Here is a 72,089-nt window from a genome sequence, read left to right on the forward strand (position 1 = left end):
AATAGGGGGCATGTGAGCAGAGAGAGAGGAGAGAGAGGCGCACGCATCGAGAAAAGAAGCTAAAAATACTGCGCAAAAAAGCTCAGCAGAGGTCAAAAGGGGGCGCCAAAGATAGAGGAAGGGCGGGGCCTTTATAAGGAGGGGGCCAGCGCCTGGGCCACAGTAATATTGTACGTGCTGCAACAAGAGAAGGAGACAAGATGATGGGGAGCTCTCGGCTGTACCTGCTGTGGGCAGCGCTGGTGGCCTTCTTGCTGCTCAGTCATGGTGGAGTAGCAGGAGCAAGGAAGCTGGGAGAAGAAGAGTCACCCTATCCGTCTGGCGGAGAAGCCCCTTGCCCGCCGGGGCATCCCAAGTATATCCCTCACAAGCCCAAGTACGTGGCGCCTCCCCCTCCCCCTCCTCCTCCTCCGCCACCCCCTCCTCCCCCACCTCCACCTCCACCTCCCCCTCCCCCTCCGCCACCCGTGTTCGTAGCCCCGCCAACCCCCACATACCCCACCCCAGCCCCGCCTCCCCCCGTCTTCGCCGCCCCACCCCCACCTCCTCCTCCTCCCCCTCCCCCACCCCCACCGCCTGTCTTCGTGGCCCCGCCCCCGCCACCACCTCCTCCTCCTCCTCCTCCACCAGTCTTCGTCGCTCCTACACCTCCAGCTCCCTCGTATGGATCACCTCCCCCTCCTGTCTTCGCCGCGCCACCACCACCTCCTCCTCCACCTCCGCCGCCCCCAGTGTTCCAAGCTCCGCCGCCTCCTCCCACTGGAGGCTACTAAATATGTGTAATCAAGGATGGTGGAGCACAAAAGTAAGGAGTTGTCCGCTTTGGTTTCTCTCTCTCTCTCTCTCTCTCTCTCTCTCTCTCTCTCTCTCTCAAAACTGATTCAGCTTTTTATTTCCTGTTTTTTTTGCAGGGAACCAATTTTGGATAAATCCCATATATTGCAGGAGCAAGAGACCCTGAGAGTGGATAGAAGGGCTAACCTTAACCTTAATATATATTGGGTTGTACCCCAAATTCAATTTATTTATTCCGTCCGAGAGTTCACTTTTGGATTGAGTAGCCGTATACTAGGCTATAATTCGTTGTACCCCGAAATATTTTTTTCGTATTAATTCAAAGGCGCATATTTTCCAACCTCTGGTTTAAGCTGTCAATTTTGTGTGTGTGTGTGTGTGTGTGTGTGAGAGAGAGAGAGAGAGAGAGAGAGAGAGAGAGAGAGAGAGAGAGAGACGTGTCTATTGAAAGTCTTGATTTAACCTTAGTGGTGATTTTGTGGATCTATTGCAATAATAATTCAATTAAATTTACTTCTAAATTTATTCTGACCCCACTACGGTTAACATAACTGGTGAGATGAAATTTAAGATGTGGTTCTTGAGAGTGTTGATTTGAAGTTTAATTGATATGAAAATCTCTCCTTTTGTTGTTTTATCGATATTCTGTACACAATGCAATGTTGTGGTTTTTTTGAGAGAGAGTAGCCCCCACTAAGTGTGATGGAAAGCCAATTAGAGCCTTGGCTTGTTGTTTGCTTCCGACGATAATATAAAAGAATGTGCAAGGTGTCATCATCTATCCTAGGGTGCTTGCGATAGTATCATCATCTATCCTAGGGTGCTTGCGATAGTATTCCATCCTGTTTGTATGGTGGTGATGTTTTGTATGGTGGTGACACAACCATCAATGATTGTGCGACAACAGTACTCTTTATTTGACATCACTGGGTAGCAAGTCTAAGGCTCCTAGCCGTGCGATTTGGATCCATGGCAATGGCCCAGATCATGCCAAGCGGCCACCTCTAAGTTTAAGTAAAAGGAAAAAACCTCATTAGGCTTACCAAGTAAAATATATCAATTTAAAGGCCAAAGTGGTAAGTAATAACCCGCTAACAAGAGGCCTACCAAAATAGGCAAAAGCTCAATATGCACCGTTACTTCGGACACAGAAGATGGTGGGATGGCCTTTCGCCAATCAATTGTTGTCCAAGTCTTGCAAATGCCCAAGGTTGAAATCCCTCTTTAGCATGCACTAACACACATAGTACCAAAATTTTGAACGAATTTGTCTTGATTTTTATGTATGACATTAATGCTTTTGAGTTGTTCAATAAATTCATTGAGGATATATTAAGAAGGAAAACTTTTGCATCACCACCACCATGACGGAGCTCGTTCATTTGAAGCTATACTTGTCATAGAGGCGAACTACGTCAAAAAAGTAGATCCTTTACAAAAAATAATTTTACGGCGTTGTAGGGGAACCAAGGTTTGGTGATCAAGAAGATGAAGAAAGCATCCACAACACGACATACTGGGTCGCTTGTTGTCCATATCTAGGTAGTGGTCGTGTGATGCATAGTTATTGGTTAGTTTTTGAAATAATTGTGCCTCATGCATGGTCACACGCGCATCAATTATTTGTCTAATATGCAACTTAGGCTATTCCTAAGGTGAGGAACCTAGCCAATGCAAGGCCTTTTGTAACCAAGGCTAGAAAAATACATTTTTCCTAACCGAAGAAAATAACGGCAAACTTGAAATTCATTGGACTCCGATTTTCTTTATACACTGATTGTAACTATGTTGATTTTGGCATAGCTGCTTCATTGACATCATAACTATGCTACATCCTAAGACCAAGGGCCTCACAAGTAGGACCAGGAGCAATGCCAACTCATTCTTGATGCCACATGCTTTCAAGATGTAACCATCAAGGGCCTTCGAATTTTTGAGACACACAGTCTGTCCATGTTTATTACAAGATACTACATGAAGAGGCGTGGAAACCGTGGTCGAGGGTGCTCTTTTAACAAGTTGAGAAAAGCATGGAACCAAGTCACTGACAATCTTTTTTTTTAACTTGTCCACATTGCGGAGGAGAGCTCTTGCAATTTTGTGGCCTCTTGCTCATGCATATGCAGAGAAATTATGAACTTTTGGGGTGACAAGAGGATGGGATGGATTGCAAAGAGTCTCAAAGGAATGCTATTGAAAAAGGACTTCTCTTTATAGACAGTCTAGCACACAAAAGTTATTATCAAAAAATAAATTTTCAATGGTTGAAGAATATCCAAAACTCCTTTACAAGACGGTCTAAGCATGGACTTTCTTAAGCAATTTTGAGATGAAACGGTCATGTAAATTGATAATTAGTTGGTGAAAGAAAATTAGTAACCTTCTAGCTTCCATCTACTTACTTCATTTGCAATCTTAAGCCACTTGATAAAGAACGATTGATTGATGTACATATGAAAGGGAGGAATGGGCCACAAGGATAAACAAGTGGTGTCCATAATGCTTGGATTTTGCGACGGATTATGTCCCCGCATATCAAAATGCTTACTAAGACTGGATGCATGCAATTTTGGTGGGACGTGATAGTGCTCTCAAAAGCATCTTATAATAGAAGAGCGGTTTCGTGCTTGATTATGCCATGGCATGCTATATGGTAATCAAGCATATTTAGGACTCTGATAGACAAGTCATTGATGCAAGGATCAAGAATAAGTATAGGGACCTAAGCTTGAGGGGTTCACCTCCAAAACATCATCTTTATAACATGGGTTCATCGGTCGTTCAAAAAAACCCTCAACTTACAAGCTATGATGTAATAAAATGATCCCTTTTTCTTAAGAAATTTTTGGAAAAAAAATTAAATCCTTTTTTATAAATGTAGTGAAAATAGATTTTTAACAAATCTCTCAATTTAAATGCCCCGTATTTTTGTAGATATAATCAAATAAATTGTTAAAAAATTTTCCAATTTAAATGCCCCTTACTTTTATAGATATAATCAGATAAATTGTTAAAAAATCTCCCAATTAAGATGCCCTTATTTTGAACTCATGTGGTACATTTACATTTTTGGAGGTACACCTCTTAGCAACTAATCTCCTATTAGAACAATGATTAAAATATCATGTGACAATTTTTACTTTCTTTGCATAGGCTCAAAAGGACACCCCTCTTATTACACTATGGGGTCGGCTCATATGCATCTACTTAAAGATCTTATAAAGAATCCAAATTAACAAGCCCTTGCCAATGAATCTATGCATCATTATACTCTCTACTTGACTAGTACTGTATAAAGAGGATGGAATTTTGATTGCCAACTTACCACATGTCATCCACTGTTTCCAAGCTTAATTGAAATGTGACCTAAAAAGGGAGAGTTATGTGGTATGATTTATAATGATTCTGTCTATACTTCCATGTTTAAACACCATCTTCAAGGCACAAATTTCAAGAAAGATTCAAAAGTAATGAGTAATGAAGAACAAGTATATAATTTTTAACAAATATATATCATGACCTTTGGGTGTGTTTTCTGTAGGTGTCGTGACTCGCATCCTAAGCCTATGACTCGCATCCCAAGCATATCACAACACCAAATCATTGTGCTTACCACTATAAAATGGTGTTCACATATCTCGGTTTGTAGTATAAATTTTCTCGTTCAACTCAAAATTGCGGTTGTAACTTCATGTGATCTCAATTTTTAAGGCTAAAAGTTGGGCATTTTTGTGAAACCAACAGAATAAACCTTAGATTTTGGCCCCTAGTTGTTTCATTGGTTTAACCATGAGAATCATGGCCAATAAATTGAATTTTTTTTTTTGCATGAGTACTATTTTTCGTTATGTATACACACCTGAGACTAAAGGACATGGAGCCTTAAATGACGACCCCATGATGGGATCTACAACAAGAAAACTCAGACACATATGGTCATCACATGGAGTCAAAAGTAAAAAGGACCATGAGGAAGAGGGAGGTCTATGTCTAGATGTAGTAGTCTCAATTCCCATAAAGATCAAGATGCACACACAAGCATGGTGGTGGTCATCTCACAAGGCATAGGTGGGGCTTGCTAGGTTCAAATCTAAGGAGCAACATTGCGCATCACTTTTTAGTGCTTCATCCACCTCAAGAAGCACCATAAGATGCATGTAGGGTCTCTTTGCACCATAGATCCCACGAAAGGGTCTTCAAAAAATCATGCCACAATGTTGGGGTAAGCCTACCTTATTCTAGCTTATGGAGCCTTTCCCTAGCTCTCCATGACCACGTACACATCCCAAATGATGCCCATGTATGGTATACATGACCCATGGACATTTTTATCATCTTTCCAAGTGCATATGAGGCCAAAAAGGAGGGTAAAACAACCCCGTAAAAGGTGCATACGGATTCTCCACTTTTTTATCCTCTTTTGGACCGATCTTGGAGCCCTCTTACACCTCATCTGTGATGCAAGCAAGAATCTCTAGCCTATGCCTATATAAGAGGCCCTCTTGTACTCATTTCTATGATGAATTGAAGCATAACTATGCCCTCTTTCACCCATGAATTGTGTTATCCTTCTTAACCTATCACATGGTATTAGAGCTTTGGTGATGATTAGCACCTATTAATCATCTTGGGAATCTTAATATCTCTATGCCAGACCAAGTGAGCTCTCTCTTTACTTACCTTGGTTGATTCGTACTTCTTTGCATTTGGCATCTAGATTGCTCATCAATCTCCTAATTTTCTATGTGTGGGCACGTTCTTACTGAAGTCCAACAAACCATTACCCTCCATAGTTTTAACTAGAGGTGATTAGCATGGTTTTTGCATCATCTTTGTTATTAATTTTTGAAAGCCTCTTTCCAATTGCATGGGTGTATGCTTTGATTCCTTTCTGCTAAAGCTCTATAATCTAACCTCTGAAAACTAAGAGGATTACCCCCTTCTAATCCACCTCCAAGTTTAGGTGTATATATGTGTGTGACCTCTTGCAAATCAAGATTTATTTTTGTACGTTTTGGAGATCTCTCACAATGTGAGTTGGTGGGTCAAGTGGTTAGAACAACAAATATAACACATTGGCATGTGGGTCTTGGGCTCAAACCTCACATGCCTAACTTTGGAAAGGAGGGAGCACGAGCAGATTTGAAAATTGACGATTAGCTGCATTTGATGGGCAAGTCGGGTCTGGACAAATTGATCGACTGCTATCGCCCCTTTTTTGCTTCTTGCCATGTAAACAGATCGTTTCCCATTGTCTTTCATGCTTCTAGATCGTGTACCCCATCAAACATCGCTTGCATCGTCCGACCACGCAAAAAGAGGGGGGTCTTCCCACCCGATGACCATCCAACCGGCTAACAAGCTTGGTTTGCCACTATCTACAAAGCCGACATTTTTTCACCAAGGCCATCAAGGGCAATAAGTTCAATACTTGCTCTCAAACCCCTTTTCACATGAACTTTCAAGATTTTCACAAAGTTCAACCTTTGTGAAGAGGTCCTTCACAAAAGTGAAAAGCGAAATCACCCTTGGCCAAACTTTTGTAAATTTCCCTTGAAGATTCATAAAACCACAATATCTTTTTGTTGTGTATGCACTAATCATCACATAAGGTGATTTACTTGTACTCAAGAAAGTAGAGACCACCAATGGATTCCCTTGGTAAGATCCTCAAATCATGCTATGGGCACTATGAAAATTTGAAAACGTTTATCGTGACCTTTTACCGTGGTTTGTGTAGAGGTATTCCAAAATGCATTGGCCAAAGAAGAGAGAGGGGGGTGGGGGACATTTTTCTATGATTTAAATATTACCATGAGCATTATCATATTTATTACCGCGATTATTCTTGCAAGTACTGCCGTGGTTTTTATCGACCATCACTTTGGCGTTAAATCATTTAGATTTGGGTATTTCCCTCTATTTTGCTTGTGATTTTTAGAAAAGAAATATGATTTTAGATTTAACAAAAAAGAAAAAATGATATTAAAACATGACACAATGCTGATTTTGGATAAATTAGGTTGCACAAGGCATGTGACCGCTCTATCACAAATGTTGGGCCACAAATAAAACACGCATTGTGTATAAAATAGAAGAGGCTCGCACTCTTCCTCTGAATACCATGCATTGTGTATAGAAGATGCTCGCACTCTTCCCCTAAATACCGCGCATGCATTTTACCCGAGCAACTTCATCCATGTATTCATTGTATATTATGAAAGGCTTTACATAGTGGTGACAGCAAGCTGCTTTCTTGCTATGTAGAGGTGTTGAGCAAGGAGCACAATTAAAGAGTGCTTCTTCAGAGAAGTTATCAATAGTGCAAGCATTCTCACATTGCGCACAAGACAAAATGCTACTTGCACCCATAACTCTTTAGAACAACAACGAAAAAAAATGTGTGAAGGTGGTTGTTAGAAAGGGAGAGGGGTTATAACCGTCGTTCATTGCCTCTAGTATTATCACACAATGATTTAAAGCCAAAATATGCAATTGTGTACTTCGTTCTATTTTTCTAAACAATTAATTACAAAGCACGCATTCGTTATTTTTCATGAGAAACTGTACCAAAAAATGATAAATATTTTATCTTTAAATTAATTACACCCACTTGATTAACATAAATTATCATGCTTGACAAAATTAGAGAGAGAGAGAGAGAGAGAGAGAGAGAGAGAGAGAGAGAGAGAGCAATGAATGGGTGACACGACAAAAAAAATTCATGGAATAAATTATACAAAATGTTTATAGGTCATCCTTCAAAATATCTCTATAAGTAGCTTGATCTAAATCTAAACCCATGCCTCCTAGATCAATAAAGAGAAAGATTGAATTTTCATTTGTGAATATCAGGCTTCATCATCTTCGAACTCGTCTCTTTCATCTCATCACTGTCATCATGGTAATCATCCTCACTGAGATTGGTGGTGCTGGGAATTGAATCATCAATCTCTCTCTCTCCCCTTGTCTCACCCTCATCCAAAGTAATAGGTGGGAGAGGGTTGAAGACGGTCTCCACTTCATTAATTGCAAAAATGGTTCTTCCTAGAGGTGTTACAGGAACTACAAACAAAAGTTTTAGTTGATGGATTGATGGGATATAGATGAGCTATAAAAGAAAAGCTCAAAGTGAGTGACGTTGGTATTATGTTACAAATAAGGGTAAACAAGGTTTACACTCACTTGCTCACAATTGAGTGGAAAACTAAGTTTTCATACCTCCTCGTGTGATACACACTAGAGTCCGCCATGAAAAGATCATTCTCGTGTCATCTAGAAACATTTGTAAACCTCTTGCACTCAAAGATGAAGGAATGAAAGGTTCTAAAATCAACCTTTAGTATCCTTTCAATAGTCCCATAGTACCTGGCTTCATCACCATTTGTGTCAAATTTTCCCATGACACCACAATCCATGGTGGTTCGATGCTTATCAATGTGGCATGTACGAAAGTGTTGACCCTTTGACCACATAGAGTTAAAGGAAATGCACTATAAAATAGAAAAAACACACAATCAATCACAAAGACAAAATCAAGAAAAGACTAGGAAGTATGGTTTAAACATATGAATACTATACCTTTGGCATGTAACCTCGTGCATACTCCCATTTTTTTTCCGTGATGTCCTCTCCTTGTGCCTCTGCTTTGATCATTCTCTCATGGATCCACTCTGCAGTAATGAGATTTGGGAAACGTGCAAGTTGTCGAGGAACTGGGGGTGCCCTTCTGCCTCCATGAGCTTGCTTCCATGCTTCCCTCTCTTGTAAATGCCTATGATGAGATCCACAAAACATAACCATATCAATACTTGCAAACCATAACCATTGTGTAAATCGCAAAGCATAACCGTAGTTGAATTTTGAAACCATAACCATAAACTCAAACCATATTTTTGACCAAATTCGAAAACATAACCATAACCTCAAACCATATTTCTAACCAAATTCTAAAACCATAACCATAACCATAACCGAATTTTGAAACCATAACCAGAACCGAATTCTAAAACCATAACAATAACCAAATTCTAAAACCATTACCATAACTTCAAACCATAACCATAACTGAATTTTGAAACCATAAACATAACCTTAAACCAAATTTTGAAACCATAACCATAAACGAATTCAAAAGGCATAACTATAGCTTAAAACCATAACCATAACCAAATTTTAAAAACATAACCGTAACTTAAAACCATAATCATAGTCAAAGTTTGAAACCATAATCAAATTTTGAAACCAGAACCATAACCTTAAACATAACCATAATCAAAACTAACATAAAAATAAATATAATCAAAACTTACGCATAATCAATTTTTAAAATCATAACCATAACCTTAAATAGAATCAGAATCAAAACGGACATAACCATAAATATAACAACTATCGTGTATGTGTATATATGATCCAAAACCTAAGTAGCTATACATCAACATAGACAAATGAAAATATACCATACGTCGAGAGTGATCAAGGTAAGGCCTCCCAGTCAACGTCCTTTCCTTCATCCTGAAGCTGCAGAAGAAGAGCTGATAGTCCATGCTTGAATCCATATTTCTCCTCTCTACCCATTGAAGGACGCTTCATGGAAAGATCCTATAATATAAACAATTAACCATAAGATAAAAAATTGAAAAACTTATGTACATACGCTATTTAAATAGTTTATGACACTTACAAACTCACATCGAAGAGTTTCGTAGCCTCCACTCCCAAGATGAGAAGATCCTACAGACTCCAGGCATGCTCTGGTTGCATCTTAATGTTGTTGGAACCTCTTTGGACACTCCTGCTTCTCTTATGAAATCCCTACCTACTCTTGTACGTCCAACCATGCCGGCTTTGGCTCACCGGCTTTGTATTTGTCTCACGCTTCAGATCGACGATCTGACATTGTTGCAACAGCCCATTGACTTGATCCAATCATTAAACACTGGATCATATCCCTTTGCTAGCCTGTACTCTCTGTGAATGGCATCAATGATGTAATTATTTCTCTTCGTATCTTGGTTTTCCCAATGCTCCATCACACAGCGCCCCAACTACACTGTACAAAGCTAGCCTACCCTCTGACGCATGGCCTTTCCGGTCCTATCCATAACCAATGTCTTGTCTCTGGTCTTGTACACCTTGATAGGATCAAACTCATGTGATCCCCAAGGTGTACGTGGTTTGCTCGTTGGTGTACTATCTACTAAAGAGAGAGGTGGACGCTCTCTCGGAGGTATGGATTCATCGGTTTTGCCACTACCACAACAACCATTGTCACCACCTGAACGACGATCTCTACGTCGTCTCTAAGAGGAGTGAGAAAGTGCAGTCTTTGGTGTAGAGATACCAATCGGTGTAACTGATACGATGGTCTGAGGTCTGAGGTGTTCTGGAAAATTGTGAGAAGAAATCTTACATTTGCTCTGGTGATATGTTGACATAAGTAACAGGAAAACTGAACTCAAAGAGTATGGCTTCTTGTCACCTGCCATGGCTACAAAACAACATATATACAATACGTTAGTTCACTTAACCACAAATAAACATTTCAATCAACAAAAATGAACCACAAATTACTAAAAATTCACTAGTGGACAAAATCCATTAATTAAAAGTAGACATTACAAGAGAGTTCTTTTAAAAAATCACTAGTCAATCTCTCATCTTCTATGAGACTTGATGCACCAAAGATATCTATCTCTATGTGAACTTCTGAATCTTTGTCATCAAACTCCACGGTTCCATCTATCTTAGTATCTAATCGCTTATCTTTAGGTTCAAACATCATCTCGAGAATAGCATTGACTTCAAGGTCAGGCTCATCATCCCGATCATCAGCAATACGTGCACAGAGGTCAGATGTCTCTTTGTTCTCAACCTCCAATCCTTTGCAAACTTGTTTACTCAATGGAGCAACTTGGACGACAAAGAGACAATGTGATTTACTCAAATCTTCTTAGTCTTTTTCCTTCCATAATGGATGTATAATAAACACAACCTGTTCACAATGTTGCAAAAGAACAAATGTATCTCGATCATCAGTCCACACCCGCCTAGATTTGACTTGAATCAATCCACTTCTATCTTTGTGCACAATTGCATTGGGACCACTAATAATAACCTTGAACCACTTCACATAAAAAATAAAAATATCAAACTTTTTGAAGCTAATTTTCAAGATTTCTTGGATATAGCCAAAGTATTCAAGATGGCCAGTCTATGTATTTTCATCCCTGGCGCTAACTTTCTTGAACAAAGCTTGTCTTGACACCACTCTCAAAGATGACCCTTTGTTTGTCTATCCGTTGCACTTTGAAGTGTCACCCATGTGATCACTTCCTGTGATACTAGTGGCACATTGAAAAAAAAATCAGACTCACATTGTATATATTTTCATGCTATTTTAAAAAAAGTAGGTACAATACATACATGCCATTTTCATCCCCTCATCATCTCCTCTTCTGCTTCAAAGATCAATATTCCATTTTTCTTTGCCTCCAAGATTGTTGCATCGAGCTAGTGTCCAGTAGGAAAGTGTGGCATTTTTTGTCGATGATCTAGAAAGGGAAGATTCCTAATGATACGATTGCGCTTGAATTTCATTTGATCATCCAAACATTGTTGCTTCTTCACTTTGTATTTTTCAATCCACTTTTGCATGAATTTTGAGTTGAGAAGAAAAAACCTCATAATCTTTTCACGCATTTTGACATCCATTTTCCTCATGATTCCCTATCCGTGTGGCTCCTCCCTAGTTACCTTGGCGTTTGTTTCAAAGGTTCACAATTGGAGTATCCCTGGATCAATTGAACCCAAGAACTCACTGATAAAACCAAGAGACTCCTGCACAAGCCATCCTTTGGGTAGCTACCCTCAGGACGAGCCCTTTGATAAACAAACCCTTTTAACATCTTCATGAATCTCTCCAAGAAGAATACCGTTCCAGCTATTGCAACTTCATCAATCACATGCACAAGTAAATGCATTTGGATAGTCAAAATATTGGTTGGAAAATACTTCTTCGCCATACACACTGCCTCTATAGCATTTAAGCGAGTTGAATATTTGTTTTTTCTCCCGATCTCTTTCGATGAGAGTCAATGCACTAACTCAATAATCTTGTAAATTATGTTTCTAATGTCATTTGTCAGGCAGTCTTTGATGGAAATTGGTAAGTTAAATTGTAAAAACTTATGCCAATCATGAGACTTCAGACCACTTAGTTTGTCATCTATATTAAAAGCATTTTTCAAGCACTACATGCTCCATGTAGGAGTTTTGAATGTAGATATGACCCTCTTCACTTGTTTCTTCTCTGCCTTTCTCAAATCCATGGAGCTTTTGGATACAAACAATTTCCATTGGGGTTAAGTCGAGGCCACATGTCTAGCATTCGTCCCACAACTTGCAGGTCGTCTCTTTGTGCCTTTATATCCCTTTTTCCAGTAACTATCTTCAACATAATGTCCCCCACATTTTAAAAAATATGCATCGGGCCAAGCAAATGGTTGATAAGCAGATCACTCCAATATGGAAGATCATGAAAAATAGAGAGTCTTTTCATCCCAGGTAGCATAAACTCTCTTGATTCTTGCCGCATGTTCTTCGAGTCACTCACCTTCAGTTGGGTGCATATTGTGTTCTCATATATTTGGTCCATGCATCTCATGACCTTTTGACAAAAACCATCCATGCTTCTTGTACATGGTCTTGCCCAAATAATTTGAGCGACGAAAGCCAAGTCAAGGACAACATAGTGGACATGCATGGTTGCCGGAGTAGCTCAAACCTTGAAATAAAAAAGAAGAAACAAATCTCCATCACAGATCATGTTCTTGATTATGAACAATTTGTAATGCCCACCCAAGGAATTTTGGAGCTTCAACCTGAAAGAATCTTAGAATCTAGAGAAAGAAACCTTCAAATAGAACCCTAAGAGAGCATCTAGTGTAATGGAAAGATTACCCTGAACCAAAATGAGGACATTTTGATTTTTTAAGTTAGGGAGAATGTAATGTGCCTGCCTCAACGATGTTTTGTAATCCCATTCATTAATTCAAGGAGCAGTACCCTAAGCTTTACGTGTCTATTTCTGTAAATTTTTTAGTCTAGTCAAAGGTAATAAAAAATTTGTATCAATGTGTGCATCTTGAAGTCACTAAAAAGAGCTTTCTAACCCACTGGACGACCTCCAAAATAGGGTTGAAATGTGCACTTTAGCTCACATTTAAGCTGTCAATTTTTTTATTATGGAAAAATTGAAGGGTTAAAGGGCCATGCACTCACCTGACAAGTGTCAGGACATGAATAAAAGAACCCAATTAGCTGAATTTAGATTTAGTTAACTGAGAGATCCCCCTCGTACTGTACTTGACATTTGGAAAGTCCTCATTTGTCCTACCCCCCTATATAAAGACCTAGCCTCCCCCTCACAAGCTAACGCACATTCTCGGGTGGTCCAAGAAGGAAACGTTGCCAGTTTTCACACACGTAGACTCTCTCTCTCTCACTCACTCATGCATACACTCTTCTCTCTCTCTCTCTCTCTCTCTCTCTCTCTCTCTCTCTCTCTCTCTCTCTCTCTCTCTCTCTCTATTGGAGCTAGGGGAAGTTTGATGGAGAACGCACTCACGACAAACGAGACGACGCACGAGCGACGAAAGGGGCAAATAACACGATGAACAAAGCGACAAAGGAATCTACTTATTTAATTATAGGTGTATATTTCAAGTTAAATTTTTGCACATATTCTAAGAGAGTCTCTCTCTCATCATTTTCTCTTTCTACAATTTTTTGTAACCTTTCATGCTATATAACAAGCAACTGTTGCATGCATGAGTTTTGCATGCATGAAGTCTCTAGGAATTATAGGGATCTCTAAAAATTACAGAAATCTTGCATGCATGCCCATTACGCACTTGTACTCACTCTGTTTGTGCATACATGGACCTAGATAGGTCCGTATTATCAAAATAAATTATACATAATCATTCATTAAGCCTAGTAAAATTAGGAAACATTATTAGATACATCCTATAGTTTTTTAGATATTTTTCAAAATTTCCTAAGACTTTTTATCTTTAGAATTGTTTTGTGATTTTATTTGAATGCAAAAAAAGTATAAATAAATTTTGGCTAAATTACCTACAAAAATTGACTTTTCACTTGATTTATGGGTCAAGTAAATTCACTAGACCCTAGAAAATTTAGGTTATTGAATTACTTGGATGTTTTGACTAAATTTAGCCCTTGGACTTGCACTTAGTATGATTTTTTTCCTTTTCTATTAATTCTATTTTTAAGTTGCGCAATGGCCCCTAAAGTAGCAAGGAATGGCCCCTAAAGTAGCAAGGAAGAACAACGATGGAGCTGGCCCAAGCCATACTCCAATAGTCAAAGCAAACCATCCACCGCAGCAAAGCATTGTCGTGAACCCAAACTAGGTACCAATTATTTTTGAACTTTATGCATAGTAGATAAGCATGACTTAGATGATCCTAGGAAACTGTAAGAAGACCACTGGCTGTATAAACAAAACACATGCTTTGTTCATAGAAACTTAAATAGGAATTACTGTATGTTGTTAAAGATGTTGTTTGCATCAAGTTGGGGTGAAGTAGAATTGGATTTCATTTTTGAATAGAGACTGAAATAATTCGATGGCAGCTTGATGCCGCGTTGGTGTGCAATGCGGGTTGTGCCCATTCTGCATTGTTGCACAATGCCGTGTTGGTGCACGATGCCAAGTTGGTGCCCCAAGAGGATTTTTTCCCTGAATTGAATAATTGAATATGGATAAGAAAACCTTTGTACAAATTCTCCATTGGTGTGGAGAAAATCTTGTTGTTGTAGGTCCGCCATGATCAGGTGTTAAGTTAAATAAGTAGGTTGTTTTCAGCAGAACTGTCTGACAAAATATTGTCTTGGTGATGTTTGAAATATGGCTGTTAGAACAAAAATTATGTCAAAAATTAATTAAGGAATTACTTGTAAATGTTACAAAATGTGGTAGTAATTAGGAAAGAAAAGATGCGGGTGAATGTGGGTTGGAAAGCGCGGGTTGGTCTAGAAACAATCCTCGAACGGGTGAATCGATAAGTTGGGTGCTTCCAACAAGCGTGGATTTATTAGACAAACATTAGCTAACGTAGAATTAAGTCCCAACCTTAGGGAATTTTCTGACGACTATGCCTCGCACTTGATGAGGAAAAAATCGTCAGTCTATGAACCAAGGGTTGTACCGTTGCGATTTTGAAATGGATAAGAAACCCCTCTTAGGGTGACCACGCTAAAGATACGTAGACTTAGGGCATCTCACTTGATCATTCCTCTGCTTTGCATTGTAGAGTCGGAGCAGATGTTTTGAGCTCTTGTAGTCTCCGATCTTAGATGGTCGGGGATGTTACAATCTAGCTCATCTTTGGTTAGAATTGGCATGGGGTTTTAGGAACAATCTTCCCATTTGGGGATCGACATAGAGTGGTGGAGCCGGCGAGGATACATTTAAAGGCCCTCAACTCCTTAATAGCCCCCAAAGAGTCCCTTTTGCCTGTAATGTGGTTCTATAGGATGTGAGAAACATTCTTGAACATGTGCATGGGATCTAAGAATGTTATATTTTTAAGTCCTTCCAATATGGAAGCTTTAAAAATATGGAGTACCTTGAGTCTTGATATACCTTTTGGTGGAGAAGATGGGGTAAATCACTATTGTAGTGCTCTTCCCAAATGGTTTCCCAATCTACCTTTGTAAGCTTCAGAGGTGTCTTCCCATTAATTGAATACTTGTATTTGCTGTGACTTCTGGGCAAGAAATGATGGTTGTTTGGATAGATTACCTTCCGTAAGGCATCGGGCCACTCTATCTCCCTAACGATGGCCCACAAGTAGGAAAAGCCACATAAGGATACCCCACACAATGGTATCTCTCCTCTTGTTTGGAAGTGAAACATCAACAACGGGGATGCCCTTTTATAACTTCTCCAACTCCTTGATGAGGGGCTCGATGTAGACATCAATATTTGCCACTTTGTACTTCCGTGGCACAAGAAAATAAAGAAGTATATTTTCCTTCTTGGCAGTCTCCCATGGTGGAAGACTGTAGTTAATGATCCCACATGCCAAGTGCTCCATGATATAGACTTGGTGCCAAAGGGATGAAAACTGTCACTTGCCAACCCAAGCCTCAAGTGTTGAGGCTCTAGCCAAAACTCGAGTCGAGGAGTCTTCATGTGCCTCCATGCAGGTGAATCAGCAAGGACACACATCATCCATCATTTGAGCGATGGTTGGCATGCCATGTGAGAAGCTCCACTACAGACCTGCTTTTAAACATGTGTTGAATCCGAAGGATAAGTGAAAAATGCCTCAATACCTTGCGGGGTAGGTGAGACCTGCTCACACCGGTCTTGTAGTGTGCTTCTCTACACACGGGATAGGAGGTAGCATGTGCATGTTCATTTTGGTATAGTATGCAATCATTGATGCGTGCATGGATGCACTCATACTCCATGCTAAGTGCGGTGACATACGACCTTGCTTGTTGATGGTCCAAGGCATGTGGTGATCTTTAGGAATAATTTTAACCATCAAACTACAAATGAAACAAAAACTTAATACAAATGCAAGGGGGGACCAACAAGAGAGTTCAATTTACAAAAACAGCCATAAATAGAACTAACTAAAGGAGTGCATCTACACCTGCATTGCTCCAACTAAATTTTTCTTGCAAGTCAAGAACCTCCAACAATGCTCAGAGCAACGAGTACTATGCAACATCATAAAGAGGGGTTTGAGAACTCGATAGAAACCTGTCCATTGTTGCTTGTGGCCACTTAGATCATGGTATACAATCCTCCTCACAAATGTTGGCTTCATGTGCCAACAACTTATCCACCATGTCAAAAATGTGCTAGTCCTCAACCTCGAAGTGTCCCTAAAACACATGTGGAGGAGCTATCAAATTAGAGCTAGTGCCACAATCACCACACGCCACGCCTTCACTTAGTAGCTCTTTCCATTGTCTTTCAAATTTTCAAGCCAGAGCACCACCACCAAACACGGACCAATGTGGATCATATCTCTTGCCCAATGATGCACTCAAACAGATCTAGAGGATGGGAAGATGTGGCCAGTTTAGAAATAATGAAGCGTGAGACTGGATGCTTGCAAAAATTTGATGTCTTGATAAATTTCTATGTGAAGAAACACAAGCATGAGTCTATTTGATAGGTTCTCTTAAAAAGTCCTATGCTAATCTCTATTCTATTCTTCTGTCTTCCTCTACGTGTATTCCAAAGGACTCCATATGTGATGATGATCTCATTCACCTTTTTTGGAGAACTTGTGCTTCTTTGGTTTTCCATCTTGTCCAAAGAATCTAGTACATCTATGTGATTATAGTGGAATTGATTTATGAAAGGGAAGTTTTCAGAGGGTTCTTTAGAGGAGAACCAAATATTGTGCAAGGTTGAATTCATTGCATCATTCACACATTAGAACATCAAATCATGACCAAAACTTGAAGAGAATAACACAATTAATATTGACAACTTATTGAGGACCTAATCTTCTTAGAGACGTTCTTCCCTCCAAAAGGTCTTTATATTATTATTCTCTCAATGAGAGCCTTATTTACAATACAAGCTTGAGCTCTTGCGAAGATTTCATCAAACCAAGAAGATGATGACCTTCATGATTCCATGGTGTAACCCTCCTTCCCTAGCCCTTAACACCCCATCAAGGAGAAAGAACTGTAGGGATGGAGGTAGATGAGGGTGATGAGGAGTAGTAATTTCTTGTATGCTTACTCCATAAGAAAGATCTTATCATAGCTAGAATAATATAGAAGAAGAAGATGAATAAAATAAGCTTAATTGCTTGGATTTGCATCCATAGACAAGTTCTTGAGCATGGAGACTATATATTTAGCTCCTGTGAGAGAGAGAGAGAGAGAGAGAGAGAGAGAGAGAGAGAGAGAGAGAGAGAGAGAGAGAGAGTACTACCTTGGCCACACTTAGGAACTTGTGAGAATGTGAGGAAATGAGAGAGAGAGAGAGAGAGAGAGAGAGAGAGAGAGAGAGAGAGAGAGTACTACCTTGGCCACTCTTAGGAACTTGTGAGAATGTGAGGAAATGAGAGAGAGCCTAAAATCCCCCAATCCCCCCCCCCCCCCCCCCCACACACACACACACACACACACACACACACACACACACACATACACACACACACACACACACTATCCCCGTTTCCAACCATGCCAAAATTCTCTAGGTAGAATACTATTGCATGGTCCAATTACAAGTAAACACTTAAAATGCCACTAAGTGCATATGCTCACATATGTCCCTTCCTCACCTTGCATTCTTGAATAGTTTGTCCCCTCTTTGTTTTGACTTATCTTTGGAAAGTGCACACACGTCGACTACACACACCCCTATCCAGCTTTCCATAAAGCAAGCGTGAGATACTTTGGACATGTGGCCTAGCCAAACTTAGAAGAGAAGGACTAGTGTCAACTTTTGAAATATGGTAGGGCTGATCTAACCTTATTCTTTTTCTTTTTCTCTTGCATTAATTAAAAACCATAGAATTACCTTTTATTTAACTAGTTAGTGTGCAAGACCTTTGCACTATCCTTTGGAGGCTCTAGGATGCTATTTATGACCTACTATATTAGAAATGACTATGGTAAAATTAATCTTATCCTTGGGCTTTGGAGCTTCACCTCGTGTGCAAAATCCTTAGCACAATCCTTGGCAGTTTCTAAGAAGTTGCTCTTGAAACCTGCTAGATTTAGACTTTCTCTGGAAAGTTTAAATTTTATTCTAATGCTTCCCGGACTTCATACTTGGAGTCTAATGAGTAAATCTGATTATTTGAAATCTGGACAGGGTGGATGCATGAATAGGTGGTACACTAGCTATCCTTTTTTGGGGGTGGTAGCAAGGGGGTGGGCTGGTTGGTAGCTAGGTGAGTAAACATTGAGAATCTTTTATAAGGTTTTATTTGAAAATTGTTCATCAAAAGGCTTGAGCAGCGAGCTGGATTTAAAAACTTTAAAATTTATCTTTTCAGTTTCAAGACGCCTCCTGCTCGTCAACGGTTGCAGAGGGGGGGCAACTCAAGTGGCCAAGCAGCTCCTGCAGCTGAAGCAAAATCAGCTACAATTACTGGGAGGCGGAAGAGGGACTGTCATTCATCTCCCTCGCCTTATTCACCCTCGAACTCCCATGCTGGAAAGAGGAAGAAGAAGGTCTTGACTCCTTCACCAAAGCTTTGCACTCCTATAGCAAAGAAACATTAAAAAATGGCAGATGTTGTAACCCCCAACACTGAGGTACTACTGCATCTTAGTGTTGCTGACTGTCTCTACAAAATTTATTGTTGTAACTTGTTTCCAAGGTCCATGTAAGCTCTCTTAAGCTTGCTTTGAAGCAAACCTAACTTAGAGGCTAGATGTTTGTAGATGCATTCAAGCTCCATAAGCTAATGTGCATGCATTCAAGCTTGCATTGAAAACCCGTGTAGAGGCATGCATGCATGCATGCATTCAAGATTGCATTGAAACCTATGTAGAGGCATGCATGCATGCATTCAAGCAGATATATTTGTGCACATTACATTTTTTATTGAACTTCAATTGGCTGGCTGCACATGCATTCATGTCTTGTGCATAGTTGGGACCGTACTCGTATGGATTGCAAACCATAGTGCTGTGAAGAAGCATGAATCGGTGATACTCTATCAGTGTGGTAGCTTCCACCTGCAACACTCATTTAATATAGGGAAACTGCATTAGAGATCATCAAGATTGTAGCATTCAGCATTCTGCAAAAAACATAACAAGTTGGTAGCATTATGTTAGCCAGCTACCAATCAAAAAGTTCATTTAGCAAAGAAATACCAAGGTGGTAGTTACATGGTAGCTATCTGTCTGGGACACAGGTAGTTGTACCACCTATTCATGCACATACCCAGCCTGCTTCTGCTCTTGCTCAATGCAACAATTGATGTTTAATGTGAAAACTTCTGTAAAATTGTAATATTATAAATGCTCACCATGCATAAGCTATCTAAGTTTCCAATAAATTTTTGGCCATGTATGTTTCAAGCTTAAGTGTTGAATCATACTCCCAATCATACTTCCATACCCGTATGCATTTGCCGTATGGAAACAACTATGGTCTTATGTTTTTCCCTGTATTTTACAGGGCAAAGGCCATTGGTGCACTCCATATGTGCCATTTGAAAGGAAGACAGTTTTTTGCATGACAAAGCCTCAAGCACATGAAGTATACAACCTCCCCAACTCTGGAGTGGATGCTCGACTACTGACTGAGGCAGATTTCACCAACAAAGATCGGTTGAAATGCTTTAAGGAGGTGCTGAAGAGGGGCAGCAAAGTAAAATGTAGAGATGTGAAGCCGGAGCTCTGGAACAAGTTTTATGTATTGTTCACATCCATGTATCAAGAACCTCCTGGCAATTATGGTATGGAGGTGACTAAAGGATTTGCTAGAGGCTTTCTATATGAGCAGTTGAAGGGATAGGTTGACTGGGCCTTGCTTCCAGAAAGTATTGTCACAAATATAGATCCAGGAAAATTACATGCAAAGAAGCAGCAATGGGCAGCTTTTCTTTCCTCCTTTGTCCCTAACAGTTCGCGGTGAATGACGAGGACTCCAGATCATTTGGAGGCACCCCAGGAAACTCCGATCGATACAGTGGATGATGTGCAGAAAAAGAATTTATTTGGTCCACCGTCTCTTACAAAGTTAGATACTGTTTACAACATGGTTGTAAGCAAGCATTCTTTTGCATTGTCAAAGTATAATGAAGCTTTTAAGAAGCTAGAATTGCTTCAGGATGATGTGCACCAAAATGAAGGTGCCAACCTCCTAGTGGAAAAGCTCAAAGGCCAGCTGAAAGATGCAGAGGCTGCATTACTAAAGGCAGAAGGTAGCGTCGATGTTGTGGATGCAATGAAGGTAGAGAAACTTAAAAATACTGTCAGTAGGTTGTTGCCAACACTCCAAACATTGCAAGTGGTAGTTGAGGAGAAGGCACCACTTGATGCTATGGATAGAGCTCTAAAGGCGAGAGATTTTACACAGGAAGTGGAGGAGTGTGCACAGGCGCGGATGGATTTTGTGAAGACCATGCAGGTCAAAAGAAGTACAGTTTTGTTGTCTGCACCTCCGCCGAAAGTTCCACTTGTGGATATGGGCACCTTGCCTTTGGACAAAGTTTGCAATGCTTGTGGGTTGATGATGCACGACGATGATGCACTTGGCATGTTTTTGCTGCCGTGCAATCATGCCTTTCACATTATTGTTGGGGCGGTCTGGGGCGGGCAACAAGAAGAGAAACCTCTAGACACCCTTCAAGGCTCCCGTGCTACTCAATGGGGCTGGGGCACAACACAACACAAACCAAAACAACAAACCCACAGCCAAATCCCAACTACACAAGGGGCACCACCTAGTTTAAGAGCAAACTAGGACGCAAAAGAGGAGAATCGTTAGAGCAACCCACAAACAAGCAAGGAATTTACACTAACCCTAACACCAATGGAACACTCTCACACACTAAAACACGAGAGAGAGAGAGAGAGAGAGAGAGAGAGAGAGAGAGAGAGAGAGAGAGAGAGAGAGAGAGAGATGGTGTACAACTTAGCTTCAACTTTATATTTTGCACAAAAAGGAACTTAGAGCTTGCGGAATCAAGTAACAAGATTTGGTTATAGCATCACTAGAACATTGTCTTAGGGTTATGGGAGCCCTCTCACCATCCACCCTCTTACAATGGTAGCCAAACAATAGCCAATGAATCACAAGCAACAAAACAACAACCTTCAATGAAACAAGTCACCTTATGAAGCTGAATGAGTTTGCCAAGCCAAATTGGAGGAGAAGCGTGAGCCTTTGGACATGAATTGCACCCAAAACTACCAATTCATTGATGTTGGGGTAGATACAACAATGGTAGGAAGAATATCTTCTACTCGCACTCACTCAAACTAGCTCAAGCTTTTCTATGCACCAAGGTGATGGTGTATAGAAAGCTTACTCTCTCTTTACAACCAAGCTAGAACTGGCGTGTGGTACGCTCAATCTAGTGTGCAATGGTATAATGATGTCTTTTACAAGGAGAAATGGGTTCTATTTATAGGTTTTAGAAGCCTTGATTAGGATTAAGCCTAATCAATTTTATTAGGAAAGATCAAGGATTATGAATTTTTATGAATTTCAAATGAGAATGGGGTCTCTCTTTTCTCTTGAGTCACATGGATGTGGGCTCAAGTAAGAGAATTATTGATGTGGTGAAAGGAGAGAAAATTCCATGGGAGTGAGTGAATTTGGTTTACTTGTGCGGTTGCCTACTCCATATGTTGATAGTGTGGGTGCAGTTTTACAAGAGAAGCTAGTTGTTAGTGGTAATAATCACTAGAATTGTTAGTGATACATTTACAATGGGTAGGATGAGTTGATTTGATGAAGGAAGAGGGGTGAATTAAAAGAGAATCATTGAGATGGTGAAGCTTTGAAGAAGCTTGAACTCACCCTTGTGTAGATTGTGGAAAAAATGACCGCTGGTCTTCTTCTTCTTCTTCGCTTCTTTACGCCGCCGCCACGGTTGACCACCACGATGAAAAGAGGATTTGTTGATGAAAAATCCTCAATTTTCAGAAGTTATCATGGTTAAGATGCTGAATTTTAGATATTTTTAGGAGAGGTAAATGAAATTGTAACATAGAAGCAATAGAGAGAGACATGGAGAGGGTGTATGTATGTAGAGGTTCATAAAAGAACTATAGGGATGAGAGAGAAGGGTAATGGTGAAGAGGGTGGGAGAAGCCATGGAAATTGCAGGTTTGAGTGAGGGAAGGAGAGGGGGGGATGTGTAAGAGTGAGTAGGTGTGTGGAAGGGTGAGAGAAGACTAAGAGCTACTTGTGAGAAAAGTGGGCAGACTGGGTCCACTCAAAAAATCATAGCTCACCGCTGGTAGCTCCAAAAATCATGAAAAAATTTGAGGTGATTATTCAGAGCGTGGGCTACAGTTTCTCTTTTGACCACCACTCCAAATTCGGAGTGGAGATAGGTGCCAAAATTCTCACCAAAAAGCCTGTTTTTATGCCTGCAAAAGTCTTTTAGTGGCCCCCTCCTTTGTTGAATTTGTACAATGCATCCAAGAGTGAGCCCCTCCTTTGTCATATTATAATACAAAGCATCCAAGTTGCCCTTGACCCATGCATGGAGGAGGATTATTGGTGAATAAAGAAATATATACATGGTGGGACAAGTGTATGGACTATTCATGGACTTTAGCTCAATGAGCACATGGTGTTAGAATAATGAGTAAAAATAATAATAAAAATATGGAGGAGTTATGGATATGGAAAGATATTGGAATCATATGATATGGTCCCTCCTTGAATTATTTTGGGTGAAAGAGGAAAAGATATGTAAGTAAATAATATAATAAACGTAACCAATGAGTAGAAATCAATTTTTTGTTTTCACGAGGGTGAGGGTGAAAATGTGGGAGTGATTTGTATAAAGGAAAAATATGAGGTTAGAGTATGTACATATTGGCAAAAAATATAATTATGGTGTAAGAGGATGAAAGAAGGTGTACATAGGTTTAATAAAACACACACCTAAGTAGAAATATTTAAATAAAATACCAAAATAATTATAAAAAATCCCTATATTTAGGCCATATATACAATGAAATATTTACACACAAAGAGGCCATAATATACTTTTTATTTTTTTATTTATTTTTATTTTTTTGGCTCAACTAGCCCAGTGACTAGCTAGCTGAGGGTTTTTAAGAAGATATGAGAAAAGCCCCCTAACTCACACATGCCTATGTACAGTGAAATGGTAGGGATAGCCATAGAGTTTGGGTGAATTTGGTAGGGTGGAGTAACTTACTATGGCAATTATGGAGAGCCGAAAAATGGCTATCATTAGCCCTCCCCCAAGATGATGGTATATTCATGTACCATCATAGAGCATCTTTTCCAAAGAGAGTGCTTCAGAGTCCTTGACGAGATATGAGACAGCGGCCTTTGGACAGATCTTTGGTAGATCCTTTAGTAGAAGGCGACTCAAATAGGGCTTCAAGCGATACCCGTTTACCTTCCTAGAGTGCTCTTTACCATTCAAGTCCATAAGCTGATAGTAACTAGAATTGAAAGCCTTCTTGACTATGTATGGCCCTTGCCATCTAGTTTCAAACTTGGCATCAAAACGATTGTCAAGTCGATTGTCATACCTTAGCACAAGCTCTCCTTCCTTGATGCCTTTGTCCTTCAGTTTCTTGTCGTGCGTTTCTTTCTCTTGTGTGGCTTTCCTCTTGTAGCACTCATATGCTGCTTGTCTTTTCCACTCAAGCTCCACTAACGTAAGAAGTCGATCCATCCATACCTCTTGATCATCTTGTGCTCCTTTGCCATGAAGTCGCATTGTTGGAATGTTGAGCTCGATAGGCTGCAAAGCCTCTTGACCATAGACCAAGTGAAATGGTGTGAACTCCGTGGCTTCCCTATATGTGGTTCGATATGCCCACAAGGCACCATCCAAGAAGTCATCCCATAATTTTGTCTTGTTTTGCACCATCTTTCTAATGATTCCTGCAATGACACCATTAGCCTTCTCCACCAAACCATTTGACTGTGGGTAGTATGGTGTTCTATGACGATGTAGAATGTGAAGCTCTTCACAAACTTCTGTGAGCAAGCCCTTCCTAAACCCTGGACCATTATCAGAAACAATCTCCAAAGGTGTGCCAAATCTGCAACAAATGTGATTGTACACAAACTTGCTAACTGTCCTCTCATTCACTCTTGCCACACTTTGAGCTTCCACCCACCTAGTCATACAGTCTACAGCCACTAGAATGTAGAGTTTACCATTTTTTGTCCTAGGCAGAGGACCCATAGCATCAATGCCCCACTTTTCAAAGGGTCCATTTGCAAGAACTATTTGCCTCGGGCCATGCACCAACCTTCTATTTCCATTTATCTGACAATTGTGACAGCTTTTACACCAATGTTGAACATCCACATGCAAGCTTGGCCAAACATACCCCGCAAGCAAAATCTTCTTCACAGTTGATTCTTGGGCAAAATGACCACCACATGCCTCTTCATGCAAACCTTTTAGAATGGCTGGAATTTCCTCGATAGTTGGTACTCTTCTGCACACTTGATCCTTCCCTCTTTGATAGAGGGAGCCTTCTAGGAAGAGATAGAAACTTGCCTTCTTCATGAGTCTCCTCTTCTGAGCCTTCGTGAAGTCTTGTGGAAACTCTCCCTCCAAAATGTAGCCAATAATGGTAGCCAATGACTCCAATCCCTAGTATCTCGGTTGCTTGACAGCTGCTGCCACCATGATGACCTGCACTTCTCTCTCAACACATGTAACTCCTTGTTGTGCAAATAAATCGGCATCTTCATTTTGTTTCCTCGGAATATGATATAGTTGCACTTCTTCAAACTGATTAAACATCCTACGAATGGCATGAACTTTTGTCCTTAAGCTTTCATTCTTGCATGCCCAAATGCCTAAAATCTGTTTAACAATGAGAAGTGCATCTCCCTTTACCATGAGACGTTTTATCCCTTGGCCAGTGCACATCTTCAAACCATGAAGTAGTGTGTCGTATTCTGCTTCATTGTTGCTAGTTGAACCTAGTAGATTGACCTTCTCTTTCATGAACACCTCTCCACTTGGGTTGAGCAACACTAGCCCTCCCCCTGCTTTCCCTGTGGCTCGTCGAAAAGCTCCATCAAAGAACAAGGTAAAAGCATTGGGAATACTTTTTGGTGGTGGCAATGGTAGGGTCTTTACTTGAGGCACCTTAATTTCCTTCTCATGTACCCTATAAGTGAGAATCCCTGCCAATTGTTCACGCACACTATCTTCTACCTTGAAAGAGTATTGGAACTCTTGCAACTCCATAATCCACTTTGAGATCCTAGTACTAAGATTCATTTGAGATGACACCCAAGGGAACAAATTTTCTGCAGTGAGAATTACAAAAGGTTTTGGTAGCAGGTAGGATCTAAACTTTCTCACCGCAAACATGAGAGAAAGCATCATGAGTTTTGCTTCTGTGTAGTCTCTCTCCAAAGCATTCATGACCCTACTAGCAAAGTAGATGGGTCGCATCCTTGTATTGTGGGGATCTTGTTACAAAAATACTCTTCAAGCTCATCAGACCATGCAAATTCTACTTGTTGTGTCAACTTTTGCAAAGGATGAAGCAACTCCAAGGCTAAGTGAATGAAGCGTGACATATACTTCACCTTCTGAATGAAAGAGATGATCTCCTTAAGACTCTTTGGTGATGGGAGCTCAATAAGAGCCTTTGCCTTTGAAGGATCCACCTCAATGCCTTTATAGGAAACCTTGTGACCGAGCAAGATCACTTCATCCTCACCTATGTGGCACTTTTCGGGGTTGAGTTGACCTCCCATGTCGTAGAGATTCTTTAAACCTTCTTCTACCCTTTGTAGATGCAATGATTTTGAGCTATAAATGCAGAAATCATCAATGAGCATCCTAATTGACTTTCCAAAGAATGCTTGAAACACCATGTTCATGAAACGTTGGAATGTTGCAGGAGCATTTTTCAGACCAAATGGCATGACTCTAAAAGCATAACAACCCCAAGGAGTGATAAAGGTTGTTTTCAATTGATCTTCCAATGCGATATCTATTTGAAAGTAGCCTGAGTAGCCATCACACACAGTGTACTTCTCATGACCAACTACCTCATTTAGTATCTCATCCTGAAATGGGAGGGGAAAGTGATCTCTTTTTGTTGCCTCATTGAGTGGACGGTAATCCACACACACCCTCCACTTTCCGTTTTTCTTAGGAGTGACAACAATGGGAGAGACCCACTCTGAATTCTCCACTGGATAAATGAAACCTGCTGCTAGAAGCTTTCTTACCTCCTTGAGTAAAGCCTGCTCCTTGATGACTCCTAGCCTTCGTAGCTTCTGAGCCTTAGGTGTGGCCTCTAGCTTCAACTCAATTTTGTGTTGAACAGCATCTGCTCCACGCACATCGGTGTAGTCTTTAGCAAAAAGCCTAGGAAATTTCCTTAGCACACATTTGAACTCCTCTCTTTCATCCTTTGTAAGTGTTGTAGATAGCATACCTTCTAGCATTCTTTCATCTTCCACTTTTTGGTTCTCTTGGGAACCTACCTCCTCCAAACCTTGACAAGAGGTCTCTTGGTTGGTTGGCTTAAACCTTACCCCCATGACTTCGATGGAAGACTCCTCTTCAGTAATGCTGCCGCTACTTTCTTCTTCTGAAGTGTTATCGGTCCAACTTTCTTCCGTCTCACTTTGAGATGATTCTTCATGGATCTCCTCTTGGCGTTGCTCCTTCATGTCAAAGACAACCTTCTTATGATTGTCGTTCCTGCAAATTAGCTTTCCCCTCTCCCAATCCTGCAAAGCTCGCATTTTCATTAGCCATGGTCTCCCTAGGATAAATGGGTAACCATTTCCTTTGGTAGACATGACATAGAAATCCACTGCCTTCTTAATGCCAAAGGCCTCCACAAAAACATTTTTACAAATGCCTACGCACCTAGCCCATCTATTGTTTTCCATCTTGACCTTAATTTCAGGTGTCTCATGGATGTGCATGCCTAGTTTTTGCATGATTCCCTCTGTCATGATGCAAATTTGTGCACCCCCATCCACTAGACCTTTCCTAACCAATCTCCCTTTTATGTAACAATCTAGCACAAGTGTAATGTCCTCATTCATTTCAGCTTGTGCAATTTTTACAACAGGCACACTCTCTTTTACCTTTCTCCTAGTGCTAACTGCCCTTGTTAAATCCCTCCTGACTTGTGGACATAATGCAAGAAATTGAGGCCATGAGATATCAGGACCCTTACCTCTCATGTCTTCCAACAGGTTGTATGGAGCCATTCCATGTCCAAGAGGAAAGTCTTGGAGGTTGATGAGCTACTATTCTCCCATGAGCTACTATTCTCCCATGGAAGTCTTGCTGGTGGCAAGGTAGCTTCCATTCTTCCATTAGCTACTGTTTCACCATGGAACTCCTACTGGTGACAAGGAATTTCTCACTGTCAACTCTGGTAGCTACCAGTATAATAGTAGTAGCTACCATTCTGCCATGAGCTGCCATTCTACCAAGGAAGTCCTGCAATTGACAAGGTGGCTACCAGGATTCCATTGGTAGCTGCCATTCTGCCATGAGCTGCCATTCTGCCAAGGAAGTCTTGCAAGTGACAAGGTGGCTACCAAGATTGCATTGGTAGCTGCCATTCTGCCATGAGCTGCCATTCTGCCAAGGAAGTCCTGCAAGTGACAAGGTAGCTACCAGGATAACATTGGTAGCTACCATTATAGCATCTGTAGCTACTATGATGGCAGGGGGCAAGGTAGCTACTAGGATAGAATTTGGTAGTACTGGTAGCTTATTAGTGCTTGCCTGGTAGCTTCTATTATCATGCTGACCTTGCATGTAACTTGAAAACTTGTTCTTAATTTCTTATTGTGAAGAACAGAATTCAAGGTGTTGGTACATGCTGAGAAGGAAGATGTTTTAGATAAAGGTTGTTGCCAGGCTTTTATTCTGTTAACCACCACTGTTAGATTGCTTACTACTAGGATAGCATTGGTGGCCCCTTAGTCATCTTGGTAGCTCTCAGTCAGCCAGCTACCAGGATGGCATTGGTAGCTACCAGGATAGTGCTGGTAGCTATCAATGCTTGCCTGGTAGCTTCCACTATCCTGCCTGGTAGCTTCCATTGTCATGTTGTAGCTACATGTAACTTGAAACAGTAAGTTCTTAATTCCTTAATACTTTTCATGACTACACAGGCTAAGCCAGAGACTGCAGAGACTGAGCCAGAGACTATAGTTGAGAAGGAAGGTGTGTTGGAGAAGTATAGTCCTGAGAATGGAGATCAAGCAGAAAATGCTCCTTCATCAATGAAGGACAATGAACTGTCATCCAGAGACACCAGTCCGTCCATCTTGCAAACCATACAAATGATGCAAAGGGAAAGAAAGAGAAAGATGACAAGTGTTATTTCTGGTTTTGTTTTTTCCTAAAGGTAGATAATATTGTTTAAGGTTCATTCTTGTTGATTGTTTATTCTCTCTTGCAGATGGAGCTACCAAAAAGCCTACGAAGGGCAAACAAAGACATCAAAGGACCAATTAACCATAGAGACTGGAGAAAATAGTAACATGGAATCTGGAAGAAAAGGTGCTACAACAACAAGAGTCAGAAAAAGACTCCAAACATAGTCTCGATATTTTTGCTTTGTAGCCTATCCCCATTTTTGGCTCTTTTCCTAAATCCTGTCGCCGTTTTTGGCTTTGTAACAATTCTCCATTTCCTATGAATTAAGAAAGCCAAAATCAATTTTTTTTTGTCCTGTCCATCATTGTTGTTTATCTCATTATTGTTTTTATGTTCAGATGCTGCCACTAGCAACATTGACAATCTTGATCACATAATAAGTATGATAGCACAGTCTACTATGAAAGACCCTCCTGATGTAGATGGTTCATTTAGAGTTGAGGGCCAAGTCCCATGTGATAGTAGCATTGATGACCAAGAGGATAAAAACATGGAGTTTTTTGTCCTCAGCACCGGTGAGGACACGGGGATTATCAAGAAAAAGTCTGAACCAGGAAGGGAAAATGGTGATGCATCTGTGGATGCAGGTGGTGATGCAAGTTGTGAAGTTGGTGCACATGATGACACGAAGATTACAATTGATAAGTTTGAACCACCTCGGGAAGATGGTGACGCATCTATGGATGCAGGTGGTGCAGTTGGTGCAGGCAGTGCAGGTAAAGACACAGACATTATCATTGAAAAGTATGAATCTCCTTGGGAAGAGGGTGATGCATGTGTGGATGCAGGTGGTGAAGCAAGTTGTGCAGGTGGGGCAGTTGGTGCAGGTGAGGACATGGATATTACCAATGAAAAGTCTGAACCACCTCAGGAAGATGGTGATGCATCTATGGATGCAGGTGGTGATGCAGGTTGTGTAGCTGGTGCAGTTGGCGCAGGTGGTACAGAATACGTAAGGAACAATGATGGCATGGTGTCTCGACAAAGAGAGGATGGAGGAGGTGCAGGTGGTGTTGCAGATTATGTTAGGAATGATGATGGGACGGTGTCTCGTCCATGGGAGGATCCTGGGAACATATTGTTTGAGAGTAAGCCAACTCTAATCCTTGATATTAATGGTGTCCAGCTGACTTCATTAGACAAGAGGTACCATTCACTGAAGCCTGCCTACTGGAATGATCTAGAAATTGTAGACATAGCAGGGGTGTTTGTTGGGTATAAAAGGGATGCACCTGCATTCTTGGAATTATGCCTTGTGCACTTTGATGTATTTGTGTGGACCTGCTGCATGAAGACTAAACCATAAAACCTGTTGAGTGCCTGCTTTCCTGATTAGTTTCCCCAATTCAAGGAAATTCTTGCACAGCAGGATTGTGTAAGAGATGCTAGACTTAAGATAACTGGTGGAAAGCCTGTATTTTACAAGAAGCTAAGTGACTTCTAGGAGAAAAGAGGTCAGTACACTACTATGTCCACAATTCTAGTGGATGACACACAGTACAAGCAGTTGTGGAATCCTCCAGGCACTTTCTGCATTGTGAAGAATATGGAAAATCAGAATCCCACTGAGATTCAAGGATATCTTACAACAACTGTAAGATCTTGGCTCACGGCTTGGCTTTGTGCGGAAGATTGCCTCAAGTATGCCGAGGACTGTGCACTACCGAGACCGATCGATAACCTGAGCATTAGGATCTTAAAGTAGTGGCGTATAGAGTATTATAGGTAGATATATTATCCTGACAAGTAATCATGATAAGCGATGTAAACAGTCAACCATTTACTGACTTATGGAGTATTTTTCTCACTTGTAATGATGACACAATGTAGTAAATCAGCTTCCAATGCTCAATGTAGTAAAGCAACTTTTGTTAACTTGTACACTTGTTTACGTTTTTGCATTGTTCATCACTGCACCTCCACAGTTGCACAATTACAAGTACTTAATACAACTTCCGATACCAGGAAATGTTAAGGGCAGCTACCAGTCTGCATAGTAGCTACCCTTGCAGCTACTTAGCTACACTTGTTTAATTTTTCTATGTCTGTTGTGGAGATGATTTATTTCTTATGGCTTAATGTACACACGGGAGTACTGGTGGGCACTTGGGTTGATCTAGTGGTCATGATCATTCATGCATCGGATGTATTCAACATTTACCAGAGTCACCTGTCCATTGTCTCTTAGGACTTGCACATGCAGCCTCAAATGTTCGAAAAGTGATGCCACATTTGCACGCCCCTGCGCTTATTCTAAATGGCTCCTTATCGCCCCAAACATGATGACCCCCCTGTCACGAAGTTCAGCTATAACGGTGCCAATGGCGAAGGCGAGAGAGAAGCAGGAGCCTGCAAAAACTGCTAACACCTGCTGCTGCGGGCCTGCAAAAGCTGACCTTATCCTCTGTCAACACAACCGTTGAGCAACCTCCTGCTGTGCATGTGCGAGATCCATCATCGGTTGGCTGTCTGGTTAGGGGCATCGAACCCTTGAATGGCCGGCTGCATGTGCGAGTCTCATCTGGAGTTGCCCTTATCTCCTTTTTTAGGGAAAGGCTTTCGATAGAGTGTTCATGCTATCTGCCTCAGGATATCACATAGGCATTTTAGACATGATTCAAGCGATTGCAAAACAAGGTGATGCTCAGCACAGAGATTACGGAGATTCCCCCAAAGAAAAAAAAAAAAGAAAAGATGTTGAAGGGCCATCAAAAGCAGCTTAGATTAGAACTAGGAATGTTATACATCAAAAGGAGTGCTATTGTAAATAGCCTCATATATTTCTGAGGAAAGTAAGAATTTTCTTGTACATCCCACTTTCTGCATTGGGAACTTAATAGCTCGTACAAGGTGGGATTGCAAGGTGGCTTCAGGCTCAGAATTTAATAGCTTGAACTCATAAGGATTTTCTTTTGCTTGTTCGTACCAAACTCCTTTGACAACAAATGATCCTGCATTGCAAACATTCTCCCATTCATCTCTTAGCAAAGCTTTAGTTTGAGGCTTTTCTATTGTACATTTCAAGACATATAAATCCATAAGCTCCTTATTGTCATGAGGAGCTATAACAGCAAAATTGTCACCAACATGAAGTGTATCACTCAACGCATCATGGTGTCCTTCATATGCAAACTCTTCAATCTCATCATCATCTTCGACATCATCTGTAGGTTCAAGGGTAACATAATTCCATCAGAAACGTGTGATTTGTTCAAGCACCTCCTCCAGCTGCCTTGCAAACAAGCACTACAAAAGCATGAGAATTGCCGATACCTAAGAAGTTTTCCATTTGTTAAGGAGTAGCCGCTGACACAATGTAACCACGTGCATTAGGCACAGATTTACAATCCCGACGTTGGCTTCTATCCACATCACCTACTTTGACCTCCCAGAACAGTCGAGTAACTGGTCATACCTGCAAAGAATACGTGGCTGTAGCACCATTGGAAATGGTTTCTCTCAAAAATGGCACCACATCTGCTGCACATTGTAATTTCACACAGTCTGGCTTTAGCTGCTCCTTAGTGAGATGCCTCTTAATAACAGCACCTGCACCATCATGTTCGCCCCTTTCCATGACGTGAACCTGAAAAGTGATGTGTCATTTTCAAACTTGTCAGAGTTTCATATCGAGCAACAAAATAAAAAGGCCTCTTTGCTTTGAACTGCGAGGTTGCTCCATCTGACCAGACCCAATGTTCTTTGAGCGATATGCCTAGCTCTTTCAACCAACCATAATGGAGCATAAAGCAATGCTGGACAAAAAGAGTATCATGGCTTTTATCATCAGATATATAGAAATGATAGTATTTTTGGACACTACATGAAATCCTCACATATGTAATGTGAACGAAGATTGTCACCTGGCTAGAAAACCAATGCATCGATTGGATCTTGTTCTGTTCTTTGAAAGTGTAATTTTCAGTGAAATCCACCACTGACACTACCACATCTTCAGGGAAGATACGTAGACAATCTTTAAACTGCTCAGCCTGCCATCTGTAAACAAAATTGTGCTTTATAAACTTACTCAGATGATCCTTGAACAATATGAAAATCTGCCCGCACTGCATCTCCTTGTGAGAAAGAACTTTCTTTTCTTCTTTTTCCCTGAATCTGTTTTGCCAACTTCAAGGTCTTCAAAAATCTTAATTGTTACCATGCGTGCACCATTTAACTCTTCAATCGAGAAAATTGGTAGCTTCTTTGAAGGCCCACACGAAGAGCATTCGCCAATTAAACACTTCACTGCAAAAAAATTTGACTCGCTAGCCTTCGAGCATAAAACTGACTACCAAAGCTTTGTAAAGCTAGGGCACTGATTTGTCTGAGCACTACATTTCAAATCTGCACCACAAATATCACATTGACAACTACACTCTTTCCCATGCACACCATAAGAAATCTGCCTTATATGGTTTACAGCATCCCTCAAGAATGACATTTGAATATGAGTGATGCAAAAGCAGTTGTAGCGATCTCAAAGCTTGCGTACAAAATAAGGTTTTAGTTTTTCAAATGTCCTTTGGTGAATTTGTACCTCTGGGTGACTTTGTTTGAAGGCAAGAAAGAATTCTACCTGCATTAAATAATGATATTCAATACACTTATTGGCAAAATCATAACTTATTGTTGATATGCAAAATTGAGATCAATCTAGTGGGAGCTAGTATAAGAATGGTAACTAATACTTTTGCGATCAGTGGAAGGAGAAAAGTTACAAGAGCCTGAGTCTAATAGTAGAAAGCACTCTAAGACCTGCTTGTTATTAGACTACCTAAGGGTAGCTGCCAGGTTAGCTGTGGTAGCTACCAGGTTGACAAAGATAGCTACCAATCCACCAAGATTGCCATGGAAAACTGGTAGCTTCCACCAAGGTTGCCATGGCAGACTGGTAGCTTCCACCAAGATTGCATGGCAGAGTGGAAGCTATTACTCTCAGAATGGTAACTAATATTTTGTGATGAGTGGAAGGAGAAAATTTACAAGAGCCTGAGTCTAATAGTAGGAAGCACTCTAAGACTTGTGGCTACCTTTACCATGAGTAGCACTGTAAGGCTGGTTGTTATCAGACTACCTAAGAGTAGCTACCAGGTTGACATTGATAGCTACCATGTTGACAGTGCTAGCTACCAATCCACTAGGATTTCCATGGAAAACTGGTAGCTTCCACCAAGATTTTCATGGCAGATTGGTAGCTTCCGCCAGGATTGCATGGCAAACTGGTAGCTTCCACCAGGATTGCATGGCAGACTGGATACTGATAGCTACCAAGTTGACAATAATAGCTACCAGTACACCAATACTACCATGGAAATCTGGTAGAAAGCACTATCAGACTGGTGGCTACCTTATCATGACTATGAGACTGTAAACTAGAAGGTTGAATGTGGTAGCCATCAAATTTACCAAGAACACCATGGCAGATTGGTAGCAACCCCTATCATACTAGTAGCTACCTTTACCCAGGACAACATGGACGCTACCAAAGTCTGACAGTGGTAATTATAAGGATCACAGTGGTAGCTACCAGTCATGTATAGTAAGCTACCTATTTGGCAGTGGTAGTTACTAGGTCTAAAGAAATGTGCAACAATAAGCAAATTGTACAACAATCAACTGAAGTACAACCAAACCAGTGCCATAATTGTCAATGAAAATAAGCTTGTAGTTCCTAAATAGTCAAAACAAACGTGGGGTTGCTCAAGAAGATGCACTGGGTGTTTATCGAATACTTTGCGTGCAATACGCTTTTGACACACATCCTTTTTGTTGGGCGATACGCGAGTATTGTGAGTCTAGAAGCTCACCACTGTGGCCTTCACTTCCTCTATAATTACACTATTTGTGTATGGTTGTCGCCCACACAAATGCAATGGTAGTTCTGTATGATTATGTTTCAATCGAGATCTAGCTGCATAGAAGTTCCTTCGATGGATACCAAGAAGCCTCGATGCAGCTGCTATATTTGGTTTTATGCTTGTGGAATTCATAACCATCATGATACTTGCCCGTTTAATAAACAACTCTACCGAGCTTTTTGGTCTCTTGATTACCTTGAGAGTGTTGTGCATTCCATTAATTAATACCCTCTGCTCATCATTGGAAACCTCACCTCCTGTAGATTGAATTTTCAGGTCTCTCAATGCTTGATGCTTGAGAATTCTCTTGATGATTTCCTCCTTTGCCTTGTTGTCAAGACCCTCTGTGCACTTCTTGAAAAACTTGATCACATGTGCAGTAATTTTGCGGTGTTGAAATTCATTAATATCGACCTATTTAATTCTGGATTCCCTTTCTTTGATTCTCTCGCGATATGCGCGCTTTTGGTTTGCTTCATAATACTTGATTACACTCTCTTTGCATGAGCTGCACTTGACTGAGTCACAACAAAGGCATGTGCTACTTGTTAAACTCACAACATCCTCAACTGGAATGATTTCCACCATCTTGTGAGTCTTTGAGAGGTGGAAAGAGGATGCCAAAGTGGGTACCCTGTCCAAAGCTAAGCCCTAAACACCAGCTAGGGATTCGCATGCAATGTGTGTGTCTGTGTGTGTGTGTGTGTGTGCGTGTGCGTGCGTGCGTGCGTGTGTGCGTGTGTGTGTGTGTGTGTGTGTGTGTGTGTGTGTGTGTGTGTGTGTGTGTGTGAGAGAGAGAGAGAGAGAGAGAGAGAGAGAGAGAGAGTAACGAAAAGGCGTAACAACCTTCGATCGTGGTCTCTGTCATGTTTTTGAAAATATCATTATTAAATTCACTCAAAAGTTTCCCTCCACCTTTAGATTTGGGAGGTAGCTACCAACGTGCTAGTGTGTTCGGGACACAGGTAGTAAGTCCACCTATTCATGCATCCAAAAATATGGCTGTTAGAACAAAAATTATGTCAAAATTTAATTAAGGAATTACTTGTAAATGTTACACAATGTGGTAGTAATTAGCAAAAAAAAGATGCGGGTGAATGTTGGTAGGAAAGCGGGGGTTGGTCTAGAAACAATCGTCGAATGGGTGAATCGATAAGTTGGGTGCTTTCCACAAGCGTGGATTTATTAGACAAACGTTAGCTAACGTAAATTAAGTCCCAACCTTAGGGAATTTTTTGACGACTGTGCCTCGCACTTGATGAGGAAAAAATCGTCAGTCTATGAACCAAGGGTTCTACCATTGCGATTTTTGAATGGATAAGAAACCCCTCTTAGGGTGACCACGCTAAAAGATACGTAGAGTTAGGGCAGCTCACTTGATCATTCCTCCGCTTTGCATTGTAGAGTCGGAGCAGATGTGTTGAGCTCTTGTAGTCACCGATCTTAGATGGTCGGGGATGTTACAATCTAGCTCATCTTTGGTTAGAATTGGCATGGGTTTTTAGGAAGTACAATCTTCCCATTTGGGGATCAACATAGAGTGGTGGAGGCGGGGATACATTTAAAGGCACTCAACTCCTTAATAGCTCCCAAAGAGTCCCTTTTGCCCGTAATGTGGTTCTATAGAATGTGAGAAACATTCTTGAACATGTGCATGGGATCTAAGAATGTCATATTTTTAAGTCCTTCCAATATGGAAGATTTAAAAATATGGAGTACCTTGAGTCTTGATATACCTTTTGGTGGAGAAGATGGGGTGGATCAGTATTGTAGTGCTCTTCCCGAATGGTTTCCCAATCTACCTTTGTAAGGTTTAGAGGTGTATTCCCATTAATTGAAGCCTTGTATTTGTTGTGAATTCTCGGCAAGAAATGATGGTTGTTTGGATAGATTACCTTGTGTAAGGCATCAGGCCACTCTGTCTCACTAGCGATGGCCCACAAGTAGGAAAAGCATTGTGATCTGATGTGGACAACCCTGCATTCATATCATATCATTAGAGAAACACTTCAAAACACAAAAGGTAAAGAGAGAGAAGAATGAAAATAGAATACCAAAAATATCTCTAAGGTCAGGATAGTCATGCATGGTCCACATAAGGATACCCCACACAATGGTATCTCTCCTCTCGTTTGGAAGTGAAACATCAACAACGGGGATGCCCTTTTATAACTTCTCCAACTCCTTGATGAGGGGCTCGATGTAGACATCAATATTTGCCACTTTGTATTTCCGTGGCACAAGAAAATAAAGAAGTATATTTTCCTTCTTGGCAGTCTCCCATGGTGGAAGACTGTAGTTAATGATCCCACATGCCAAGTGCTCCATGATGTAGACTTGGTGCCAAAGGGATGGAAACCGTCACCTGCCAACCCAAGCCTCAAATGTTGAGGCTCTGGCCAAAACTCGAGCCAAGGAGTCTTCATGTGCCTCCATGCAGGTGAATCAGCAGGGACACACATCATCCATCATTTGAGTGATGGTTGGTGTGCCATGTGAGAAGCTCCACTGTACACCTGCGTTGAATCCGAAGGATAAGTGAAAAATGCCTCATACCTTGCGCGGTAGGTGAGACCTGCTCACACCGGTCTTGTAGTGTGCTTCTCTACACACGCGATAGGAGGTAGCATGTGCATGTTCATTTTGGTATAGTATGCAATCATTGATGTGTGCATGATGCACTCATACTCCATGCTAAGTGCGGTGACATACGACCTTGCTTGTTGATGGTCCAAAGGCATGTGGTGATCTTTAGGAAGAATTTTAACCATCAAACTACAAATGAAACAAAAAATTAATACAAATGCAAGGTGGGACCAACAAGAGAGTGAAATTTACAAAAACTCCATAAATAGAACTAACCAGAGGAGTGCATCTACACCTACATTGCTCCAACCAAAATTTTCTTGCAAGTCAAGAACCTCCAACAATGCTCAGAGCACCAAGTACCATGCAATATCATAAAGAGGGATTTGAGAACTCGATAGAAAGCTGTCCATTGTTGCTTGTGGCCACTTAGATCATGGTATACAATCCTCCTCACAAATGTTCGCTTCATGTGCCAACAACTTATCCACCATGTCAAACATGTGCTAGTCCTCAACCTCGAAGTGTCCCTAAAACACATGTGGAGGAGCTATCAAATTAGAGCTAGTGCCACAATCACCACACGCCATGCCTTCGCTTAGTAGCTCTTTCCATTGTCTTTCAAATTTTCAAGCCAGAGCACCACCACCAAACACGGACCAATGTGGATCATATCTCTTGCCCAATGATGCACTCAAACAGATCTAGAGGACGGGAAGATGTGGCCAGTTTAGAAATAATGAAGCGTGAGACTAGATGCTTGCAAAAATTTGATGTCTTGATAAATTTCTATGTGAAGAAACACAAGCATGAGTCTATTTGATAGGTCCTCTTAGAAAGTCCTATGCTAATCTCTATTCTATTCTTCTGTCTTCCTCTACGTGTATTCCAAAGGACTCCATATGTGATGATGATCTCATTCACCTTTTTTGGAGAACTTGTGCTTCTTTGGTTTTCCATCTTGTCCAAAGAATCTAGTACATCTATGTGATTATAGTGGAATTGATTTATGAAAGGGAAGTTTTCAGAGGGTTCTTTAGAGGAGAACCAAATATTGTGCAAGGTTGAATTCATTGCATCATTCACGCATTAGAACATCAAATCATGACCAGAACTTGAAGAGAATAACACAATTAATATTGACAACTTATTGAGGACCTAATCTTCTTAGAGATGTTCTTCCCTCCAAAAGGTCTTTGTATTATTATTCTCTCAATGAGAGCCTTATTTACAATACAAGCTTGAGCTCTTGCGGAGATTTCATCAAACCAAGAAGATGATGACCTTCATGATTCCATGGTGTAACCCTCCTTCCCTAGCCCTTAACACTCCATCAAGGAGAAAGAACTGTAGGGATGGAGGTAGATGAGGGTGATACGGAATGGTAATTTCTTATATGCTTACTTCATAAGCAAGCTCTTATCATAGCTAGAATAATATAGAAGAAGATGGTGAATAACATAAGCTTAATTGCTTGGATTTGCATCCATAGCCAAGTTCTTGAGCTATGGAGACTATATCGAGCTCCCTCCTTCCCTAGCCCTTAGCACCCCATCAGGGAGAAAGAACTATAGGGATGGAGGTAGATGAGGGTGATGAGGAGTAGTAATTTCTTGTATGCTTACTCCATAAGCAAGATCTTATCATAGCTAGAATAATATAGAAGAAGAAGATGAATAAAATAAGCTTAATTGCTTGGATTTGCATCCATAGCCAAGTTCTTGAGCATGGAGACTATATATTTAGCTCCCATGAGAGAGAGAGAGAGAGAGAGAGAGAGAGAGAGAGAGAGTACTAGCTTGGCCACTCTTAGGCACTTGTGAGAATGTGAGGAAATGAGAGAGAGCCTAAAATCCCCCAATCCCCCCCCTTCACACACACACACACACACACACACACACATACACACACTTTTCCGCTTTCCAACCATGCCAAAATTCTCTAGGTAGAATACTATTGCATGGTCCAATTACAAGTAAACACTTAAAATGCCACTAAGTGCATATGCTCACATATGTCCCTTCCTCACCTTGCATTCTTGAATAGTTTGTCCCCTCTTTGATTTGACTTATCTTTGGAAAGTGCACACACGTCGACTACACACACCCCTATCCAGCTTTCCATAAAGCAAGCGTGAGATACTTTGGACATGTGGCCTAGCCAAACTTAGAAGAGAAGGACTAGTGTCAACTTTTGAAATATGGTAGGACTGATCTAACCTTATTCTTTTTATTTTTCCCTTGCATTAATTAAAAACCATAGACTTACCTTTAATTTAACTAGTTCGTGTGTAAGACCTTTGCACTATCCTTTGTAGGCTCTAGGATGCTATTTATGACCTACTATATTAGAAATGACTATGGTAAAATTAATCTTACCCTTGGGCTTTGGAGATTCACCTCGTGTGCAAAATCCTTAGCACAGTCCTTGGGAGTTTCTAAGAAGTTTCTCTTGAAACATGCTAGATTTAGACTTTCTCTGGAAAGTTTAATTTTTGTTCTAACGCTTCCCGGACTTCATACTTGGAGTCTAATGAGTAAATTTGATTATTTGAAATATGCAGAACTAGTTTCTAGTTTCAGACTCCTATAATTTCTCTAATTAGCCCCTTTGTTCTGTACCTTTGATCAAGGTTGTTTGGGCTAGACTTAATATTCCTTGACTTGTACCTTCGATCAAAATAATTAATAGAAATATTTTTTCCCTTTTATAAACTTTTCTCCTTTGGTCCCAAGCTTTTGAGCGAGTTAGGTTTATAAGATCTTTAATCAATTTCTCTTGCTCTATTTTTTTTCCCAAGACTTAAGTGGCTAGATTAAGATGGAAAATAATTTTAGAAGTCTAGAAAGTAATTTTCATGACATTGCCTCTCCCTTGAACTCATAATCGTACTCAACTATGGAGTAGGGAAAATAGAGTAATAGCTAGGCCTTTTACTTTGGGTAGAGGATAACCTTTTACCTGTCAACATCCTACCATAGTGGTGACTAATTCCACTTGGTGCTTGGAAGACTTATCTGTCACAAGAATGTATTTACTTAGCCCTTAAATCTTCCAGAGTAGATTGTCAAATTCTACTCAACACTTGAGAGACTATGCTGCTACAAGCATGTAATCTACTTAGCCAATAATCATCTTTCACAATAGATAGGCAAAGTCTACTTAGTGATTGAGAGAAACATGCCCGAGAAACATGCCTGCCACAAGCATGTTTCATTGTATGCATACACTTAAAAACTTATGAACATTAAAAAGAAATTTTAGAGTCAAATTATCTATAAAATATTTTTGTTCATAACGGGTGCTTATATTTGACTTGAGTCATTGTAAGCATTTACAAGGTTCACATCATCCTTTTGTTGGGTTCCTTGCATCCACTTTGCACCTTCATATTAATGTTAATAAGAATTTGTTGGATAGTCTTAACACTTCTTAAAATCTTGCCTACATTTCAAAGGATGCTCTTAGACTGTAGGATCTCTTCTTGACCTTCAAACTCAGATGGATCTTTCATCACTAGGTCTTTGGGTGGCTTGGTCTTATAAGTCTTCAAAAGGCTCTATATGAAAATTATATGAATGGGCCAAGTGCTAGGTAACCTTGACTTGTAAGCCAGTTGAGTAATTGGCTTGAGGATTTGAAATAGGCATAATATTTTTGATGATCTGTTGGACGTCCTTGTGTCTGCTTGCCTATTGTATGGCTTATGCATGCTTTTGGAAATTTAAGAAATACCCAATCACTCGATTTGAAGGTCAAGGCCTATTTATGATAATTAAAAACACATTTTTTCTTCTATTGTATGATGGGCACAACTTCCTTAAGCTTATGAAAAGATTCTTTAGGGTCTCTGCTATACTCATCAATAGCAAAGATCTTCCCATGTGTCTTGACTATCAATGGGAGCTTAGGTCATCCTTCAAAAAATTTGAAGTGTTCCTTTCGTGTAGTATATGGATAGTGTTATTGTATGCATAATCCACCAAGGATAAATAGTTTTCCCTTTGATCTCTTTGATCTACCTCTATAACATAGGCTTTGAGTAGATCGATAATAGTTGAATATTCTATTTCACTTTGGCCATCCGTTTGTGGGTGATAGAGCCACGAGAAATTCAATTTAGTACCTAGATTCTTAAAGAGACCTTTTCAAAAGTTACTCATCATTTTCATGTATCTTTGTCGGGGATACTATGGATGTTGGTAAGCCATGATACTTAGAAATTTGTGATATGAAGAAATTTTCCATATGGCGTGCTTTGATGGACTTTTTGATCGGTTTAAAATATGTTTGTTTACTAAACCGATCTTCTATTATCCATATTCTTGTATTCCCATGAATAGATCTTGGAAATCCATGGATTCTAGGCACAATCCTTAATTGGTGATAACCGCTTTTGATATCTACTCTACTAAATTAGGTAGACCCTTGTAGCTTACTGAATAAATTTTCCATCTTGGGAACAAGAAATGTATTCTTTATGGTTATCTAATTAAGTGTCCAATAGTCTGCACACATTCTATAAGTCCCATCTTTCTTTTGTGATAATAGAATTGTTGAACAAAATGGAGATGTAATGGGCCTTACCTTCCCTCACAAGTTCGTTCACTTGCCTCATAATCCCCTCTTTATTGAGCCGATGAGACTCAATAAGGAGGCTTATTAGGAGGTGAACTACCTATTGGTATGACATCTTGTCCTCTTTTGGGAGGTAACTCCCTAGGAATGTCATCCAAAAACACATCTTGAAACTCATATAGGAAGTTAGACAATTCTGACTCCACCTTAGTTTCACTTCTTACCTCTTTGGGAACGCATGCATTGTATTTTAAATCTTTTGCAAAAACCATGTAGCAAGAAAGATAACTTTTCATTACTTTGTCTGAAGCTTGAGTCTGTTCAAGTTTCGTAGCGCTACCCGTTCTATTTACATCAAGCGTAACATCTTTGTCCCTATAGGAAAGGAGGAATTTTCTTTCAAGAAACTTCATAGTGGTAGTCATGCAATCAAACCACGGTGCTCCTAGGATAACATCTTCATGCTTGAGTGGTAAGATCAAGAGATCTTCTTTGTCTATGTAATTTTGCACATGGAGCCTTAGCTTTCCAATCAACATAGTGATAAGACCTCTAGCTATCTCTCATCTCATAGTCATGGACCCCTACCTTAGTAGCTAGCTCAATAGAGAAAAAAGTGTGAGGAGAGCCACAATCAAAAAGTATTAAAGCATCATGCTCTCTTAATTTTCCCCAGGAATAAGAGAGTGGTGATCCTTTGCAATGGACTTCCTCTTTTAGAGATTCCACCATGGTAGCTCTAAAAGGGTCATTACGTGACTTCTCTTGGGACATACATGTGAAACATGTTCTTGCTTCCCACACTTGAAGCACTTGTTAGTCGTATGATAACATTCTACCTTTTTGGATGATAGTTTGTTTTTATCTTTGTAGCCTTTGCCCTTTGCCTTTACTTCATTATTGTTGTTGGTGTTGTTATTAACCTTGGAAGAATTTTGTGTCCCGTTGTTCTTCCCCTTTTGCTCAGTTTTTCTTTAGCTTTCATAGTTTTGGGGGCCTTCTTATTCCCTTGTTGGAAGTGAATCCTTGAGGTGAGCATCATCTGATGTATGATCATTCAGATAGTTTTGGGTCTTTGTGAGGTAACATACTCGCTCATCTCCTCGGATAGCCCGGCACAAAATTGTTAATTTTGTTCCACAAAGTATATCTTTTTGTAGAAAATGGCTTTGAGATTTAACTCCAAAAAATTCATCTACATATTTTTTTAATAGACTCTGCCATCTTTAAGCCTCACCATTCAGTAAGGACTTTGACTTTGGCATTGCTTGAAAGGAATTGCTTCATGATATCAATCCTTAAGGCCTTCCATGTCTATGGAGATTTACCTTGGGCATGTAGGCTCACCTACCATTGACGGGCTGACTTTTGAAAATGCATGAAGACATTTTGTATCTTGAAGATTTTGATAAATCTTCATCTCCAAAAGTCACATCGATTTTTTGGATAAAAGCCTCAAAGGTTCCGTCGTAGGTAAGGAAAGTGATATTGTTCTTTCCGATTTAAACTTTTTAAGTTGGTGTGTCCCTTTCCATGCCTCACAGCTCTTTGTTTACCTCTTCTCTTTGCTTTCTTGGGTGGTGATTCATTGCCATCCTTCTAAGAAGATGACGACAATGAAGAGGAAGAAGAAGAAGAAGGAGAGGATGGTGACCGCTTTCTCGACTTCCTCCTTCTTGTGTTGTTTTCTCCCTTATTAGGATTGGCATTGGAGGAAGGACTAGGTGACCGCCTTGTCCACTGCCTTCTTGTGCTGCATCACTTTTAGAGGTATTATTAGAGCATCAAATCATATGCATAACTTGAAGAAAATAACACAATTAAGATTGAAAACTTATTGAGGATCAGATTTTCTTGGAGCCGGTCCTCCCTCCAAAAGGTTTTTGTATTATGATTCTCTCAGTGAGAGCCTTGATTACAATACAATCTTGTGCTCGTGCAAAGCTTTGCTTGAACCAAGAAGATGATGAGCTTTGTGATTCCATGGTGTAATCCTCCTTCCCAAGCCCTAAACACATCAGTGGGGAGAAAGAACTATGGGGATGGAGGTAGATGAGGGTGATGAGAAGTATTTTTCAAGAAAAGAAGTAGTAATTTATTATATGCTTACTCCATGAGAAATCTCTTAGCACATCTAGAATAGTAGAGAAGAAGAAGATGACGATGATGAGCTTACTTTCTTGGATTTGCATCCATAACCAAGTGCTTGAGCATGGAGACTATCGCTTGAGCTCCCATGAGAGAGGGAGAGAGAGATAACTTATTTGCTTAGAAACTTGAGAGAGTGTGAGAGAATGAAAGAGAGAGCCCAGAATCTCACGAGCCCCCAAACACTTAAAATGCAAGTAAGTGCATATTCTAGCACATGTCCCTTCCTCATCTTGCTATTCTTGAATAGATTGTCTCCTCTTCCTTTTGACTTATCTTTGGAAAGCATACACACACACACACACACACACACACACACATATTTGTCCAGCTTTCCATAAAGCAAGTCTAAGCTACTTTGGACATGTGGCCTAGCCAAATTTAGAAGAGAAGGACTATAGTCAAAATTTTAAATGTGGTAGGGTTGATCTAATCTTAGTATTTTTCTTTTCTCTTTGCATTAATTGATGACCATAGACTTACTGCGTTAATTTAACTAGCTCAGGTGCAAGACCTTAGCACTATCCTTTGGAGGCTCTAGGAAGCTGACTTGGGCTAGAGTCTACGTGCTAATTTAGGACCCCTACATTAGGACGAACTGTAATAAAACTAAAAGTTCCCTTGGGCTTTGGAGCTTCACCTCCTATAAAAAACCCTTAGCACAATCCTTGGGAGATTCTAAGAAGTTTGTTCAAAAATCTACCAAATTTAGACTTTCTCTAGCAAGTTTATATTTTACCCTAAGGCTTTCCAGACTTCTTACTTGGAGTCTAATGAGTAAATTTTGATTACTTAAAATTTACATAGCTAGTTTTTATTTTTAAACTCCTATAATTACGCTAATTAGCCCCCTTTTTCTTGCACCTTTGATCAAGCTTTTTCTAGATAGACTTATCCTTCCTTGACCTATATCTTCGATTGAGATAATTAAATAGCAATTATTTTTTCTCTTTTCTAGACTTCTCTCTTTTGGTCCCAATCCTTTGACTAAGGTAGGCCTGTAAGCTCTTTAATCGATTTCCCTTTCTATTTTCCCCAAACTTAAGTGTCCAAATTAAGATTGAAAGTACTTTTAGAAGGCTAGAAAGTAATTTTCATGACACATCGTGCCAAAAGAGATGGATTCCTTATTGTTTTTAGAAATCCCTTTGTGCATGTTCAATATAATGATATGGTCTCATGGCTGTTGATTTTAGCTCCTTAGTTGACAAGATTGTTTTTTAAGACTTCTTTTTGTATTTGTAAGCTTAAGTGATCTCTCTCTCTCTCTCTCTCTCTCTCTCTCTCTCTCTCTCTCACACACACACACACACACACACACACACACAAAACTAAGACACAAACACCATATATGCTCCTATTTCTTGAGTCAAGCTCTTTTCCAATTGAGGTAATGTGCATGGAGAGGGTTGTGGAGTACCTGATAGAGATGCATTAAAACCCCTCACATTGGATTCTTACAAGTGCATGGAGAGGTTTGTGGAGTAATTGATAGAGATGCATTAAAACCCCTCACATTGGATTCCTACAATTGCATAAAAGTAAGATCTTGAGCATGAAATAGATGCAGGATAGATAAAAGCAAGATCTTGAGCATGGGATGGATGCAAGACATAAAGAAGTAATCTAGGAGATGGGATGCTTTATGCTTGGTACATGATGTCTCAATAAACTCCCAAGTGAATGAATCTATGCCAATGTATTATGCCTTGGGACAAATTTGTTGGGTCTCCATTCATCCATTACACCACCCATATTGCCCTCAACTACATAGTTTTTTTCTTTGATAAAAGAAGAACCCGTACTCGCCCTTATATGCATGACTGTATACCCTTGTTATTGATATGCACTATTGTAGCTATTCGGCTTTGCTCCCACTCCTTTCGATGCAAGAAGAGATGTTGAGGTAATAGAGAAGAGTACCATCAGCTATGCACATTATTCTCATTGCAAGTTTGAGTGTATGAGTACCACATACTACTAAAGTGCTCGTATTTTGTCCCTCACTTTCTTCTCTCAGCCACAGTGTGGGCTCTCCATTGCAATTCTGATCACCATGATCCTTGAGCATCAAGAACCACTTCTCATCCTCACACATTGTACATCACATGTATCTTTGGTCCATAGGTCATATTTGACCTCTGAGGCAGAAAATAAAACATCCTTCTCTCTCTCTCTCTGTCTCTCTCTTTAAAAAAAAAAAAACTACAAAAGAAATGGATAATGGAGGAGTCAGTGTCTTTGCATATGTATGATGGAAGTCTGTGTCGTGATTGTTGAAAGGCCAACCATCACTTAACAATAATAGGAAAAATTTTGACAATTTTGTGCACATGAATTTTAGGGAAAATACAACACTACACTGATGAAGTTATATAACCTTTTGTGAATTATTTGAAGGCAAAAGACTTATCATTTTTATGAGGCCTTGGCAACAAATATTCTATTTTTAAAAAGGGTATATCCCATTCCAATTTTATAGGCAGGCATGTGGTAACTCTAAGAGCTTAAATTAGAACCCTCAGAGGTTCCCAACCTTTCAACTCTCAAGTCATGATGGGGTCCTTTACAGGTCTCTAGTCCTAATAAAAACTAAAATCCTTAAGTAAGAATTTTTGGGGAATGGACCCTTTCCATTGGCAATGGCTTGGAACTATAGCCCTAGAAAAAGACCTAGTTTTGTCACGCAAGCAAAAACGAGACAAAATCTAAAAGATCCAAAACTATTTTGGCCCTATAACTTATGCAAATGGGCTAAGGTATCCTCATCAAATGCTTTTTTCCCTCTACGTGAGTGAGGGCATAGCCGTTGGTGGGTGGACTCCTCTTCTATTGTAGAAGTCTTCTAAAGTTAGTGTACGGGTCTAGATAGTTACCTGACTAATCAGGTCCACCCATCCATGATTGACAACCTTAGTTGATTTCTACGCTTTAATAGTGATTCCTTTTAACGTCCAATAACAATGATTAATTAAAGCAAGTAGTAAAACAAGATTGAAAAGCATTCTTTAAAACAAACATCTTTAAACTTAAGATATGGTACAATCACTTAGAAAACAATCCTTGGAAAACCTGACCATTGTCGCAAGCACACCTATACATGGGTGAAAAACCGCACCCTTCCTTATTCATAGTCCAGGTTGGAAAAAAACATCACCCAAAGTTTGGGACGCCTTTATGCCAAACCAGTTTCCCATACAACCAGGTGGTTCTCCTAGGATTAAAAAATGGTATTCTAAGATATATACAACCATACACTTGCACGGAGTAAAAACTCTTTGTACATGGAGTAACCAACTCATCAGTGGCTGAAAATCCATCATTGCTCATTGCCTGAAGTGAAAATATTTCAAGGAATGAAAGGTGTCTTGAGACAAGCTGCCTTAAGGATGACCAACTAAATCTTTCCTAGTTCAACCAGGATAATCCAAACATTTCTTACCTAGATTACAAACAAAAGCACAATGTTAGGTACCCTTCCGCTTTTAACCAATTTAATAATTTCTACTTACCTTTGCACTCTTTAACGGGTGCAATGTAAAAAGTTAAAAAGAATTTTGAGCTACTTATGAACTTAACAAAGACCCATCTTTGACTAACAAGGAATCTGCTAATGCTCGGGGGAATGAACACTCGTCCGTCGGCCTGCTGCTCTCGGACTGGCCTCGTGGTCATGTGAGGCCTTGGCCCTATTGATGTTGCTATCATCCTCTTCGGCCTATTGATTTGCACAGGTCCCTTTTGAAGCCATGGTCTTGATCCTTATAAAAGTATGCTTAACCATTAGAAAAAGTATCAAAGCTCAACTTACCATAGAATTTCCATAAAGTATTTCTATGAACTACCTTAATTACACCTTTCTAAGAGCCTAAGGCTATATGTTGGATTATAGTATTAAAATTAGTTTTGTGTGATGTGATATCCTTCTTGAGGGCTCCTTCTACCTTCAGTTAACTATAGGAATCCACACCTAATTTTTGAATTATTAAAATGTTAGCTTATCTCTTTAATTTATAGTAAAAAATAGTAACTTTTTGACATAGTAATTTCTTGACTACTTATATGAGCAAGATATTTTTATCTTAGTTTCCTTGTGAGATTTTTAAGCTCTAGTAATTACCTTTTTTTATAGTTAACTTCCTAATTTTCCTCTTTTAATTATAGTAAAAATGGCTTATCTTTTGTTAATAATGATTGAAGTTATTATTTGATCAATATATATTTTTCTTAACTTTCTAATATAGTAATATATCTCTAAAAATTCTCTTGGAAATTTTTGAGTGAATTTGTTATTTATCCCTATTATGTTTTCACCAAAAATAGAAAATTTAAGCAGTATTAATTAACAAAATTAGTTAACTAATGATGAGATAATTACCACATGCTCTTGAGGTTGTAATCTACCTTTGAATATTATCTTGACTTCTAAGTTGATTTACTAGTTTTCTTACTTAATTTTTTATTAAAAGTAGAGAATCAAAGCAATAGTAGTTAACAAAACTAATCAGATAATTATCATGCATTTCTAACACTATGATATTTCTCTTGAATTTATCTCACCAACTTCTAAACTCTTTTATTAGTTATCTTGCTTAGTTTTTAACTAAAAATAGAAAATTAAAACAAATGTAATTAACAATACTAATTAACTAATTATAAAATAATTATCACACGTTTTCAACACTAAAATATTCCTCTAAAAAATATCTCAATAACTCTTAGACTCATTTACTAATTATCTTGCTTAATTTTTTATTAAAAATAAAAAAAGTTAAACAAATATAGTTATAAAACTAATTATAAAATTATACTAATATTGAGATAATTATCATGGTTTTCTAACATTGTTATCTATCTTTAAAAATTATCCCGTGATTAGGTAGAAAATATTCATAATTTTTACAACTTCCTCACTATGTATCGTGAGGGTACAAGAAAAAACATGTGCGAGTTAAGAATGCAGGCAACAATGAGGAGAAAGGGTTTTCTAATAGGCAAGGAATTGTACAATGCACAACTAGCTGAAATCAAAGAAAGACATTTGGTAGCTAGGTGATATTGAGGTGCGTGTATTGATCACTTAAGCTTTGAGGAATTCCAACCCTTTCTAGAGGTAATCAATAGGGTTCCCTTCTATTTTGACCAAAAATCTTGTGACCTCATTGAAGCTTGTTTAGTTGAGGATGAGAATCTAGGGTGGTTTTTCTTGACTTCACCATTTTCTAGTGATTGATTGTGAATCTCTTGTTTTAATCCTTTTTCTAATCAGTTTGTTTGTAAATGGAGTGTCAACAATAGAAGTAAGGATACCCTCTTTTCTTTGGAGAGCCCGGTGAAGATGCTAAATTGTTTCTTGCATACTTTCACATGACATTGCATAGTAATCATCAAGTAATACATAAGAGAGATTGGGTATGTTTGTAGTAGTACTTAGAAAATATGCATGCACTTGGTTTCAGTTTGTACCTGAGGAGTTTAGAGGTAATTTTTAACAAGTCATGCAAAGATTCTCGTACCACTATTTTCATCCCACAAGCACCCAAAAATTGTGGCAAGAAATTGTCATTTTGAAACAAAAGTTGGTTGATGATTATCATGCATATAAAAAAGAAAATTTCACCTATGGAGTCTTTGGTTAAGGAGCCTTCCTAACCTTGGGGATGGGGACAAGTTTTTGAAAAAGGAAGGGTTCATTGTTGGAATATTTCCAACTTTAAAAACTAAGGTGATGGTAGGAAAACGGGCAAACTTCATTGAAACCAAGCAAAGAGCTACTCAAAAGTTTTGAAAAATGATTGTGGTAGTGGTGAAGACTCGGGTGGTTCACTATGTGTAAAACTACCATATCACGTGCATTCAAGACATGTTTGTAAAACCCCTTATCTGTGAATTTTGTTAAGAATATAATGTTCCCTTTTCTTTTAAAATCTGTAAGTTTATTTCAAATTTGGAAAAATAATGTCCTTTTGTATATATATGTCTGTAAGTTTCAAGAACTTTAAATACCCTTCTGTTGAACTCATGTGATAGGTTACATTTTTATTATGTGACCTCCCCGGGGGTGAAGACAACCCAACAAGGGAGATTGGACAAAATTCCAACCATCGTAAAGTTTCAAAATTCACATTAGAGGTCATCGAGAGACTCAACAAGTCAATTAACAATTTCTTCATTCATTGTGCACACAAGGTATAGGAACAAAAGGGCCACCTCAATGCCAAATGGAACGAGTGCCTAGACTGAGGTCTATGCTAGAGTGCTAGAATTGTGGAGAAATAGGACAGGGCATGTACAATTTTCCATATCCAAGAGGTAAAACCAAGGAGTCCAAACCTAAACTATCCGGTAAGCATGCAAACGACCCTCCAACATGACAACCACTCTTGCTGCAATGAAGAAACATAGGACCAGTGGCTGAAGTGAGGCCACCACCACCTACCAACAATGGAGGAGAGACTATACCACCTCTACCAAATCCTAGTGTGCATGTAGTAGAGGTACTTCATCCATCTCAAAGGAATGAGAGTTTCATAGAATCAAATGGGATAGAATGAGATTGTGGGAAAGAAAATGTGCAGGAGGATCAACTAGACAGTAGTAAGAAGAGGGATAAGAAAGAGAAATCCAAAGTGAGAAAAAGAAGATGAATCAATCTCCGAGACTTTACACTTGGTCATGGGATGGATCCATACAGTTTGATCGAGGATATGCAAGGTAAGGTCCCCAACATTTCTTAGCCTCAATTCTTAGTCGTATGTCCACAAATGAGTAAGCACAAGGGTAAAAGTCAAAAGGGGGGGGGGGGGGGGGGGGGGGGGGTAACTATTGTAAAAATTGCACAAGTAGAGACTCAGGAATACATCACTCCAACACTTGATTTTTATATAAAGGGTATACTTGTCAAAAGAGGGCTTGTAGATGGAGATGCTCAAATAAATATCAAGATAGATAATCTCATGAACAAATTAGTGTTGAGGATCCAAGAGCCAACGGAGGTTAAGGTAAAAATAGTAAATAATAGCAAGGAATGCTACCTAGGGCTTATTAGATTTGTGAGAGTGGAGGTCCTTGGGATTTAAAAGCATGTTGATTTCTTTGTAATGACCACCGAGGAGAATGGATATCCCATTATCCTTGGTTGATTGTGTCTAATGCAAATACGAGCCTTGTAGGATTGGGAAACAGGGAAACCCTTATGCAAAAATGGCAACCATAGAAAGATTGTCTACAACATGAAGGAGCAACATTAAGAAGACCTGCAAGGGGAGTTGACACCAATTGAAACAGAAGAAGAGCTCACAATTGTAACCTCAAAACAAGAAGATAGTGACCTCACCATTGAAGAAGATTCCTCTGTAAAAGTGATGGGTGTCAGACTCAAACCTCTCAGTCAGGTGATAGAAGAACACAGTCACAAGAGCAACCACAAGCACATAATGAGGAGATGATAGAGGATATGCTAGCCAAGACCTTCATGCAAGAGGAAGTGAGAGAGTGTAAAGAAATGCTACAAAAATTTCCTAACTTGTTTGTCAAAGCTTACATTTATGTGAGAGGATTTTATGTCATCCAACATCAAATTGAGCTAAAGCTAGAAAATCATCCTTGGCTGCAAAAGCTATGAAGGTTGGGTGATGTAAAGGAGGTAGCAATTTTGAAGGACAGAAAGCTATTATGTACAAGGGTCATCAACCTACTAGTGGAGAATTTAGAAAGGGTGTCCCAAGTAGAGGTGACTGCAAAGAAGCTCGGGGGGGGATGCACTATGTAATCATGTTAATATATAACGTGAGTTCGATAGGAGAGGTTTCAAAATGCAAAATTTTTAGGCAATTTAACAGAGATACTTTAAAATAAGGGCTTTTTATATTCAATTTTGGAAAAAATCCTAAAATAAGGGGTCATTTTATTCATTCAGACATGTTAAAAGAGGGAATTTTTTAATACCCCACGAACGCACGCTATATAGGGCACTGAACAATGAACCCCTCAAGAAAAGAAGAATGGCAAGTGGGAGGGTGGGTGTGGACTATTGACCACTTAATAAAGCAACTAAGAGGGACCACTTTCCTCTTCCTTCCTAGGATGAGATTCTAAATGAAGCAGCAAGAGACAAAAAGTACACAGTTTGTGATGGCTATTTGGGCTATTTCCAAATACACATCACAAAGGAGGACAACATTCATTACACCATGGGGATGTTTTTCATTTGAATCATGCCTTTTCTCTTAACTAATGCACCAACCACTTTCTAACGATTCATGAATTTTGTGTTCCAAGATTTTTTTGGGAAATCACTAATGGTTTTCATTGATTAATTTTATATCTGTATCTCAAAGTCTTCACATGTGCAAAAGGTAAAAGAAGGATTGTAGCGCCTAGATAACCTTGGAGGGAAGCTCAACCCATACAAGTGCCTTATTGGGGAAGAAGTCATTTTGCTTGGCCACAGAATATCACAAAGAGGAATTGAGGTGGATCCATCCAAAACTAGAGCTCTAATGGAAATGCCATCATCTAGAAGCATCAAAGAGGCCACATTATTCATCCACAAGGTGAATTACATCGCAAGGTTCGTTGATTTAGCTTCCAAGTTGTTGCATCCACTCCAAGATCTCCCCAAGTCTCATCAATCTCTAGTATGTCTGTGTTTTTGCATTGTGAAACCCCGTCGTTTGTCCGTGAGCTTGTCTTAAGTACAACTCTTTCTTCGATGGCTCTATACATAGCCTGAGTATTCCGTCATTTTTCTACTTATATAGGTGCTCAGCTATTAGCACTAATGAGCATGATTTCTCAATGATTGATGATTGCCTTTCAATTTTTAGATAACCAATGGTAATCAATGTTATCACATGCTCACTCCACATCGGTTAACATCTGGATGTTGAAAAGATCAGGATTTGATAAGTCTTCATCAACCCCTAGAGGTGATTCCCCGTGTATCAAACACGATAGTGGTCTGCCCTCTGATGAGTAGTCTCAAAAAAAAGGTGATGAAGCATGGATCAATATGCTCGTGAAACTAGAGTGGAAAATAGAGGTGGCATACAAGGTCCTATGAGAAGAATGCTTAGCAACTCAAGGAGAAGCTTGAAAAGGGTCTCAAAGACAAAGATATTAAAAAAAATAGCCTAGTCCTTTGCTACAACAATACACTTGACAATAGTTTTGATGCAAAGTTTGAAAATAGATAGGAGGGACCTTACATTGTGAAGAAATCTTATACAGGTGGCTACTACCACTTGATGGATTTGGAGGGAAAGGAGAACCCTAGAAAGGTCAACGGCTATCGACTCAAGCCTGATCTAAGTTGCAATCTTCCCAGAGATTTGGATATGGAACAAGCTAAGGAGAAAACCAAGGAGGTATGTTACTATTGTTGCACTTCTCACACATTCAAATTGGATGCAAGTAGGTGCATAATCCATGCAAGCAAAGAGGCATCAAGAAGGAAAGGAAGCTTGGAGGAATGATTGCAAGATTATCCAAAACTTTCATTCCAATACGAACCAATTGATGTACAGGAATGAACCATCAACTAAGGGAGTGGACTAAATGATCTTGTTTTCCAGTCTAGCTATCATGAAAGCAAGAATGAAAATAAACCATAAGCATAGCCCTAATAAACCGAGTGTATATATATGTAAATAGTCCTAATAACCTTATTTAGCATAGGGGATCAAAACACGCTTTTAAGGTTTCTCATGGAAACCCCTACTCTTCATTCTATATTTACCATTAGGTGTGTGTTTGTTGATATTTGAGGTGAGTTTTTTATATGTAAATTATGGTTTTGGGAGTATCTTCATAAATAAATAATTGTTTCACCTATGCTTAGATACTTAGATCTACATATTTCCTCTTTTACTATCACTAGTGAGCATTTATATAAAATATTGTATAAATTTGGTGATTTATTTCACATGGGAAACAGGTGGAAAGGATGTGCAAAGACATCACAAAGTCAAGAGGACCAAAGAACAAGAGATGTTCCCTCTGTAGCCATCCCTTTGTAGCCAACAGACAAAGCAGTGGCTATGCAGATAATAGAGAATTTTTATCTTAGAGAAACACTAGACGTGATCGAGTTGTAGTTCAACTGTCACATGGTGACTAGAATTTGGATCAGAGAAGTGGAAGAAGCTAAAGCTACAAGGCAAAGATCAAATCAAGCGACAACACATCTCAACCAGCTAATGGAAAATCTACAAAAGGATAAAGAAAAGCTACAAAAAACTCTAGAGAAGGAGAAGACACATGCTAAGAGCATTTACAGAGATCTAGAAAAGGAAACCAAGGCAAACAATGAATTGCAAGTGGAGTTGCAAGCACTAGAAGAGGGTCTACAGAGGGAAAAGAATAAGTACTTCAAACTCTGTGATTTGTATGATGTTGTCAAGCACACCCTCTCAACCCTCCTGGCTAATCAAGATGCTGCACCACCCACCTCAACTTCTTGAAGGAGTACGAGCGGAAGTGCGACACGAGAGAGAGTGCGAGAAGAAGAGCACGATGATATGGTGAACTCGCTCTACTGTAATGTGTAGAGCATAGTGAGTTCTTATTAGGTTTTTTACAAAAGAATATGTGTACATACCTGGCGGCCCGCCCACTTACCTGGGCGACCACATTGGGCTTTATACCCCAACAACCTCCCACTTAAAGTCCAATGTGGTACTTTAAGTGTGAGAGAAGCTACTATACAAGCTAATATACAAGAGATGTAGAGAAGTGATGTACTACCCTACACCTAACTGCTTGCGAAAATGCGCAAAGCTCTCTGAGGGAAGTCCTTTTGTAAGTAGATCAGCAGGATTTTCTGTGGTGTGAACTTTGACAAGCTGAAGTTGCTTATCCTCGAGCATTTCCCTGATGAAATGATACTTCACATCCACATGCTTTGTCTTTGAGTGATAAACTGGATTGCGAGCCAATTGTATAGCACTTTGACTATCACAATATAACACAGGCATCTCTTCTTTGATTCCCAAATCTGTTACTAGTCGATTAAGACAAATTGATTCTTTGCATGCCTCTGATGCTGCAACATATTCAGCCTCTGTAGTGGAATGAGTAACACAATCTTGTAATCTAGAACGCCATGATACTGCTCCACCAGCCAATGTAAAGACATACCCTGACGTAGACCTTCGGTTGTCTAAGTCACCTGCATAATCTGAGTCTGTAAAACCCTTTACACTTAGCTCCTGACTCCCATAGCATATACGCATACTCTTTGTAGCTTTCAGGTATCTCAATATTCCTTTCACTGCCTCCCAATGTTTCTTGCCTGGGTTTGACATGTATCGACTTACTACTCCCACTGCAAATGCAATGTCTGGGCGAGTAGCAATCATTGCATACATCAAACTACCCACTGCAGACCCATATGGAATCTTATCCATTTCAGCCTGTTCTGCCTCAGACACAGGACAATCTTGTATGCTAAGTTTCACATATGGTGGCAATGGAACACTCAATGCCTTTCCCTTCTCCATATTGAAACATTGCAAAACCTTGTCAATATACTCTGTTTGAGATAACCAAATCAACTTCTTTGATCTGTCTCTCTCAATGCGCATACCAAGTATATGACTTGCCTCACCCATGTCTTTCATGTCAAACGATTTTGCCATCTTTGACTTCAAAGCTGAAATTTCTTCCAAGTGCTTGCCAGCAATCAACATGTCATCCACATACAAAATAAGGATCAACCAACTACCATCCTTAGCCTTCTTTGTATATAGACAGTGATCGAACTCACTACGTTTGTAGCCTTGAGAAAGCATAAACTTGTGGAATTTATGGTACCATGCCCTCGGTGATTGTTTTAAGCCATAAAGACTCTTTAACAACTGGCATACCCAATCTTCCTTGCCTTTCTCAACAAACCCTTCTGGCTGCTGCATGTAAATTTCCACATCTAAATCACCATGCAAGAACGCTGTCTTGACATCCATTTGGTGCAACACCAAATCTAATATGGCAACCAATGCAAGAAAGCATCTCAATGTAGTCATCTTGACCACCGGAGAGAAGACTTCATCAAAGTCAATGCCTTGTTCTTGCTTAAAGACCTTGGCAACAAGCCTTGCTTTGTACTTTGGCTGACTATCATGAGCGGTGATCTTATACCTGTAAACCCATTTACAAGGTAGAGCCTTTTTGCCCTGTGGTAATTTAACTAGCTTCCATGTCTTGTTTTTATGCAGAGTTGTCATCTCTGACTGCATGGCCAATTGGCAATTCCCGGAGTCCTTCATTTGCATTGCTTCCTTGTAACATGAAGGCTCATTGCAATCAGTCAACATGACATAGTTCATAGATGGAACAAACCTATCAGGAGGTTGCGTGTCACGTCCAGATCTACGTAGAATAGGTGGCTCAGGCTCAGCCACAACCTGTGGTACCACTCTATCGTGTCCTTGCTCCTCTTGAGCCTTGACATTTTGTCTTGCACGTGCAGGTCCATCTTCTTGGAAGACAACTCTTCTAATCTCCTCAACCCTCTCTGGTTTAGAATGATATTTGGATTCATTAAAGTGAACATCATTGCTGTGGACAACCTTTCTGGATTCGGGATCCCAAAGTCTGTACCCCATCTCACCAGAATTACCATAGCCTAGAAAGATGCACTTTCTACTCTTTGGCTCAAGTTTGTTCCTAAATTCCTTTGGAACGTGAGTATATGCCTCACAGCCAAAGACTCTGAGATGCTTGTATGAGGGAATTTTGCCTGACCATACCATCTCTGGCACTGAATCCTTCTGCAAAACCTTGCTAGGAGATCTATTTACAAGATCAACAGCCGTTGATACAGCTTCAGCCCAAAACCCATTTGGCAGTTGTGCATTAGACAACATACTTCTGACCTTCTCTTGTATGGTCCTATTCATCCTCTCAGCAACACCATTTTGAGGAGGATTGTAAGGAGCAGTAAGTTCACATTTTATACCTTTTGACTCACAAAAGTCCTGAAAGGCCTTTGAAACATACTCTCCACCATTGTCAGTGCGTAAGCATTTAAGCTTCTTGCCACTCTGATTCTCCACAAGTGTCACAAACGTTTTGAAAACACTAAACGCTTCATCCTTGTGCTTGAGAAAGTAAACCCATACTTTCCTCGAGTAATCATCTATAAATGTCATAAAGTAAGAAGCTCCCCCTAGAGATAGGTTAGGCATAGGTCCACACAAATCACTATGAACAAGTGCCAACTGTGTATCTCTTCTACTGCTTCTATGCTTATGTGGCTGCTGTGTTTGCTTACCATACAGACAATGTTCACAAAATTGAAAATCATTAAATGAAAATCCAGACAAATAACCAGAACGAGACAAGATTTCCATTCCCTTCTTGGACATATGTCCTAACCGGCTATGCCACAAAGAAACGTTCGGCTGCTCGGTTACATTGATTACATTTTTAGAGACATTTGATACATAAATCATGTAAAGTCCTCCAGAATTTACTCCATGTGCTACTGTCATAGAACCCTTGGATATCTTCCACATGTTCTGTCCAAAAGTGGTGACGTAGCCAGCATCATCAAGTAAACCTGTGCTGATCAAGCTCTTTGTAATTGCGGGAACATGTCTCACATTCTTTAGCGTGAAAGAAGAGCCATTCTGAAATTTAAATTGTACATCTACAACACCTAAGATCTCACATGTCTGCCCCTTGCCTAGCCGAACATGATCTTTAGTGGTCACATAAGAGGTAAACCACTCCTTGTTTGGAGACACATGAAGTGATGCCCCTGAGTCTATAATCCAGTCACTCAGTGCATTTCCATCAGATGCTGTAAGAAGAGCTGAGTCCATTGTATTCTTCAAGAAGTATATGTCTCCTGACACTAGACTGTCATCCTCTGCAACAATGTTTGTCACATTTATTTCTTGAATCTTCACTGAGGACTTGTTCTTCTCACCATGGTCTTCAGCTTTCTCTTTGCCTTTTTCTGCTTTCCATTCTCTGGAGTCTCTTTTCATGTGACCCTTCTTGCCACAATGGTAGCATTCTATGTCACTCTTAACTTTAGCACTGCGGGACTTGCTACGAGACTGATTCCTCTTTCCACCTTTGTACTTTTCTTTGGTCCTTCCCCTGACAACTAAGGCTGTTCCTTTTCCTTTGTCCATTGTCTTTCTATTGGTTTCTTCAATAAGCAGACTTCCTTCTACACCTGCTATGTTCAAACCATCTGGAGGTGCAGAATTACTCAAAGCTGTGCGAAAAGTGTCCCAACTTTCGGGCAATGTGATCAACAGGAACATAGCTCTAACAGGTTCATCAAACTTGACACATTGAGATGACAACTGACTGTAGATTGTGTTGAATTCATTCAGATGATTGGACATAGGTGTCCCTTCTTTCATCTTCAAGTCAACAAGCTTCTTAAGCCAGTATACCTGTGAAGCTGCACTCTGCTTCTCATAAAGATCACTCAACTTTAACCATGCTTGATAAGCCGACATCTCGTCTGCTACATTGAAGTAAACGCTTTCTGCCAAAGTCAGCATAATGGTAGAAAGTGTCAATTCATCCATTTCGCTCCATTCATCTTCGTCCATATCTTCTGGTTTTATCCCCTTGAGCTTTATAGGTTTTATCTGCTTATTTTGTACCAACACGTGCCAAATCTGCTACTTCCACAATGGGAAATTGGTTCCATCCAGCTTCTTGATATTGTAAAGAGCAGTGTCCTGTGATCCAGCCATAGCTACGCTTCACAGTAGTTTGCTTTCCTGGGAAAAATTTGGTAGAGTTTCCCCTGTAAACTGACCTCTGAACCAATATCAACCTGTCAAATGAACCAAGAAAGCTTCGGATTCTGCAGAAATTTTGGCAGAGTCTCCTTTGTAAAATGTCTCTGGTGTACTAAAAACAGACCAAAAAACAGCTCAAAAAACACTGTCTCTCTAACACTGTAAGCTGCGGGTAAACCTGTCCTGCACCTGTACTGTCTCTCACTATCCTGTCACTGTCCTATAAGCATAGACTGCGACAATGCCTCAATGGCAGTAAAGCAAAGATGCAATCCCAACTGTCTAACTCACAGTCAATACATCCTAGCTGCCTATCTAAGGGTGCTCGAGGGATCGCTCCAAGACCTGTATCACCGAAAGGATCTCAACATTCGAGAATCCCCCAGCTCAATAAAACCTCACTCGACCCTCAACAAAGGCTGCAGTAAATCTGACAGTACATAGACTTCCCACAAAGTCATACATCCACAAATTTCCCACTGTATGCTGTAACCGCTGCGGCGGTTGTTTGTTGCGTGACTCACAGCCAGCAAACCCTCAACAGACATACATCATCTCTGACAATACATCCCATGTGGAAGTACCTGCAATGTCAGGATGAAATCTGGAATATCAAGCAGCAAACACAAGCTACCTGATGAACTAGTGGATGTCGCCTACAGTCTGTGTGTAGATGTGCCCGTGTCGTATGTGACACGCCTCCAAGAACTCTGAGCCGTCCTTCGATGTGTAGACAGCCACAAATCAACACTCTGGGAGTGTCGATATCCTCAGCACCTACAGTCGTAGGCCCAAAACCCCAAATTTTTAGAGTCGGATCTGCACCCGTCGAGACCACATAGTCGAAAATGGCCTGCGCAGACCTTTGTCGAAGCTGAACGGTGGCCGAGATGACCTCAGAATGAAATTCTGACAACACCGAGTCCTTCGGGCCTTCCCACAGGATTTGGGGCCGTGTCTTCGCCTGTCGAATTTCACTCCAATCTGAGCTGGTGACTCTAGCCTCCTGCAGTGCTGCCCCGAGCCTCGATCTGAGCTCTGATACCAGTTGAAGGAGTACGAGCAGAAGTGCGACGCGAGAGAGAGTGCGAGAAGAAGAGCACGATGATATGGTGAACTCTCTCTACTGTAATGTGTAGAGCATAGTGAGTTCTTATTAGGTTTTTTACAAAAGAATATGTGTACATACCTGGCGGCCCGCCCACTTACCTGGGCGACCACATTGGGCTTTATACCCCAACACTTCTCAACCTTCAATACCAAATTTTTATGAATCTAAAGCACTAAAGGCTAAGCTGGAGCAAGAAAAGATTCTAAGACAACTGTTGATGGCATGCATGATCACTACCAATGCCTAGAAGGAGCAACAAATTAAATAATTGTAGGAACAACTTGCCAAACCCAAAGAAGATCTGGCTGTCCAAGTTGAAGTGCATGCTAGAGGGATAAAGGCTAAATCTGTGGATTTGAGTGACACTTCACAAGAACCTACAAATGTACCAATCACCAAAAAGACATACGTTGATTTTGAAAGTGTTGACCAACCACCCTTAACAGACCTACCTGATACATCAACCATGGGAGGCATTCATGATTTAGATAAAGACCGCCAAGAAGTGGCTACTCGAGAGGAGCTTAAACAGTGGATTGCAGACAGGCCAGAGGGGGTAGCTAAAGAATATATGGCATATGAAATCAAAGTTTTGGAGTCAGCAACATTGTTCATGATCAAACCAGACAAGTAGATTAAGAACTTTGGCCACAAAATGTTGCCACTGCCCCTAATGAAACAAGAGGCCCTCTTATGGGAAAAAAAACTACTTTCAACCTTAGAGCTCAATGCACAGGGAGACTACAAAGAGGTAGTAGTGACTAGGGAGCAGGTACACCTCATCCTTTAGAGCCAGCCTTTATAGAGGAAAAAATGGTTCAACAAGTGGCCTTAGAATGAGACCATCTACACAAAATCTCCCAGCACCTGAGGATTGATCCCACTTACTGTCATATCCCAAGAAGGTGATCCTAGGAGACATATTCCATGTGGAAGACCCGGAGACCAATGGTGCACAACTATCATATTCTTGCCAAACCTACACATAACTTCAAACCCACTGAAGATTATATGCTACATACTCTCAAGGCTACCATCACACTACTACGAGATATGCCAAATTTGGCATGTCAGATAATGTACAAGATAGCCCAAATGATTACCACTTGCATCAAAGCCTTTGATGACATTGATAAAGTAGAACATCCATGGGTAGTCTTCCTCAAAGGCACTAATCACATCAAGTAGGATTTGCAAACAAAAGCACCATCAAAGAGTTTCATTATGGGTTTTTTCATCAAAATCATGCTTCTACCTTTGCATTACATGCAGACATTTGAAGAGGCATTCATGGCAAGTTTTTTTGAGATGGATTTGACCATATTCAACCCAATGAAAAAGGATATGCAAGCACAACACATAGCCTGCCAAAGCACACTGCTAAATAGTCCACTCAAAGATTTATTAGTCAAAGCAAACATCATGGTCAGAGAAGCTAAGTTCAATGAAGTCCTCGAGTCCTCGGAGAAACAAAAATTCAATTACTGATGATCTTTTTCAACTTGCATGAGAACATGCAATGGCTATGAAAGGGGGAGTGTTTGGGTGATACGGATTATGGGCACCCTCCTGGTTGAATACAACTTCTTAGAGCCAAAATCTTGTACATGATCCATGTAAATTCTGATCTATGAGTTACAAATCTCTGAGATGTAATGCCTGCTTATGCACTTAAGGCCCAAAATAGTCGATCGTTGGCCATTTCAAAATCCCTAGGTATAAAGGTCAAAAGCCTTAGTTTGAACACATTATCTTTGGATAAAAGAGAGATTTATTGTACCAACCATTAAGTATCTACTCAGCTTAGATTTGTAATCAACTTTTCTCATGATTGGGTAATCTAAATTTGATTCCAAAAATTGCATTTTGTTCCTTGTCTCTTGCTCTTTCATTCAAGTGTAAGCATTTTAAGTTTTGTTGTGGTTTATGAATTCACATTATCTTCAATTGAGTGCCTAAATCATTGTTTTTCAAAAGTTTGACCATAGGAGAGTATTATTAGACTTAGAGTGACCTGTTTGAATAGTTTTATTGCATCTTTTGTGACTTGGTAAATGATGGATCGGGATTTTGGTACCTTGCCAATAGTCAAACTTTGTAGACTTGTTCCTTTAAAACTAATATAGCTTCCCTTAAATTTCCATGGCTGTCCAAATTGGTTTAGTCATAGAAATGGCATGATCACTGAGAGCGGTGAGATAGAATATAAGCAATTTTTGGATCTATTGCTTGTTGAGTTTGATAGGTTTTCTTGTTAGGTTCACTTCTTGAGGATTGACACCCTCAAAGAGTCTCCATGCCCCATCCGAGTCACTTCCCTAAGTATTGACATACAATAGCCATGTAGCTAGCTTACCAACCACGAGTACCCCCTACTTATCTCCCTCTTAGGTTCCCAATTTATTGGCATGCATCCCCTCCCCTGAAGTTACAACTATAGTATCCTTCTAAGAAGTAGCCAACAACCAAAAGCCACTCTGTTTGACCACTCTCTCTCCCTCTTTTTGCCTCTTCAGTGCATCAATTGTACACACGCCCTACATGCATGCAAGTGTGAGATACCTAGATGTGTTGTGTGTTACTGCACCTTCAATTTGAGTTCTTTTTCACCTCAAGTTCTAGATGGACAACAATTTATCTTGCAACTTGTGTCCAACCACCAAATACCTGCACCACTTCTATCTATCATACACCAGCCCTATAGTGCAAATCTACTAGACACATAGGGAATCCAAATCTCTCTTGTTCTCTCTCTCTCTCTCTCTCTCTCTCTCTCTCTCTCTCTCTCTCTCTCTCTCTCTCTCTCTCTCTCTCTCTACTCCCAACCTTACTACCCTGACCTGCCATCCATCCTTTCCATGAATACCCAAACAAATTATGAGTCTAGTAGCTAAGTTTTGGTTGAGTTTAAATATGATCATCATGCACTCCTTAATTTTGGTATGCCACCCTTGCATTGAAGCAGCTACATATATATTACTATTTGATGAACACTCTACAACATTACATATTCCGTGCCTCAATGCCAATCAGTCTTGCCAAGAACCTCATTTTCACCCAATACCTACTAGCAGATCCAACCAAACTATAGGACAATCAGATGATGTCATCAGCTAAATCCCTTTGATAGCTTAGTCAAGATACCTTGCCCATCTTAAGTCTTAAGTTCAGAGAAACACATATAGCGGTAATGGTAGAAATGATAGTAGATGTGCACATGATAGTCATCACGATGACAACAATGCCACAAGAGATGATGGTGAAGATGGAGATGATCATCATGATCGACATAAGACAAGGTATGACAGACGAGGAGACCGCTACATCGACGACGCTGATCAAAGGAATCTTAAAAATGCGTGATTGTTGTAGGGATGATATGATGGATAAATCCCCATTGATGAAAATGATGAACACACCGATACTCTCTCTCTCTCTCTCTCTCTCTCTCTCTCTCTCTCTCTCTCTCACACACACACACACATACGTTCCATTTTCTCAATTGAAGGATATCATTTCTATCAACCCATGATCCCATGAATTTCAATTATTAAGCTACCATCATGCAGGAGTTTCTCTTCTATGATTGCAAAATCACTCACATGGTTGTGAAAATCATCTTCTTCTTGTGACCTTGAACATTTTCTTGGCTACAAGGTCTCCATGGACCTACTCATTCTTGAGGATTGGCCTCAACTAAATGCAAGGTGCTAAAATGTATCAATCTCAAGTAAGTTTTCTTCAAGCGACATCCAATCATGCATTTATTACCTATCATTGATCTCATCTATAGCTCAAAATCTAGATTAGGTTTATGTTGGACTTCCTAGAGCAAGAGTGGAGGATTTTGTTCCTAATATAGGACAATACCAATGGCTATTTTACCTCCATATTTTGTGATATAGCCAGTTGGGTCTAGAGATTGTGTTTGAAGTAGTTCAATAATTAGGCCCTACTATACAAAAATCCTCATGTGTTTCATTTTAGTTGACCTTGAAATTATTATTCTAGAAGTGCTTACATCTTATTTCAATGATCATATTCATCATTTTTATAGAGCCAAACCACACCATCACAATTGACGTTTTGTTTATTCATGATAATGCATAAACTCTTCAGTGTATCCTGATTCTGTGTGTGTGTGTGTGTGTGTGTGTGTGTGTGTGTGTGTGTGTGTGTGTGTGTGTGTGTGTGTGTGTGTGTGTGTGTGTGTGTGTGTGAGAGAGAGAGAGAGAGAGAGAGAGAGAGAGAAGGCCGTAGTCCATAGCAGTTGGTAGGTGGGTGTTATCATCTAAACTCTATAATCTACCACAATGTTAGCAATCAATTGGAAGTGTAGAAACCTTGACCAAGACTGCATAAAGAAATTTTTAGATGTGCAAAAAGAGGGGAGCAAATAATTTAATTGGCTCATATGGTGTAGGTAGCAATTTTGGCAAGATTTTGTAGATCCTCTTACATTATCATTTTAGTGATTCTATTATGGCATGCTTTTCATGATCCTTTCTCTATGAGTATGTAGCACCGCATTTAAGAATCTTTTGCTCATCCTAGCAACCTTGTCAATGTTATATTAAAAGTTGGTTAATATTTTCACTAAGGACAAGTAGAGAATGTTATTTGATCATATCTGCAACCCTTCCTACTATAAGCTTGTTTATGTGACCACTTTTGAAATTCTTGATTAATGTTACGCTACCCCACATGAATTTTGCATGGATTGTTCATAAATTGATGTTGCTAAATGTTATGAAGGAATTTGTACTGCTTACAATTTGAGGCACTTACAGATTTGTGGAAATTTTCTTGCTTTTCCCTATTTAAATGACTCATTGTTATATTTTTTAAGGTATTAATTACAAAAAAATTAGTCAACATCAATACCTTTATTTTGTTCACACAAATTCTTAATACAATTGATTGAACTTAACCAAATGATTTTGATTGATGAAAAACATTTTTTTTCTAATTTGTGTAGGGTTTAATAATTTACAAAGAGCGGTCAAGTAAGTTATCTCGTCATTCTAGTTTCTTTTATTTTTGCAAAATCATTTTGAAAAATTTGGTCATAATACACTAACAACAAGATATTAGACGTGAGAGTAGCATCTTTGCTAGTACACAATCAAATATCCAGACTAACATGTAAGTTATAGTACTGAGTGCGTTTAGCGTACTGACTCTCTCATACAAGACTTTGCCACACTCGTAAATGCATCTCTATATCATATTCAAAGAGAAAAATGCAGGTACATAGACTCAACTTATATGGCTTGCTTATTAATTTGATTACTAAACCATTTCTTCAAAGAGCCTCTTGTAACATAATTTCTCGATATATTTTATTAACACACATCTAACGATGACATTTGAATTTTCTTTAATGAGACAATTCTCTCTATAGGACCAAATGCTATATATAATGCACCATAGTAGTGTTTACTCTATTTCTTATTAACATACATCTAACGATGACATTTGAATTTTCTTTAATGAGACAATTCTCTCTATAGGCCCAAATGCTATACATAATGCACCACAGTAGTGTTTACTCTATTTCTTTCTTTATCTTGAGATCTCCACCTTACGAACCACCTCTTACAACATCTTATACGACAATCCCCCCATTTTAATATACTCGTTTGATAAATGCTCGCTTTCTTTACTTTTTTGTTACTCTCTTTGTAGATATACCTAAGGGGGCTACACTCAAGCAGTTTTGCAATAATAGCAAATATTGTTGGACACTTTTAAAAGGTAGGTCTCTTTTCTTTACCCGCATTGTCTTATGAGATGTGAAATCAAAAATCCCTAATGTCATGCCTTGTATTTGCACTGAATAAATTTTTTACTAAGATGCTTTTCCATTAAGCTATGCATCTACTTCTATGAGCTAGGCGCTTTGGGATAATGGATAACATTTTGTAAGTACTTTGCTACTCAAATACTGTTCACATTCACACAAATTTGTTAATTTAGGCAGTGTGTAAATGCTCATTTTGGTGTAGATTCACCAATTTAAACAACACCAATTAACTCTATAGATCCATCGATTTAGGAAGCACAAGTTTGGATTCGCCAATTTAGTCAACACACCTGAAAATAACATATTCACTAGTTTAAAAATTATCATTGTAGATTTACCAGTTTAAGCAGCATTAGTGTAGATTCATCGATTTAGTTCGTCGATTTAGGATACACTGACTACAAAATCATGTTGCAATGGTTGGCCACCATAGCCCCTAGTATGATATTGTTAACTCGAATTTATAATGGAAGAAATTTGGATATGGAATTGGATTTGCATTTAAATTTGGTTTATGATTATTTGATATTGACAATGTTTATGAAATTGGACTTGAAAATAATATAAACTGATTATCAAACGATGAATGTGAGACCAATAATATTTGGATACATCAAGATATGACATATACTACTTATTAAGGGACACTAAAATATACAGTATGTGGATGATGATAGGCATAAGAAAATTTGTTTGTTTAAATTTATGAGTTTTTATTTTTAGACATGATAATTCTGACACATAATTTGAACCATATTTTTGACAAGCATGATTTGCATATTAATAACACAACAGTTGAGGATAGTTGCTTTCTTAATGGAGACATATGTAATGGAAATTGTTAAATATTTTAGTGCAACTGACAAGTGGCAAAAGCATAAGTGAATTATGGTTTATTCAAAAGGATAACAAGTTTATGGATATTTCATTATTAAAGTGCTCTTTATGAGGTATGATCACTCTATATCCGGGAAAAAAGTTTGTGACCATTTCAAGCGTTCAAAAAGTCTATAAGTAAATATGTGCAGAGGAAAATGCTCACTCTTACATAGGGAGGGATTTCACCCAATGCTCTGTGTCCTTCTTCTCTCCTCTCCTCTCTTCTCTCTCGCGGTATGCATAGCATCTAACAGATGTGCATGCACACACTCTTGTAGTTTCTCTCACTCTCTGTCTCTCTTCAATCATATTTGCATTGGATCACGAGTGTATATGTGTTGCTAGGTATGAAGATCTATGGATTTTATCATCCATAGCATGGTATTTTGGGTATTTTGCGGGTACATTACGCTTTCGTCAATTGTATACATCATGAATATCCTTCTAGAGCTCTTTGACTCTACACATGGGTGTGTACATGGCTCTACACCGCTTTTTATATGACTCCAAATGGGCATCCATCTACTTGGCTAAAGGGAGTTATCTATGGCCATTTATAGGTTGAGGTTCACATCCCACAATTAAGTTGGCGGGTGGGTGCAATATACAAGATTCATCCATCGTATCTACATGACGTTAAACATGTTACGAATTAAATTTCAAGTTGCATCATGTTAGATATTTGGATGCTATTTATATTATACTCAAGATAATAGATATTGATATGTAGACTACAAGTTCGAGATTTTCTTATTGCTAAACTGCGTACACTAAAAAGTTGGATTTCATGTGAAAGACAACATCTAATAAATCAAGCATAAATTCAAAATTGTTTTTCAAGTACCCTTATGTTCCAAATCATGGGCACCTGTCTTGATCTTTTTTAGTTCTTGCACTTATGAATTCCTATGGGAAATTTGATAATTTGATAAGATATAGAAATGATTTAGTTGAGGGAGCTCAATGGACTCAAAAAATCTGATCTAGCTACTCGCTATCCACGCCACGATTTGTACAGTTAAATTTTGTATAGAGCATTGATCAAGGAAACACACGTTTATTAAGAATTCACTAAGGAAATTAATGCTTGTAATGCTTTTAGTTTTCCCATTATTCGTCTTACATTGGTGGATAGCATCAATTATACTGACATCCAATTTTGAGTACATGGCTAATTGTGGCAACAAAATAATCATCTACACAATGCCCACTCAGGTAGAAAAATAATCATGATAATTGAGCCATGATAAGTGAGAATTAATGCTCTTAAACTTGGGTTATGTTATGAAACAGAGAATTAAACAATGATTTGGTATTTTTAATCTACCTCTGATAGTAGCAAAAGCAAATATGGTGTTTTATTTGGTGAATGAGTAGACAAAAACTGCAAGGGATTATTCACTTTGGGTGGTGTCCACCTTTATATTCTGTAAGGACTTAAAAAATTAGCTCATACAAGCTTAAGCTATGCAAATTCTATCTAGCCCATGCAAAATCTAAGTTTATAATAACACCACCTACTTTTATCCAAAGTAGGCACAAGTTCCTTGGACAAGGAACTAGCCCTCCAAGCTTCACAAGAAGATTTAGAAATTCTCATATAGGAAAACGGAGTATGTCTCAATGTTTTTCATACAATGCATAACATCATGAGCTTCTGCTAGAGAGGCACCACATACCGGGCCGGCGGTAAGGTGAGGTAAGGTGCCATAAGAACATGTGAAATATTTATGGCCTCAACAACAACGAGAAAGTGAAACACTGGAGGACATCCCATTTGAGAGTGCTCAAATATACATGAGAAAGGCACGCTCTCGGCTAGTATTCTGTCACAATTTCATTTCCAAATTGTCCATGTTCCGGGACAGAAGAATTTAGTGGTAGACACGTCTCGCAAGCCCTTGGTTCTGGCTATTTTCGCGATCCATCATAGAAGCTTCAAGGATATGGTAGATCAATACGCCACCAATCTTGATTTTGCAAACATCTTTGACCGGTTACGGAGTGGAGAGACAATTGCAGGCTATTCCATATGGGATTGCTATTTGATGCGGAAAACGATGTTGTGTGTTACACAATCTTTGTGGGAATTTTGATAGAGTGCCATTGTCCACCACCTTTTTCAAGCCACCGCGGCATAGATACCACCTTGAAAGGTGTTGAGCGTTACTTCTATTGGTCAAGGCTCAAAAAAAACGTGGACGAGTTTGTTCGTAGTTGCTTAGTATGCCAAAAGGTCAAGTTTGACAAGCATAAGGCACAGGTCTCGTACAACCTCTACCCATACCCTCACATCTCTGCAAAAGCATCGCTATGGACTTTATTTTTTATCTTCCCAAGACTCAAAGTGGGCATGATGGCATTTGGACAGTCATCAACATCAGTAAGCAGGCTCACTTCATTTCGATAAAGAAGCTAGTTAAGCCCGATCATTTGGCGAAACTGTTTTTCTCGCAGATTTTCCGATTACATGGTATGTCTTGAGTCCATTGTTTCGGATAGAAATCCCTGATTTACTAGTTTGTTTTGGAGGGCTATAAACACCTTCAAAAGAGGAGTGGGCAACCCCAACCCTATGCATGGTCTCACTTTCTCTAGTAGGCATATTTAACATGATAAAACAGAATCCATGTGCTAGGAATCAGCTTTACTCTGAAAGCTATGGCTCATAGGCTTTGCTCACTAGATTGCTTCTCCAAGGTCAAGTTTCTCCTACTTCAAGAAATTGATAATGAAGGTTCTTTTTGGGGTGAATTCTTTACACGAGGTTTTCTTCCTTTTAGCATGGTGTCTTTTCTTATTTTTGGCATGTTAAAACATACCATAGAGAACAAGGAGAAAGGAGTACAAATTTTTCAATCCAATCTTTTAGGTTGTAAATGGGTCCATGCATTGAAGAGCCTCATAACTTCCTTTTAAATTTTTTTTCTCGAAAAGATTTATATTAGTTTGTAAATAATCCCTTCGTCTAGCGGCAAGGACCTTTTTTTTTTAATTTGTTATAAAATGCCAATGCGAGTCTTCATCTTATTTGAAGCCTAACATACTTTGACATAACATTCCAATATCACTCCACAAATTTTGAGTCTATAGCCCTTTGTAGTATGATGCATGATTTTAGTGGGTGATTAGGTACACCTTGACATCATCTCAACACCAGACCATCCGCCGGTACAAATCAGGAAGACAAACATCCCAATGCTCAGCTCAGAAGCTATCTTCAAAGTTCTGGTAGTTCATTGATGGAAGATAACGCTCTTTGGGTCTCTATTTCCAAGCAGTAGAGTGTGTACAAGCTGTCCATAACAGCCCAAAAACATGCTTTTTAACGCTTCTCTGTGTCTCACAGACCTCTCAAAATCTCCTCAATGGATAAAAATTTGGATATGTGCATGAAATCGAAGAAGAACTGCATATGCACAATAAAGCATCCTACTGACATGCTCATTTAGTAGCTCCTCCTCTATTGCAATGACATGAGCGTCAAGGGTGCTAGTCTGGACTACATTATATCAGGTAACTAACTCAAGGTGATAATGGGACCAATGTAAAGATCACTTAGCAGAGGGTAATTCATGCGCACCCATACCTCGTATTAACCCTCTACTGGGGTACTTGAACTTGAACTTGATATTGGCTTTTTGCAGCTGCTTAGATTTTGAGAAGCTTCTTCCCACCAGAGGAACTGCTTACCTGCATAAATGCCATCTATTTCTCAGGCCAAGGACTATTACAGCTTGCATACACTACACCCATCAGGACTCACATGTACATAAATTGCAGAGTGTTAAGCTGGCTGTCACAAAATGGTGATGTATCACTGTGAACCAAACCAAAAAGCCTGTGAATCACAGCTTGATTCACAGGACGCCACAATTCACAGGACTCTGGTGATGTGGCATCATACAGACATGATAATGTGGCACCCACCATATCAGCACACCACATCATCACTGTCCGTGTGCTGCCATAACAGCACTCGAGCCACGATTTGCACTGCGATTCACAGGCTGGATCACTTAGACTTCATCCGCCTTTGCTACTTGGCAGCTCCTCCGGTTTCACAGTGGTACATCACCATTCTGTGGCACTGGCAACTTCAATCCAACCATGTGCATAATGGCATGCCGCATAAGCACCACAAACAAACGACCACAATTTGATGCGAGATTTAGAGTAATTAGTTTTATCAATTATTATTTTCAACAGTAACAACAAGATTATTCAGCTGATCATCATCTGGCGCATACTCATTGGAATCCTGCGGAGCAGACCCTTCAAGATGATCAAAGAAGGTGCCACAACACCAAGGCCAGTCTCGGTACCATTGTCCCCTATTTGCTTTAGCCCTCCATTCTTGCTCAGTTATCATCTCCGGTGTCAAGCCCCACTCTTCTAGCTCTTTCTTGCTGTGGTGCACTGCCAGGCTATACTCCCCTCCAAGCCCCAACTGCATAACACGGATTTCGCAATTCTTGGGATTGTTTAAAAGCTCAAATTGCTCCACCGTCCACTTGAACCAGCGCATCAGAAATATACGCATGGTTAGCCCATGTGATATAATCACTAGATTCAAGTCTGTATAGTGGGATCGGTTTAGCCTATACGTGTCGATGTCCCTCCACAAAGACTCAAGAAAACCTGGAAAAAGCATGCTGCATCTGATTATACGCCAAAACCACCTCACAGAGAGATGCAAAGAAAGTATCATATCCAGACATAAACAGCCATCGTATGAATGGAACTTACTTGTGACTCTATCAAAGACGTCAGCCCCTGATTCACCTTCCGGGAAGCGATAGAAGAACCGTCCAAATTGTATCCTCTCATCCTTCACCAGCGCCATGCGCGTCTCCTCCTGAAAATTACCAAAGTCTTGCTCTCTGAGTCGTGGCTCCTCTCGGACACCTAGAATTTGGTCTTTCTGGAAAACCCTCCCAATTCCCTTGAGAGTACAGAGAGTCCTCTTATATGGAGATACATAGAAGTAGACCTGCCAATCATTCTCTTGCGAGGTTTTCTCTATTATGTCTCTGATGGCCTTGCCACATGTCTCTGCCTGCGCCAGTCCCGACTTTGTCAACCTGATTTTTGAGTCCGCAGTGGTACAATACTTCTTTTCATCAAGGTTTCCTTCACTTTGCCCATGTCGAACCAGTATAATGCGGATGGGTCTGCGTGGTCTTTCCATGGGCCCTCTTTACGTCAGCTCGGAGTATGTAATATTATCTGCATTGGGTACAGCATTTTATTGCAGGATTCATCTCATTTTGCATTATGCTTCATGTCATTGTAAAATCTGAAAGCCGAAAACGGCCAATGTGTCATGGCATAATCAATCAATAATCATCCATCCAGGCATTTACAGCATCGATATTTTTTATTAAGCCATACAAG

General features: G+C 39.7%; 2 protein-coding genes and 1 pseudogene across 4 annotated transcripts in view; 2 read left to right on the forward strand and 1 right to left on the reverse strand.

The window, feature by feature from the left end:
* The first annotated feature begins 149 nt into the window (after nt 1–149).
* On the forward strand, nt 150–1,137 carry LOC147417867 (uncharacterized). Its single transcript, XM_086506961.1, has 2 exons — nt 150–805; nt 912–1,137. Exon 1 carries the CDS (start codon nt 201–203, stop codon nt 771–773), a length of 573 nt encoding a protein of 190 aa, XP_086363087.1. The 5' UTR covers nt 150–200; the 3' UTR covers nt 774–805; nt 912–1,137.
* Nucleotides 1,138–29,352: 28,215 nt separating this feature from the next.
* LOC147417868 (uncharacterized) lies at nt 29,353–30,657 on the forward strand (annotated as a pseudogene).
* A 39,132-nt stretch (nt 30,658–69,789) lies between these two features.
* The window catches only part of LOC147417869 (Phosphoglycerate mutase family protein), a 3,536-nt gene continuing 1,236 nt past the window's right edge, over nt 69,790–72,089 (reverse strand). The window contains exons 2-4 of one of the 3 annotated variants that reach the window (XM_086507422.1): nt 71,442–71,991; nt 70,943–71,333; nt 69,790–70,385 (exon numbers count right to left, since the gene is read on the reverse strand). In XM_086507422.1, coding sequence (XP_086363548.1) covers nt 70,382–70,385; nt 70,943–71,333; nt 71,442–71,883 — 837 coding nt within the window. In that variant the 5' untranslated portion in view covers nt 71,884–71,991 and the 3' untranslated portion in view covers nt 69,790–70,381. Of the gene's footprint in view, nt 70,386–70,411; nt 71,334–71,441; nt 71,992–72,089 lie in introns of those variants that run through there. The other 2 variants (XM_086507421.1, XM_086507420.1) reach the window with 2 other exon arrangements.

Source organism: Adiantum capillus-veneris, chromosome 30, assembly GCF_014529385.1.
Source record: "Adiantum capillus-veneris isolate H3 chromosome 30, ASM1452938v2, whole genome shotgun sequence".
Taxonomy (NCBI): Eukaryota; Viridiplantae; Streptophyta; class Polypodiopsida; order Polypodiales; family Pteridaceae; genus Adiantum; species Adiantum capillus-veneris.

Excerpts from the sequence above, each read along its gene's own strand:
- LOC147417867 (XM_086506961.1), top strand. The coding sequence starts at position 201 with ATGATGGGGAGCTCTCGGCTGTACCTGCTGTGGGCAGCGCTGGTGGCC.